The sequence below is a fragment of the Mustela putorius genome, unplaced genomic scaffold (genome assembly GCF_011764305.1).
Source record: "Mustela putorius furo isolate JIRA1106 unplaced genomic scaffold, ASM1176430v1.1 tig00003853_pilon_pilon_pilon, whole genome shotgun sequence".
In the NCBI taxonomy this organism is placed as follows: Eukaryota; Metazoa; Chordata; class Mammalia; order Carnivora; family Mustelidae; genus Mustela; species Mustela putorius.
The window spans coordinates 26,349,951-26,422,039 of NW_025422005.1; the positions used below are offsets into that span (position 1 = coordinate 26,349,951).

Sequence of the window (72,089 nt, forward strand, 5' to 3'; positions counted from 1 at the left end):
AAGGATAGCTGCAGCCACAGAGGGGGGAAAGACAAGACTATCCTTCTAGAGTTAGAGGAAAGGGAAATAGATGTCAGGGAAAAGCATCAGTTCCAGAGAGAGCACTTTGAGGCCTGAAGACAGAGAGAGAAATTAAGGTAAAACCTAATGGGTTTCCCCACAGAGGCCGAAGGAGCTGGGTTGGAAGTAAGGACTCAAGTGGGAACAGGTAAGGTCACAGAGACTCAGAGCTGGTCAAGGGGCCCAGCCAGGTGTATGCAGAGCCAAGAACCTGGACGAGCCCTGGCCAAGGACAGGAATATGTTTAGGCTAGGTTCAGAGATCTAGACTGTTATTAACCTGAGGGAGTGGGGTCCAGCAGAGAAGAGGAGATTGATTCTTTCTGTGTCAGCAGCAACTTCTTGGAACCATGTTTGGACCGCCACACCAAAGGGCCTAGGTGGGTAGGGCCAGGGATAGGGCATTCCTGGCCTGCAAGAGGTAGAGGGAGTCTAGGGCATATTAATTAATAGCTATTGAAAACACCTGGCAGATGAGTTTTCCCCAGATCCTGGAGAAAAGGGATGTCCAGCATCTAATCAAGGACGAACCAATCTGGGCTCCCTTCTTCTCAGTCCTGGGTTGAGGGAGGGTCTTAGTCAAATCCTTGAAGATCTGGAATAAGTAAGGGGATTAATAATCCAAAAGGACTGCAGTCTGTTCTTCATCCCTCCAGCTCTTTCCCTTTGGGTCCTCACCCCACGTCCCACTCTCCTGAGTCAACAGAAGGAGGAAAAGGAGGAAAGAAGATGATCCCCACACACTGTAACTCTAGACAGTGGCTTTCTTTCCATCAGGTCTGACCTCCCAGAGGCAATGAAGTCTCAAGTTGTTTTTCCCCAGGTCAGACACAGAAGACTGAGTTAGACATTTCCCAAAGGAAACTGACTACTTTACTACAGGAAAAGTCACATTAAAAGCAAGGTAGTACAAGATCACAAGGATGGGTGAGGCCATAGAGATTCATGTTTTACTTGGACAGAATCAAATTCAGCCTTAGGAGACTCAGCCAGCCCTAATGTGGGACACCAGATCGTTTCTCATGGACCCCCAGGCTGAGCAATTCATCCCACCAGAGCAAGTGAATTCATGACGTGGGCTAATGGTGCCTCCTGACCTTGGCCCAGATGCTGGTCCCCATTGCATGGACTGAACCAACGTAATCCCCAAAGGAGATCTCTCTAATAATTACAGACCTACCAGTGTGCTTTTGGGGTCTCATTTGTTCTTCTGTTTAATTCTTCCAAAAAGCAAGACAGGCTAAGATTTGGCTGGTATGATGTCTTAGGTGACACCCTTTCCTTCGCACTCCCACCCCCACCAGGTTTCAAATAAATATGGAGGAGACTGAGCATCCTTCTAGGAAAAAGAGAAAAAAGTACCCATGCTCATAGTTGTTATGCAAACAGGTGTCCAGATTTCAGAGAGTGCCAGTAACAATACCCAGTTCCGGTAAGGGTGTGGTAAAACAGGGACTACAATGAACTGTTGATGGGTGTGTAATTGGTGCGGCATTTCTGGTGGTAATTAGATGATGTAATTAAACAGCTTAAGTGCACACATGCTCCTTGACCCAGCAATTTCATTGCCAGGTATTTATTCTATAGATTTACAAGTATGCAAAGATTTGTGGACATTTGCCTCATTTACAGAAGCAAACAATGAAAACAAGTGTCCAGCAACAGTGAACCAATTGAGTAAAATGAATACTCTGCCTCTATCAAAAAGAATGAAGTAGATGTACAAAATATAATTATTGTAAAAAGATATAAAGAGATGTACAAAATTATTAAATCAGGAAAAAATTGCAGAAGAGTCTTATAACACTATCCCATTTGTCGGTTTGTGAAGACTATTAATATATAATCTAGAAAGATCCACACAAGAAAAAAATGAACAATGGCTACCACTAGGGGAACTTTACTTTCTATTTCACATTTTTCTATGCTTTGAATTTATTTTCAAACATGTATTACTTTTAAAATGTAAAAGAAAAAAATGTAAAGAAGGAGTAAGGGACAAACGAAAGGTAACTTATCAAAAGAAAAGAAGGAATTTATCAAATGTTATTATTAGAAGGCAAATTCAGAAGTAAGACCCGGTAGCTCATTAGGGGGGCCCTTCCTGACCCAGCCACTTGGCAACATGAACATGCTGCTCCCGATCATGGTTCTAAACTCCTTGAGAGCCAAGCAGTCCTGCTGGGGGGCCTCTAGTAACATGGCTGAGAAGTAGGAGTGGCTCCCTTCCCCAACTGAAGCCAACTGCTGAGTCCGCAAGGCATCTGAAGGGAAAACACTGGTGGCTGGTGACATTGGCAGGGATTTGCACACATTAACAAAGTCCCAGTTCAGCTGAAGCAGAAGGCAGCAATTCTGGCCGATCCTTGTCCCAGCTAATAGCAGGATAGATCTCCAGCTTGGTTACCACCAGTCTTGGCACAGGAGTCTTGGCACAGTGGAGGTGATAGCAGAATTGCAGGTATCCAACAACAGAAAAAAGGAAGCAATCATCAAGACTGAGTTAAGAATGAATCCAGGTAATACAAGCTTGGAAAATCCCCAAAAAACTTGAGGAAAATCTAGCAATCTGGAATTTCTGAGTGAGTCCTTGAGCATTTTAAGCTAATAATTTCCAGGTTTCATTCATTCACCTTATATACTGAGGGCTTACTGTGTGCAAGACACAGTAGCAAGCAGAAGGGATACAGTAGTGACTAAGGTAAACACAGAATTTATTAAGTTGGGCTGGAAGAACAACGGCCAATATTCAACCTTTCTGGCTCTACAAAAATGGCACCTTCTTCTGGATCAACATAAATAAATTCTGGCAAGTTAGAAGGGGGAAAAAATGAATTACCCCACCTAATTGCTTGATTACAGGGGCGCCTGGGTGGCTCAGTGGGTTAAAGCCTCTGCCTTTGGCTTGGGTCATGATCCCAGGGTTCTAGGATAGAGCCCCGCATCGGGCTTTCTGCTCGGTGGGGAGCCTGTTTCCCTTCCTCTCTCTCTCTCTCTGCGTGCCTCTCTGCCTACTTGTGATCTCTGTCTATCAAATAAATTTTTAAAAAGTCTTTAAAAAATTTAATTGCTTGATTACAATTGTGAAAATAGCTATGAAGGAACAATCAGATCTAACCCAAAAATCTTGTGTGTGCTCGCATGTGTGTTGCTGGTCAAGAAGGGTTTCCCTATAAAGCGTTACTTTTGTGGACGTGAGGATGAAGAGGAATTAACTTGGTGAAGGAGAGAAATGGGTGTCATTCCTGGGAAAGTCAGGCACAAAGGCCTTGAAGGAGGGAAACTGGTCTGTTGCAGGGACTGAGAAGGTGACTAAACCCACGGAGAGGGGCAGAGGTGGCAGAGGACGAAGAGAGGGAGATGCGAGAATGCTGAGCGGGACACAGAAGCCAGATCTCTATCCAAAAGATGCCAACGTCTAGGGAATATTCGCGTGGCAAAGACTGTTCTATCTCCTTGTCATCAGGGAGACAGCTTGCCGGTGGTTGAGTCAGGATCGGGAATCTGGGTCCTTTCGAGGGCTTCCAGTGTCCTGCGCGCAGGGTGGCAGGGGTGCCGCAGGCGTGGGAGGCCAGGGCCTCGCGAGGAGGCGGCCAGCGAGGCGGCGTGCGCGCCGCGCGCTCCCAGCCGGGGACGAGAGCCCAGCGCGCAGCAGTCCTGCCCGAAGCGGCACACCGAGAAGCAGTAGATGAGCGGGTCCAGGCAGCTGTTGAGGCTCAACAGCGCCAGGCTGAGGGCGTGCAGGACGTCGAGGGTGGACACGGCGCGGCACCCAAGGCCGTCGCTGCTCGCCGCGCCCTCCGGCCCGGCCACCCAGGGCGCCAGCAGCAGGTGGTAGGGCGACAGGCAGAGGGCGAACACCAGCAGGAGCCCCAGCACCATGGTCCTGGCCGCGCGCCCGTGCGGGCCGGCGGGGACGGGGCCGGGGCCCGAAGGCGCGCCGAACGCCCTCGCCAGGCTCACGTAGGCCGCGAGCACCAGCAGGAAGGCGGCGGCGAAGAAGGCCACGGTGGCGTAGGCCAGGCCGGCGCGCGCCCAGCCGTGCTCCAGGCACGGAGCGGCGCCCCCTGGCCCGGGGTGCAGAGCGTGCAACGCGGCCAGCGAGGGCGCGGCACTGGCCAGGCCCGCCAGCCAGGCGGCGGCGCAGGCGGCGCAGGCGGCGCGCGCGGGTCCTCGGCTGCGCAGCGCGAGGCGGCAGGCGGTCCTGGGCCGGGGCCCGCGGACGGAGCCGCAGCGGCACAAGCTGAGGAGCGCGGCGAAGGCCACGGCCGTGTCGGTGGCCACGTAGTAGGCGGCCCCAGCCGCGCGGCAGGCGGCCTCGGGGAAGGGCCAGTGTAGTAGGTGAGCCAGAGCGGCAGCGTGAGCGTGAAGAGCACGTCGGCCAGGGCCAAGTTGAGAGCCGCAGGGCCTGAACCAGACGCCAGCTGCTGCGGACGAACACCGCCAGGGTGGCCACATTGGCCGGCAGCCCCAGGCCCAGAGCCAAGGTGTAGGCCGCGGGCACCACGATGAAGCGAGCAGGGTCATCCCAGGGCCTTCAGCCACGGATACCCGGGTCCCCAACACTGCCGTTCATCTCAGACCTTGGGCGGAAAAGAGGTCAGGGCGGAGGCAAGCCACAGAAGCAGCCCTCCATATCACCTTCCCTCAGCCCCGGCCACCTCGGCCTCAGTCCTTGCAGGGAGGAGATACTAGAAGCAAGGAAGTCCGCGTGAAAGAGGCTTAGGGCTGAGCTGAGCCGGCAGCCCCGAGAATGGAGAATTAGGGGATGAACTCCAGAGTCATTTCGAGTAGAATGGGCTTGCTGACAAGCTGCGGGGAAATGAGGAAGAGGCTTAGTCCTAGATAGCTTGGAAATTTCCAGCCTTGGTGACTGAGAGGGTAGAAGCGCCCCTCACAGTTGGAGGATGGTTCGGATAATATGGAGGCACGGGCATCTGCAGTAAGCCCAAGCAAGGCTGAGACAACAGAGTTCTGGAGAAACCAGACTGGACTATAGAATCCTTCCCAGAAAAAGCCCAATCCTCCTGCCTCCACAAAGCGTGGATGGAGGAACAGGGTTATGATGCAGGGACCCTGAGGACAGGCCCCTGCACAGTGACCTTGGACTTGGGTAGCTGAAGGTCCTCTCCTGGCGGTTGCCCGGATCCCCTGGGACAGGGCTGAAAACTTACTACAACTCTCAGGCTTTCCAGCCTGTTCCCTACCTCTGGATCCAGAATTGACCACAAAGGGGTCCTGGGTCTGATTCAAAACTTTGGACAGCAGAGTAAAAAAGAGCACAGGCTCAGGAATCAGGCAGATTCTAGATACACACATTTATTTGTCATATGACCTTGGGCAAATTACTCCGCTTCACTGAGCCAGGCTTCTCTGCTCTTAAAGTGGAGATTAAAATACCTCCCTCACAGTGTTGTTGGGAGGATTATGAGGAAACATAAGTAAAACTCTGAGCGCTGTGGCTGACACTGGGGAGACACTTCATAACCATTAGCTCCCTTCCCCTCCAGGCAGCAGGCAGATGAATGTGTACACCACCCACACAGGCACCCGGAGCAAACAAAACAACAGAGAGACATCTGGGCATATTCCTCTTCTTTCCCCAAGGGGGGTAAGTGCGCAAGCCAAGGTCCTATCCCTATTTTTGGCATTGTCACCCTCCTAGGGTGTCCCAAAATTCAGCTCCTCCGATACCAAAATTTATACTTTGAACCTCTGAGGCTGCAGTCCTTTCTGGAACCCTGAGGGTATTCTCTTCTCCCCATCCCTCTCGGCTCTGTCCGCTACGATTTTCGCCCCCAGCTGGCCCACTATGAACCTCCCCTGCCATCCCAGCACATCAGTCCTCTCTTACCTCCTGCTGTTCTGGCTGCTGCAGCAATCTCTGGGGCTCTGGGGGGCCTGGCTTTAAGGAGCTGAGACAGAGCAGAATCCACTCCCACCCACACATCTCAGACCCTCCCATCAGCCAACTAATCCTAGGACACCCAACAGCTGGAGGGGCTGGGGCCCACCTGCGGCAGCTATGAGCGGTTTTGTGGGGTCCGGGCAGGGCCCCAAGAGAAGGGAACGTCTTTGAGGGCCCAGGACCCAGGGTGGAGGAGAGAAAGGTATAAGAAAGGCCTTGCAGCTGAATGTCATGGTGCTGACCTAACCAAGTTCCAGGGTTAGTTAGCAGTTTGGGGGGCACATTTCCCGAGGTCTGACTTTTCCTTGGGTTGAGGAAGCAAGAGACGGAGGAGGCTCAAGAGACTCCTGCTGCTGTCAATCCCAACTGCTCCACACCAGCTGGCCCACCCACTCTGCTAGCCCGCCAGCCCGCTGCCTCTGCCACAGCTGCGGGGCGGGTCCTACAGCCGCGCCTGGGGGTCCTGGAGCTGCTCATCAGCTTACAGTCCAAACTGTGCTAGACAGGAGCCCTCAATCTAATGCCAGCTGTGAGAGGTTTTACTTACAGCCCTGTGAGAAAGGCTGACGTCGCATTCTGGGAGGAGCAGAGATGGTAAGAGGCCAGGATCCTAGGGGTTCCAGGTTCTACTTTCTTGGGCTTCCGAATTTTCATGCAGAGGGGCAATTCTGGAAAGCAAGGCTGATTTAATCACATCAGACAGATCATCCCATTTACCCTGTCAAAGAGAACAGGGGGTGTCATCCCTGCCCACTTTGGACTTGGGAAACTGGTGCGGTGGAAAGTGTGGGCTCTGGAGTCAGTCAAGCCTTAATTCTAGTCTCAGATCTGACAGGCGGGCACTTAAGCCTTCTGAATGCGTTTTCTCATCTGTAGAACAAACGGCTATTTAATAACAAACGCTATTTAATAATAGCATTTACTGAGCACTTATTATGTCCAGGCAGGACTGTAAGCACTTCAGCCCACTAAGTCCTCCCAGCAACTCTATGAAGTGTTTACTGTCATTGCCCATATTTTGCAAATAAGCTAGTAAGTGGCAGGAACCTTCATCTACCCTCTCTGTTCATTGCCGACGAGGGTGCACAAACCTTTACTAGTCTAAGTCCATCATGGGTATTCCATGCAACACCGAGGGCAGGAGCCAATACATTAAAAGCAGCAGAGCAGAAAGTTGAGAGATCATGCATCTTTGATGTCATTGTGAAGTAGCCAAATTACACAACCTAGAAACTGAAGGTATGTCATCACTGGACCTCTATGAAAGAAGAGGCTTCCTGATTATTTTGACACTCTATGTAGTGAATGTACACAAGCACATTTTTTATATGTACTTTACATATTACAACTATCTTTACGTACTACTACAGATATACCAGGGTATGTATAGACACACATACAAACACACACTCAGTCTAGATGGAACCACTCTGCCCTTGGGCACAAGAAGGAAAGACCTAAGGGTGCCAACTTGTCTGAGGTTCCTAGTTCATGTCAGAAAGGAAATTATCATTCTGTAGTGCAGATGAAATGGACTAATGTACACACTTCATTCCTGTGGGCTCCCAAAAGCCATTGTCCCTACCTCCGAAGTGATGTGTGTGCTGATGGCTAGAGGAGTTGCATAAATAAACTCTTTTCCTATCTTCCATTATGGGAGGCATTTATCACTTTCCAAAAGGCCCCTAGTGAGGTGAAGATAGTTGACGATATGATAGTAGGGACTCCAACATGGTCACTTTCCCTCAATAATTCCTATACACACACACACACACACACACACGCCTGGTTCTGATCCCCTAGGATCTCTGGGATTCATCCCAGGCTCCGAGCACTTTACCATGCGGCATCTCTTGGAGTTGGGAGTCCTCTGCCTCCATGTCGATATCCAGGAAGCACCACACTGGGTGCCCTACCTCGATACCAAAGGCTGGCAGTTTTAGAACCCATAAAACGGTGACTCTGTGCTCATCTTTGTTAGCTCTGCACACAAGGTAAAAGACTAGGAAGGAGTATCTCATGAGGCTTAAGAACCCAGGCATTAGAGTCTGCCATACTAAATGTGTAAATTATAATGATTTCATAAAAATTTTAAAAATGTGAGTGCCTTTTGAAGCAGCACTCTCTTTTCTAGGGAAAGACAGTAAGTATGCAAAGGTGATTTACTATGACATTGTAATTTAGGGGTGCCTGGGTGCCTGAATCCATTGAGCATCCAACTCCTTTTGTCTTTTTTTTTTTTTAAGATTTTATTTATTTGTCAGAGACAGAGCACAAGCAGGGGGAACAGCAGGCAGAGGCAGAAGCAGGCTCCCTGATGACCAGGGAGCCCAGTGCAGGACTCCATCCCAGGACCCTTGGATCATAACATGAGCCCAAGGCAGATGCTTAACCAACTGAGCCACCCAGGCATCCCACGGCTGACTCTTGATTTCAGCTCAGGTAGTGATCTCAGGGTCATGAGATCAAGCCCCCTGCTGGGCTCCTTGCAGGGGATGGAGCCTGCTTAAGATTCTGTCTCTCCCTCTGCCCCTCCCCATCCTCTCTCTTCACGTCTAAGGAAAGACAGTTAAGTATGCAAAGGTTTACTGTTAAGTGTGCAACAGCAAAACACAGGGACAATCTAAATGTTCCTCAGTGGGGCCTTGAGTAAATACATTACAGTACATCCTTACGGTGGAATACTACACACCCATTAACAGCAAGGAGGTAAAACAGACTTGGAATCATGTTACAGTATGAGTTTTGAAAGCAGGTAATAATTTATTTTGTCTCATTTTCATTAAAAAAATATCTGTATAAAGGGGTACAGTTACTAAAAGGAATTAATAGTAGTTATTTTAGTGCATCATTAAAATCTGGGGTGATTTAAATTGCTTTTCTCTTTATTTTCAATTTTCACATGACATGAGGAATGTTAGTATGTTTAACACGTATCCTTTAAAAAAAAAGAACAGTAAATGTCCAAGACAGAAAGCAGGGTCAGGTAGATAAGATGTCTACTTCAATACTGGCCAACCCCGGAGGTACTGGTAACAAGGCAGTAGACTGTGTTTTTCACCATGTTCCAGCCCTGACAGTGACACAGCATGAAGAAGCAAGAGGCCCTGGACTCCCAGGATCCCTTGGATGCACTCGGAAGAGTCTTCTTCCTGATGGGTCTGATCACCTTCTTAGTTTGGACTCAGAGCTGGCAGATATCCAGCAGCAGCAGGAGTCCCAGGCAGATGATAGCTGGGATGTAGGTGTTCGGTGACTCTTTCAGAGATGCCAAAGTGAAGATAGCCCCTGGAATGGAAAGTGAGGTCCCTGAGACTCCCTGACCCACTCTAGCTCAAACCCTCCCATTCAACACCCCCACCCCCCACCACATAAACAGACACACACCCCCTAAACTAGTTGCACTCATCTCTCTGGCCTCCAGAAGAGAACAGAACCAAGAATCAGAGGCCCCTTGAACTAATGTAGCCACTCTCAGAGGGCAAGAAAGAAAGAGGAATAAGCCTGCCAAGTAGGACGGGGAGGTAGGTAGATGGGCCTTTTAGAACAACTTCTGATCCTTCTCCCTTCTTAATCCTACTGGAGAGGAGGCGGCGCAGGGGTTAGTGGTGTAGATATGGGAAAGATCTGAAGATGAGGAAAGCTCCAGAGATGGAAAAGAAGGCCTGGGAAAGGGGTGGCCGTGGTGACAGCAATGGTGACACAAGACGAGGGGATACAGACAAGGCTGAAGACATCTGACCTCTGAAGCAGCAGCTGTCATTGTACATCAGCAGTTTGTGTGCGCCGAGCTGCTGGGAGGGGTTCCTCTAGAACTGCCTGTCACAGGGAAATACTCTGCCTTTCTGTTCAGGGACCCCAGTTTCCTTGCTTTCCCACCTGCCAGACACATAACTCCACGGCAGCTGCTACTTCATCCCCTCGCCTCAAGGGTAGGGGTGAGGAGAGAGGGGTAGGGGCTTTTAAGTTACAAGACATCCTCACCATGGGGATACCCTGCAGCCAAATGAATCAATGAGGTAGGAATTATGTTTGAGACAGAATCATGTTATAGTATCTTAAGTTTAAAAAGCACCTGTCCTAGTCTAAAGACCATGGAAACTATAGTAGAGCGGGGAGTGTTCCTGGTTCCAGAAAAAAAAAGGTGACAACAGTAAAGGGAACAGCCAGATCTTCTATTACCCTCTGCCAGAAGTCCCCATTTCCCCAGCGCAGTTGCACCCCCTTACCCATCATGAGCACGGTCAAAAGCAAGTTACTGATCTCTTGCAGCATCGGCGGGCCCAGGACCAGCAGCAGCCCAGCCAGCAGTTCGAGCCAGCCCACAGCCTCTTGGTAGCTCATGGGATCCGGCTGGTAGCCGAACACCTTCAACGGGAATACCTCAGCGAACTGCACAAACAGGGCTTTCTAGGGGCGGCAGGGAATGCCTGTCAGCCACACTCAAAGGTCCACCGCCTGGGCACTCCACGGGGGCCTTCTGTGTCTGCATCCTCAACTCCCCCAACAAAGGAGCTACCCTGCTAGGTCAGGCCCAGGGCTGAGGTCAGTCTGGAGAGGAGAGGGCCTCCCTGAGGGACTGAGCTTTGGAATCAGGAAACAGGCTTTACGCTCCAAGAATGGCCAGATGGTGGTGCAGAGGAGGACTAGTTTTCTCACCAGCCTCTCACTGGACTAGACCCCAGCCCCAAATTCCAAGACCAGGAAGTTAGGCATGCCACAGCTTCTCCTTCTTGCTGCCTGGCCCGATTTTCTTGAGGATGCTATGACGGGAATATTGGGAGGCTGGGGAGAGGATGAAAGGTTAATTGTTGCTTATTCAACAGATTCCACTCTGAATATGGTATGCTGGGATCTAGACCCCACTGCAGTAGACACTGAGCAGTTAAGGAGCTCAAAGAGGCTCATTGTGCTGAGTCAGGCTCTGATCTGGGCCATATGACCACCACCCGAAGGCCCGCTACCTTTTCCTGCACCCTTACTCCCCACCTCGGCTCTACCCTCCCTACCCTGCTACCACAAAGAAACTTGAAGCTACCTGGCTCTGGGGATGTACTTCCCCAAACAATCCACCATCCTACACCAGGAAGGAAGGGCAGAACCCAGGCCTGGGACAGGGAGGCTGCAGGGATATCCAAGTCTGCTTTTTTGAGAGGCTGGAGAGACTGATGGGCAGAACCACACGAAAGCTTTTCAGGAGTCTGGAACCAGCCAGGAGACAGGAGGAGGACTTGTAGACGTTCCTCCCTACCTCCATGGTAAGGGCTCTCCAGATTCTGATTCAGGAGAGCACCTAGATTGGCTCCTGCGTCTTGACTAGCTGTGTAACCTTTAGCAGATACACTTCACCTTCAGGGCGACTTTCCTACTCCACCAAGCGGGGAATAACAAATATTAAACCCGCTCCTCACGACCCTCCCAAGAACGCAGGCAAGCGAAGGAGGAGAAGGGGACGGAGAGGGTGCTGGGTCCCCCGCTGCATTCTATCTTCCACCCACAGGGTCCGGACGCTTTCCTCTTCCCGCCCTAGGTTTGCGCGGGGGTCCCCCAGGGCTCTGCTGGAAGATCCGGCCCGCCCCTTCCGTCTAGGCAAGAGTCGGAGGACTCCGAGGAGCACCCTAGGAAGGCGTCCCCGTCTCAGTCGACGTGCTCTCCCCCTGCTCAGCGCCGTCTCGCCGGAAGGCAGGCGGGTCCGCGGGGCACCGGCTCGGGCAGGCTGGCAGACTGGCCGGGCGCCGGGGCCAGAGCCGGGGTAACTGCGGGGGACGCAGCACCCGCCGCCGTGCAGCCGCCCCCGCGTCCATCCGCCCGCCGCCCCCGCCCTGCCGCTCACCATCTGCTGGGACACGGGAGCCGAGATCTGCCCCGAAAGCTTGGCTGCCCCAGTTAGTGCAAAGAAGCCGCCCAGCAGGACGCGCAGAGCCGCGAGCCCGAGCGCCATGGCCGCCCAAGCCCTGCGGGAGCGAGTAGAGGGAAGAGGGCACGGCAGGGAGGGGAGGGGAGGGCAGGGCTGGGCAAGGCAGGGCAGGGCCGGCCAAACCCGCCCCCTGCCGCCCGCTCTGTTCCTTCTTCCCCAGGGCTGGCAGAAGACCCGCGCCAAAGCTTCCCGCTCCTCGCCTCCCGAGGCTGCCGCCACCCTCTTTTCTGGCGGGGCAGTCCCATCTCACAGATGGGGACACTGAGGCCCACTGGCTCAGCTGACTAAACGGGCCCCTTTGAATTCAGTCTCCTGTTTCCCAGCCAGTACGGAGTCAGTCCAACAGGAGGATCTACACGTGCCTCGCAGAAGACCGGGACTTCCTTCCTGCCTGAGCCTCCCTAGCTTTGCCAGCTGACACCTAACCTCCGCGGGCCTCAGCGTCTGTATCTGTGAAGGCAGAGGAGCCTCTTCGTTCTGAAGAACAGGCCTAGTACAAAGTCTGGCACATGGAAGAGCTCAAAAGTTGTTACTAAGTTATGGAATCATTAGTAATAAACCAGTAACAAGTGGCTATAAATTGTTCTTTCCTATCTTTGTGTAAAATGAATTTTCCCTTGAATTTCCCTCAGCTGAAATTAAAATGTGAAAAGTGTTTGAAAATTCAGACACTTGCGGCTGCAGGAAGAGAGGCTTCCACTGAACAAAACCCTACAGGCCACTCCTGGCCCATCTGCTATTACCTGAGATCTGTCTAGACCTAGATGGACAAACTTGGTGGTACGCCAGATTAAGTCAGCTGTCTGGTTTTTTCACTCCCTCCTCGTCCCCAGCTAACAATGTTTACATTTTTTAATGATACAAAAAAATTTAAAGGCCGTTCTCATGACACATGAAAACTATATTGTTTCAATGCTCATAAATAAAAAGTTGTACTGAAACAGCCACACTTGTTTGTGTATTGCACACAGCTGCAACCGCAGAACAGAGTAGTTGACACTGTATGGCCTGCAAAACCTAAAATACTATCTGGCCTTTTATAGAAAACATTTGCCCAGCCCTGGTGGGGAGGGCCACAGAGACCCCTACAGGGGGCCTCAAATTCTTCTGCTGCTTCCATTTCTGGTTAGCCAAGCAGCTTGGATCTGAGTTTTTTACCTCCCCCCAACAGAGCTGCCTGGCTGAAGACTGCAATGGCCCATGTGTTCTAAAGGCCAAGAGGTTTTAACATTCAGGTGTGCCGAGACATTCATTATAAATGCCTTTTGTTACCCTCATTTTTGTCCCTAATCCAGAGTATCCAATCAATCAATCAAATAGCTAAATTTGCTACCTTAGACTAATAAAATTATATATAACTATTTATAAATGCATAATCATTAAATTCCTCAACAAAAAGAAAAAATATTACAATGCTTATTTAATCACTGAAAGCACATATCCACATTAGGAAATTATATTTTAGAGTACTTATACAAAATTTAACACAAAATTTTATAGACTCTGGTAATAAGCAATAGCCATGTTACTATTCTTTCTCCTTTACTAATTTTTCTATCCTTGGAATTAAAGATGTGACTGCAAGTCTTAGAGCAGGACCAGAAACCAATAAATTTCTTTGTTTTGACTCGGTCAGAGCAGAAAATGTAGCATCACATAAATAAATAGTTGAAAAGGGCAACAAAAACTTCATTGCCTTTTCATGGAGTTCTGGGTAACATGTCTTTGCATTTACCCAAAACTGAGTTACAGACATTGATTTAAATACTGATTGTAATTCCAAATCCGAAGATAACTGTACTAGTTTTTCTTCTTCAAAGTCCGTGAGATTACTATTTTGGTGATTCATAAAAGGATTAATTATCCACAAATTTCCTGAACGCAAATCATCTTCTGGTGGATAACAGTCGTGGAACATTTGAGAAAGTCCTTCCAGGTGCTCAGAAATAATGCTTGCAATGCCTCTCATATTTAAGTCTGATGAGTTTAAGAATTCAGAAAATGAAGGGAACATGTCAAAATCATTCTCTTGTGCACGCTTCAACCACATTTTTAACTTTTCCTTAAATATATCCATTTTATTATACAAATTGAAGAGGGTAGTCATAGTTCCTTGGAGACTTGAATTGAGTTCATTTATAAGTGAAAAAATATCTGATAAATAGGCCAGCTTTGCAACCCATTCCTCATCAAGAAAATACTTGGCCAAATCGGAATGCTTCTGATTTAAAAAAATTTCAATTTCGTGTCGTAATTCAAATAATCTTGTTAAAATTCTCCCTCTCGATATCCAGCGTACTTCAGCATGAAGTGGTAAATTCACATGCTCAGACCCCATTTCTTCACACAAAATTGTTAACATTCGTGAATTCAAGGCATTGCTCTTTATAAAACTTAAAATTTGTGCTGACTGTAAAAGGATTTCATGTAAGCATGGAGACAACTTTGCTGCTGCTAAATGTTCACGGTGAATAAAACAGTGTGTAAATGCCACAGTATTCGTGGCAATTTCTTGAATTTTCGCTCTGAAACCAGAACACCTGCCAGCCATGCTTGCAGCCCCATCTGTACAGAGACCAACACAATGTTTCCAATTCAGAGATTTACTGTCAATGTATTTATTTATTAGTTCAAATATTTCAAATCCAGTTATTTGAGAAGGCATTTCAATGCAACACAGTAATTCTTCCTTTATATCACTGCAATCATAATCAATGAAACGAATATAGCACAAAAGAAGGGTGATATTTGATATTTCTGATGATTCATCTACCTGAAGGGCAAACCACTTGGACTTTCTGACTTTTTGAATCAGCTGATCTTCAATGTCTGCAGAAAGTTCATCAATCCTGTGTCCAATCGTATTATTAGAAAGAGGAATGGTTTTCATTTTGTCTCCTGCACTTGAACCCAAAACTTCTGAACACATCTCTACTAAATATGGTTTAATTAATTCTTCAGCAATGGAGAAGGGCTTCTTGCTGGCAGCAATTTGAAAAGCAATTAAATAAGAAGCTTTCACAAGTGACTTTTCAACTAGTAAACACTTTTTTAAAGAACTATTTTGACATTCCATTTCAAGAGATTTTTGTTCAAAAAAATCTACTGGTTTGTTTTCTAATTCTGAATGCTTTGTCTTCAAATGATGAGAAAGATTTGCTGGTTTCATGTTTTCAGTGGATAAAATTTCTCCACAGATGACACACTGTGGCCTTGGTGAACTTTCTTTTGATCCTGGACAGACAATAAAACCAACTTTTAAATATTCCGCATCGTAAGTCTGGAAAAAACCTATTCTTTTTTTCTTTGCAGGTGGAGACTCAAGTTCCGCATCATGTTTCTCATTAGGCATAGGGAAATCTGCATGAAATATGTGAATCTCTGTTATTTTCAAAAAAAATAAATAAATAAGCCATATCTTTATGCCTTCCCCCACACATTTTAAAATTTATATTTTATTACTACTTGTATTTGTCAAAGGAATACACTAATTAAAGTTGAAACCCAAACCCCAATACTTCCATGGTGCCACTAAAAACTGAATTTCTCCTTGCCCAAAACTTGGCCACTAACTAAAGCAAAACTGTAGGCTGTAGTACATGAACTAGCAATGCTATGTATTCGATAGATTACTAGAATTAGGACTGAAGTCCACAGGATACATCAAATTAAGAAAAAAATTATTTTACTTTTAAAATTTTCAGAAAAAGGGGCGCCTGGATGGCTCAGTGGGTTAAGCCTCTGCCTTCAGCTCGGGTCATGATCCCAGGGTTCTGGGATCGAGCCCCATGTCAGGCTCTCTGCTCTGCAGGGAGCCTGCTTCCCTTCCTCTCTCTCTGCCTGCCTCTCTGCCTGCTTGTGATCTCTGTCAAATAAATAAATAAAAGCTTTAATAAATAAATAAATAAATAGAATTTTCAGAAAAAAAGGAAAACAAATGTTTCAAAAAGTTAAATCTGATGAATCAAGATGAAGATATTGATATACTAATATTCTTTATGCCGTATTTTCAATCTTTCCGAATTCTGAAATTTTTCCAAATTAAAGTTGAGGGAAAAAGTAAAGGTTAATTGTTAGAATACCCAGTGTCAGTGAGGGTAAAGAGAAATGGGTGTTTTCAAAAGCTGATGTAATTTTTCAATTTTGTTGAAAAAAGCCTTAAAATTCTGTGATAGTTTTTGAATCTGAAATTCTACTACTTAGGATCTATCCTAAGGACATAATTAGTCAAGTGAACAAAAAACCATTTACACAACTTAAAACTGTTTATAATATTAAATAACTAAAAGCAATCTTAATGTCCAATCTTAAGGGACAGATATGTTGCAATCAATGCATCCATTAAGAATCTCAATGTATATTTAAATCTACATTGGTATGGAATGTTTCTGAGGAGCACTGTCAAATGAAAAAGTAGTTCACAACAGTTTATTTGAAACAATCCAATATTTAATCTAGAAATTTTTAAAAGATGTGTAACCACCCACATACGCTCATATTACTACTACCTTCCACATGCAAATGTGCATACAGTATAAATTCATGTACACAAAGAGTGCACCATTTTAACAGGAATATAAAGCAATCAAATTTACTCTGGAAAGAAAACAGGATTCTCCTTGACTCCCACCAAAACAAAGGCACCCTACATCAAAACTCATGATTATGTGTTGACAGACTATGCTTTTAAATACAGTATATTCTGGGTAGTAAAATTATTACTAAAAACGAAAATAAAAAAGTGCTTCGGGCAGAGTAGGCTACAGAACTAACTGAAAATATAAAGTAGTGGCAGTTAACATGGACTGGGGCAATAATTTACAACCATTCCAGGTATGAATTAAAATAATTTCCCTGATCACCAATACCTCAGACACATAGTTATACTTTTAGTAAATGACAAATCAACTTACAGTATTTTTAAAAAGAGAACTAAGGTTAAATCACAAACGCTTTTCTTTAAAATCACTAATGCTTTTATATAAATATATATCTTAGTAGTTATAATAATTTGTACATTTAAAAAACAGAAGTACACGCACAGAGGAGATGTTTGCCCACTCTACACAAAATGTTGTCTGTGCAGATGGACTCAATTTGGTAGTTATTAGCGTTAATGAAAATAATTATAAAAGGAATAAATTAGATTTTCAAAGTCTGTGATCCAAGAATGAATGTTTTCACATTTAAGAAACTAAATGATTCTTTTTGCCTTTATTAAAAAAAACAGAAACAAACAAAACAGAATAACTTTCTACATATAAAAAGCATAAGGATACATACCTGTCTGACATTCCTTGTGTTGTGTATGTGGTTTGCAAGAGGTGGCCTTGGTCTGTGTGACAGGCTTGCACAACACTGCTTTGTTTTTTAAAAGCCTGGAAGACTGGGAAGACAGAAGTTTCAAGGCATCTGTCTGCATGATTCCCTAGTTAAAAAATTCAGAAGCCAAAAAGAGATGTTTTTTAGTACCTCATCACTGATCATAACTGTATCAATTGAAAGATGGCACAAAACAAAAGAAATATAATTCCTCTGAAAGAGCAGTTGCAATGAAGAAGTTACTTTAGAAAATATACACTTATTCCTAATTCTTCTAATCAGTATCTGTCCCATTTATTAATTAAAAAAAAGACTCTGCCTATAGTAAGGACAACCAAAACAGTGAAAACAGTCTTTGCTGATTAGGACAACTGGCAATTCAGAAAAATTAGATCTAATCTCAAGCCATATGCAAAAATATATTCCATATTGATTAAAGACCTCAACACTAAAAAATAAATAAAACTTTAAAATCACTGGAAAGGGGCACCTGGCTGCCTCAGTCAGCAGAGCATGTGACTCTTGATCTTGGGGTTGAGTTTGAGCCCTACATTGGGAGAAGAGATTACTTTAAATATCTTTCAAAACTTAAAAATAAATCAAATCAAATCACTGGAGAATTTTCAAATAACCAGAACAAGGAGAAAATATTCTCTTTTTAAAGATTTTTTTTAAGTAATCTCTTCACCCAACATGGGTCTCCAAACTACAACCCCAAGATCAAGAGTTGTATGCTCTACTGACCAGCCAGCCAGGCACCCCAAGGAGAAGGTATTCTTAAACAAAACACAAAAGAGTTAAAAACAAAATAGAAAAAACGAATACATTTGACTACCTTGATTTTTTTTTTAAAGGTCTTTCTACAAGAAAGTTGAAGGATAAGCAACAGAGTTGGAGAATGTACTGAAAACATGTTTTCCATTCAGTAAATATTTACAGCATGTTTACTGTAAACTAGGCACTCTTGTAAACCCTAGAGATACAGCAAAAAAACAAGACAGAAAATCCTGCTTTTATGGGCTCTACATTCTGTAGGGAGACATAGAAGATAAACAAGTAAAGCAAATATAATTCCAGGTAGTGATAAGTGTTATGAAAGAAAGAAAGAAAAAGAAACCAGGATAAGGGAATGGAGAGCAATGGTGCTGAGGAAAGATATTTTTGGAAGAAACATTGGAGCAGAGAGCTTTTGAATTCTCAAAAAAGCAAACCATGCAAAGGCCTGAAGTCACAGGACTCCAGGCAGTGGGATTATAGATGCAAAAGCCCTCAACTGGGAAAGAGTTTAGTATGTTTTAGGAAGAGAGATGAGTATAAAACTGAAATAAAGTAAGCAGGGGCTGGAATGAAATGTTTGAAGGAGGCAGAAGCCAAATTACATAGGATCTGGAAGGTCTTAGTTTTAAAAACAAGATATTAGGACTGTATTTTAAATGCGAAGGCAAGCCACTGCAGATTTTATTTACATTAACTTTTTTTTTTTTTAAGATTTTATTTATTTATTTGAGAGCAAGAGCAAAAGCAGAGGCAGAGGGAGAAGCAGAGTCCCCACTGAGCAGGGCGGCTGATGAGGAGCTCAATCCCAGGACCCTGGGATCATGACCCGAGCCGAAGGCAGATGCTTCACCTTACAGATTTACAAATTGGCAGCATATTATCGGGGATAATATGCACTGTGCTTACAGCAAGAGAAGGTGCCCCTACATTTACTTTTTAAATAGGCAACAGATGTAATAATTTTGAATTATGTAATAACAGAAAAGGTATAAAAACATATACATGAAGGGACACCTGGGTGGCGCAGTGGGTTGAGCCTCCAATTCTTGGTTTCAGCTCAGGTAGTGATCTTGGGGTGGTGACACTGAGCCCTGCCTCGGGCTCCATGCTCAGAGCAGAGTCTGCTTAAGACTTCTTTCTGGCATGCCTGGGTGGCTCAGTCACTTAGTGTCTGCCTTTGGCTCAGGCCTAGAATCAAGTCCCACAATGGGCTCCTTGCTCTCGCTCACTCTTTGATAAATAAATAAAATCCTAAAAAAAAAAAAGAAAGAAAGAAAAGACTCCCTCTCCCTCTGCCACCCCTCTCCGTGTGTGTTCTCTTAGATAAATATCTTTCTTTTTAAGTATATACATGAAAATTAAGTTTTCCATCTGTCTGTCTTCTCTATCCAGACTCAAACTTGAACACAACCATGTCCCCCCAGTTTCTTACACATCCTTGTAGAGATGCTCCCTGTAATTAAGTAAGTTGCTTCTGACTACAAATTGGCAGCATATTATCGGGGATAATATGCACTGTGCTTACAGCAAGCTATCATAGAGGTATATTTACATAACTTTGTATAAAGCTTCCCTAGGAGCAGCTTTACACACTGAATGTACCACAGGTAACCCAAAGAGTCTCTGCAGCTCAACAGTGAATGTTAAAAATATTTGCTATTACAGGGGCGCCTGGGTGGCTCAGTGGGTTAAGCCGCTGCCTTCAGCTCAGGTCATGATCTCAGGGTCCTGGGATCGAGTCCCACATCGGGCTCTCTGCTCAGCAGGGAGCCTGCTTCCCTGTCTCTCTCTCTGCCTGCCTCTCTATCTACTTGTGATCTCTCTCTGTCAAATAAATAAATAAAATCTTTAAAAAAAAAATATTTGCTATTACAAAGAATGCTATAATAAATATCCCTACATATAAATTAATCCTACATGTGCTAGTATATTTATAGAATAAGGTATTCTAAGTGCAGTTTGGTGGGTCAGAACATTTTAATTATGATGGTACAGCCAAACCGCTTTCCACAGAGGCATAGTGTATCAAATTATATGACCTTCAGCAATGTATGTGAGCCTGTTTCTCAACACTCTAGTTAACACAGTACTATGAAACTTTTTTTTTTTTTAAAGATTTTGTTTATTTATCAGAGAGAGAGGGGGAGAGAGCGAGCACAGGCAGACAGAATGGTAGGCAGAGGCAGAGGGAGAAGCAGGCTCCCTGCCGAGCAAGGAGCCCGATGTGGGACTCGATCCCAGGACGCTGGGATCATGACCTGAGCTGAAGGCAGCTGCTTAACCAACTGAGCCACCCAGGCGTCCCAGTACTATGAAACTTTTTGCTATTTCTCAAGAAATGAAAAATCACCTAACAGTAGTGTGGTTAGGCATTTTGCATGTGTAAGAATTACTAGGTTTTCCTCTTCTGTGAACTATCTACTCCTGTCTTGTACCGTGTATTCCTCTAGCTTTTAAAAAATTTCCATGTGATGGGGCGCCTGGTTGGCTCAGTGGACTAAAGCCTCTGCCTTCAGCTCAGGTCATGATCCCAGGGTCCTGGGATGGAGCCCCGCATCGCATGGGTGGGGTGTCTCTGCTCAGCAGGGAGCCTGCTTCCCCTCCTCTCTGCCTGCCTGCCTCTGCCTACTTGTGATCTCTGTCAAATAAATACATAATATCTTTTTAGAAAGACCTTTTATGTGTATTTTTTGAATGAGCACTATAACATATGACATAAAATTCAAAGATTTAAACAGGAAACAATGAAAAAACAGTAATTTCCCTTCTTAAAATTCTGCCTTGGTCATTCAGTTCTCCTCAGAGGCAACCAGTATTATCTATTTACTGCCTGACTTTCAGAGTTTTTCTATACATATGTACAGGCATGTGGTGTGTGTGTATGTGTGTGTTTAAAATATAAATGGCAGTATGCTGTATCATTTTGTCTTTTTCATTTATTATATATGAGACTGCTCTATGTACAGATATAGCTACCACATTCTTTTTAAGCACATAGTATTCCACTGTATGGATATAGCATATTTATTTTAACTACAGTCTCCAAAGAGTTGCTGCATATGCTTGTGAAGGGAACTCCACTTACCAGCCCACGTGACTTAAGTATGATCTAGGAGAGAGGTATATTTCAGGCCCTACCCATGTAGGCCTATTTTTTTTTTTTTCCTAGTTCACACAGTAACTCAGGATGAACTCACAGTGGCTCTGACTACTGATGAAACGATTTGTTTGTTTTCAAGCCTTTGCTACTACAAACAATTGCTACTGCAATCATCCCTGTATATACTTTATTTCATAAATCTGTGAAATGTATCTGAAGGATAAATTCCTAAAAATGGAGTTCCTTGGTAATATTGTATTTACATTTTAAATTTTAACAAGTTTTACTAAATTGCTCTCTGTAGCAGTTTTACCAACTGCTATTGACAATATGTAAAAATGCCTTAACAGTGTTATCCATCATTTTTATCTTTGCCAATCTGATAAAACTGTAGTTCTAACTGGCATTTCTCTAATTCTGAAGTTGAATATATTTGCCTATGTTTAAGAACAATTTTTATTTCATAGTCTGTAAACTGAAGGATCATAGTTTTGCCCATTTTCCTAATGGGTGCTGGGTCTTTTTGTTGATTCACAGAAGTTCTTTACATATGAAAAAAAAAGCCTTTTATGACATTAATTGCAATCTTATAATTTTTTTCCATGTCTTTTGATTTTGAAATGTAGCTGAATTTCCCTAAAAAAATCTTTTATGGCTTCTGGGTTATGTGACATATTTAGAAAGACTCCCCACTTCTGCATTTACATTCTTTCCTGAATTTTTCCCTACTTTATTATTTTTTTATATTTAAGTATTTTCTCCATCTGGACTTCCTTTTAGTGTAACTTGTAAGGTAGAAATCTAACTGCATTTTCTTCTATATGTACACTCAATTGTCATAACACTATTTACTGAATAATCTAAATCTCCTACTGATCTAAATGCCATCTCTATTATTTCTAAACTTGCATATATATTTAGGTCTATTTCTGGACTTTTTTTTTTTTTAAAGATTTTATTTATTTATTTGACAGAGAGAGAGATCACAAATAGGCAGAGAGACAGACAGAGAGAGAGATGAGGAGAAGCAGGCTCCCTGCTGAGCAGAGAGCCCTATGCGGGACACGATCCCAGGCCCCTGGGATCATGACCTGAGCCGAAGGTAGAGGCTTAACCCACTGAGCCACCCAGGCGCCCCTCTGGACATTTTTTTTTAAAGATTTTATTTATTGGTTTATCTGACACAGAGAGAGAGCACAAACAGGGGAAGCGGCAGGTAGAGGGACAGACAGAAGCAGACTCCCCTTGGAGCAGGGAGCCTGATGTGGGTCTCAGTCCCAGGATGCTCAACCAACTGAGTCACCCAGGATCCTCTGGACTTCTTTTCTATTGAGGTGTCTGTCTGTTCATGGCTTTAGGATCAGTTGTTTTAACTACCTACCTTTATAAAATTTAGAGTTTTACTATTGTTTTGGAAACTAGCTCCTCCCCCTTTTTTACCCTTATTTTTCAGCATTTCAGTGAAGGTTTTAAGGAGTGGAGTGACACAATCTGATTTGCTTTAAGATCATCCTGCTAACAATATGGAGGGAAAAAATGCAAAGGGCAAGAATGGAAGCAGGAAGACAAGTAGACAGTCACTGAAATGTAGCAGAGAAAAGATGATGCTGCCTCAGACAAAGGAAGTAGCACTGTAGTGGTAAGAAGTAAGGAACATTAGAAGGGAAAATAAAAGTATTCTGAGGGAAAATAAAATTGTTCTGATTTAGACGTATTATTTGAGATGGCTACTAATCAGTTAAGTGTATATGTCAAGCACGCAATTGGATATATGAATCTGGAGTTCAGAGGTCATGGCAAGAGAAATAAATCTAGGAGTAAGCCACCATCTACATGGTGTTTAAAACCACAGGACTGTATTGAATCCCTGGGAATGATGTTGACTAAGAAAAAGGTCAACAGAGGAATGAATAAGGAAGATGTGGTCCATATACACTATGGAGTATTATGCCTCCATCAGAAAGGATGAATACCCAACTTTTGTAGCAACATGGACCGGACTGGAAGAGATGATGCTGAGTGAAATAAGTCAAGCAGAGAGAGTCAATTATCATATGGTTTCACTTATTTGTGGAGCATAACAAATAGCATGGAGGACACGGGGAGATGGAAAGAAGGGAGTTGAGGGAAATTGGAAGGGGAGATGAACCATGAGAGACTATGGACTCTGAAAAACAACCTGAGGGTTTTGAAGGGGCGGAGGGGTGGGAGGTTGGGGGAACCAGGTGGTGGGTATTAGGGAGGGGATGTATTGCATGGAGCACTGGGTGTGGTGCAAAAACAATAAATGATGTTACACAGAAAAGAAATTTAAAAAAAAAGAAAAAGGACTAGTATAGGGGTGCCTGGGTGACTCAGAGGGTTAAGCCTCTGCCTTCAGCTCAGGTAATGGTCTCAGGGTCCTGTGATTGAGTCTCAAATCAGGCTCTCTGTTCAGCAGGGAGTCCTGACTCCCCCTCTCTCTCTGCCTGCCTCTCTGCCTACTTGGGATCTCTCTCTCTGTGTCAAATAAATAAATAAAATCTTTTTTAAAAAAAAGAAAGAAGAAGAAGAAGAAAAAGAAAAAAGACATGTATGCAGACCTGGAAATTGAAGAAGATATTTTAAGAAGAAAGGGGAGATCAACTGTATCAAATATTACTGAAAGGATAGGTAAAATGAGAACTGAAAATGACCACTGGATTTGCAAAATAAAGGCTGATAGCAACCCTGACAAGAGCAGTTCCAGTGGAATGGTGCAGACAAAGCCTGACTTACGAGAGCTAAGGAAAGATAACAGGTAAGGGAATTGAGGCAGTAAGTAGGGGCCACCCTTAAAGATTTTCTAAAATGGAGAGCAGAGAAATAGGACAATAGCCAGAGCTCTACGCTGTTAAAGAATTTTTCTTACAGATATTAAGTATTACTGCATGTTTTTGTATCAGTGAAATTGAGTAGAAAGAGGTGGGGGGCAAATCCAGAGTATATAAAGAAATTCTATAAATCAATAAAAAAAAATTCAACATAAAAATAATGAAAAATTAATAACAAGAAATTCAAAGAAAATTCAAATGTTCAAAAACTTAGAAATATAAGCAAACATGCTAGAAATTAGTGACCTGCAAAGTAAGACAGTAAGATATTACTAAACAGATTGACAAGAAAAAAAGTTTAAATCTGACATTAAATGATAGTGAGGCTGTGGGAAATGAGTACAATCATAAACTGCTGGTGGTAAAAAACTGAAATAGCCATTTTAGATACTAAAAATGCAAATATTCTTTGACTCCAAAATTCCACTTTTCCATATCTACAACTAGACAAACAACTGTACATGTGCACATGGAGATATATGCAAGAATGCTCATTGTAGCAGAGATTTTTTAGGTTAAAAACTGGAAGCAACCTAATGTTCATCAATAGGGCAATGATTAAATAAAATGTGTTATTATACAGCAGTCAATAAACTAATAAACAAATTCAGTAAAGTCACAGGATACAAAATTAACATACAGAAATCAGTTACATTTCTACACACTAATAATGAGCTATTAGAGAAAATGAAAAAACAATCCCACTTATATATGCATCAAAAAGAATAAAATACCTAAGAATAAATTTAATCAAAGAGATAAAAGATCTGTACCCTGAAAACTATAAGACACTGATAAAAGAAACTGAAGAAGCTACAAATAAATGGAAAGCTATACCATGCTCATGGGTTAGAAGAATTAATATTGTTAAAACACCCATACTACCCAAAGCAATCTACAAATCCAATGCAATTGCCATCAAAGTATCAACAACATTTCTCACAGAACTAGAACAAAGAATCTTAAAATTTGTATGAAACCACAAAGTTCTTGACTAGCCAAAGCAATCTTGAGAAAGAAGAACAAAGCTGAAAGTATCACACTCCCTGATTTCAAACTATACTACAAAGCTATAGTAACCAAAATAATATGGTACTGGCATGAAAAGAGACACACAGATCAAATGGAATAGAACAGAGAGCCCAGAAATAAACCCACCCATATATGGTCAATTACTCTACATCAAAGGAGACAAGAATACACAGTGAATAAAAGACAATGTGTTCAATAAATGGTGTTGGGGAAAACCCAACAACTACATGTAAAAGAATGAAACTAGGGACTCGTGAGTGGCTCAGTTGGTAAGGCATCTGCCTCTTAATCTCAGCTCTGGTCTTGATCTCAGGGCTCTGAGTTCAAGTACCACAAGAATGAAATCAGACCACTATCTTACACCACATAGAAAAATAAATATGAAATGGATTGAAGACTTGAATGTAAGAGATGAGACCAGGGGCGCCTGGATGGCTCAGTGGGTTAAAGTCTCTGCCTTCAGCTCAGGTCATGATCTCAGGGTCCTGGGATGGAGCCCAACATCGGGCTCTCTGCTCGGCAAGGAGCCTGCTTCCCCCACCTGCTCTACCTGCCTCTCTGCCTACTTGTGATCTCTGTCAAATAAATTAAAAAAAGAAAAAAAAAAAAAGAGCAGAAACCATAAAACTCCTAGAAGAAAACACAGGAAGTTAGCTATCTTGAAACATTTTTAACTTATTTATTTGCAAGAGAGCATGAGCAGGGGAAGGAACAGGGGAAGGGAGAGGGAGAAAGAGAATCTCTCAAGCAGACTCCTTGCTCTGCACAGAACCCTCTGCAGAGAGGGCTCAATCTCACGACCCTGGGATCACAACCTGACCCAAAACCAAGAGTTGGACACTCAACCGACTGAGCCACCTGGGCACCCCAGGAAGTTAGCTACCTAACATCAATATTAGCAACATTTTTTTGGCAAGAGCAACAAAAGCTAAAATAAACAAACAGAATTACATCAAATTAAAAAGCTTCTACACACACTTGGGGCGCCTGGGTGGCTCAGTGGGTTAAGCCGCTGCCTTCGGCTCAGGTCATGATCTCAGGGTCCTGGGATCGAGTCCCGCATCGGGCTCTCTGCTCAGCAGGGAGCCTGCTTCCTTCTCTCTCTCTCTCTCTGCCTGCCTCTCAGTGTACTTGTCATTTCTCTCTGTCAAATAAATAAATAAAATCTTTAAAAAAAAAAAAAGCTTCTACACAGAGAAAGAAATGATCAACAAAATGAAAAGGCATTCTACTGAAAGGGAAAAAATATTTGCAAATCATGCATCTGATAAAGGATTAATATCCAAAACATATGAAGAACACACAACTTAATATCAAAAAAATAAGCAACCCAATTACAAAATGGGCAGAGGACTTCAATAAGCATTTTTCCAAAGAAGACATACAGATTGTCAACAGACACATGAAAAGATGATCAACACCATTCATCATAGGGAAAGAAAAATAAAAACCACAATGATTTATGACCTCAACCTGCCGGATTAGATATCACAAAAAAGAAAAAATTACAAGTGTTGGCAAGGATATAGGGAAAAAACCTACACAAGTGACTACTTGTGTAGTCACTGTGGAAAACGGTATAGAGTTTCCTCAAAAAATGAAAAATAGAACTACCATATGATACAGCAATTCTACTTCTGGGAATTTATCTGAAGAAAACGAAAATACCAAAGTAAAGAGATAGATGCACCTCAAAGATCACTGCAGCATTATTTACAATAGCCAAGATATGAGAGCAATCTAAGTGTTCATTGATAGATGGATGGATAAAGATGATGTGATACATACACACACACACACACACACACACACACACAGGAATGTAACTCAGCCATAACAGAGAATCTTGCCATTTGCAATAACACAGATGGACCTAAAGGGTATTATGCAAAGAAATAAGTCAGAGAAAGACAAATAAGTGAAATGAGTCAAACAGAGAAAGACAAACGCCACAGGATTTCTTTCACTTGTATATAGAATTTAAAAAACAAAACAAACAAAACAAAACAGAAACAGACTCATACAAAAAGAAAACTGTTGGTTATCAGAGAGGGTGGGGGGGCAGGTGAAACAGGTGAAGGGGATTAAGAGGTACAAACTTCCAGTTATCAATAAGCCATGCGGATGCAATATACAGCATAGGAAACATAATAATACTGTAATGACTTTGTATGGTGACAGATGGTAGCTAGACTTACTGTGGGAATCATTTTGTAACGTATAAAATACCAAATCACTATGATGTCCCAATAAACTCCTGAAACTAATAGGATACTGTACATCAATTATACTTCAATTAAAGGAAAAAACTTAGGGGCGCCTGGGTGGCTCAGTCGGTTGAGTTTCTGATTCTTGATTTTGGCTCAGGTCAAGATCTCAGGGTCATGGAATCACTTAGCAGTGAGACTGCTTGAGAGTCTCTCTCTCCTTCTCTGCTTCCCCCACCCTGCGCTCTTGCTTTCTCTCTCTAAAATAAATAAATCTTTTACAAAGAAACTTGCTTTTTTAAAAAAGATTTTATTTATATTTTTTGACAGAGAGAGAGATAGTGAGAGAAGGAACACAAGCAAGGAGAGTGTGAGAGGGAGAAGCAGGCTTTCCGCTGAGCAGGGAGCCTGATGCAGGGCTGGATCCCAGAACCTGGGGATCATGACCTGAGTCCAAGGCAGATGCTTAATGGCTGAGCCACCCAAGTACCCCAAGAAACTTATATTTTAAAAGAAAAAAAAAAGATAAGAGGAAAAAAAAAAACTAAGCAAGTAAGCCCAATCTAACAATGGTTAATTCTCAATGATGTGACTACAGTAGAGCAGGAATTAGCAAAGTATGGAGTGGACCAAGTCCTGCCCACCACCTGTTTCTGTAAATATGATTTTATTGGAATGCAGCACTCACTAGTCATTTATGGACTGCCTGTGGCTACTTCTGCTCTACAATAGCAGAGATGAGGAGTTGCAACAGAGTCTGTATGTCCTGCAAAGTCTAAAACATTTACTACCTAGATCTTTATAGAAAGTTTACTGACTTCTGCAGATTTTCTTCTTTGTACTGTACTGTATCTCACCTTTCCCTGAAATTTAAGACTATTTATATAACTTGAAGGAGATTCACACTAAAGTCCCACAGAACCAAAGAAAAGATTCTAAACTATCAGGCTTTTAAACATTGTAAGAGTACTACATTACTTATCACTATACTTGCTATAGAGTAAACTGAAAATATTAATCAGAGCTAAATTGGTGAATTATAAAGGTACTCCATATAGGGGAAAGAATATATAGGGCAGTCATATTTAATACAAGAGATGAATTCCCGAAAACCCTGAATAATTCAAAACTATCCCATACATATAGAAGAGGGATGCAGTCTCAGAATACATAAATCTACAGCCAATATAGAATGCTCTTATTTTTTTTAAAGATTTCATTTATTTATTTGAGAGAGAGAGATGGAATACGCGAGCAGTGAGGAAGGACAGGGAGAGGGACAAACAGACTCCCCGGCCAAGCAGGGAGCCCCACAAGGGGCTCAATCCCAGGACCCTGAGATCATGACCTGAACTGAAGGCAGACTTTTTTTTTTTTTTTGAAGAGTTTTATTTATTTGTCAGAGAAGATAGAGTACACACAGATAGGGAGTGGCAGACAGAAGGAGAGGCAGGCTCCCCACCAAGCAAGGAGCTAGATGCAGAATTTGACCCCAGGACCCCAGGATCGTGACCTGAGCAAAAGGCAGTGGTTTAAATGACTGAGCCACCCAGGCACGCCTACAGAATACTTTTATAATACATACTAATAACATATTAAGCATAGTATATTAGTATAGTAAAAATGTAGTATATTAATACCTTAATTATATGGTTATAATGGTTAATAACAATTATTAATTCTGTAACACAACAACTTACTGGTTATGTAATTTTAAAATATAATGTATAATACAAAGTTAATTGTATTTCATTAACTAATATAGTATTCTGCCTGAAAATAAATATTAGTTACCATTAACAACTTCCAACAACACAAGTAAGGACAGAGTTAAAAAGTATCAAATTAGGAGAAGCTCTCTCCCTATCAGGGGGAAGGCTAGTCTGAGTCCTTGAAAGACTTCTGCTAATGAATGGATCTAATGTAGCTGGTTCTTTTCTCTCATTTTTTTTTTTCACATAAGATTTTTTTTTATCACTGAAGATTTCCTGATATACAGACACACTGTCCATTTTTAACCTTGCCACCATGAAACAGCAATCCACATTTGGATCATTTCCTTTAACATTAGCAACTGTCGCTGGAATATGGTCAAAAGCACACTGTTGGCTGTTGTGCTGAAGGCCCGGGCTAACTGCTGGGGCCCTGTTTTCCTAATTCTAGCAAGTTTTCCCTTATTAATCCATGGAAAACAACCCAAGCAAAATGTCAACATCCCTTTCACCAACCTTGCACAAATGCACCTTCTTTACCACTTTCACAGGTCCTCTATTAGGTGTGAGGCTGTCTTCCAAGTTAAAGCCTCTTTAGGTTATGATAAAGCTGAAATGTTTCTGATAGCTTCTGTTAGCAGATATAGCTTGCCTGCTCATTTTTATTTTCTTAAAACCTCAGTAGGCTTTAAAATTGGAAAGCCAGCCATGACTTGTAGTAAACCTTTTTGTCTCACTTTCAATTCCTTTCAAATCATCAAAAACACTTCATACCTTAACACAGGCAATGGCTTGGCCTTAGGGACACATTACGGCAGCACTGATCTTGCAGCAGTGCTGCTGGCATTTCTTCCCATTTATTTCATTATTTTTGTAAGGCTATATTTTTATGCAAACTAAATGATGTGCCTTCTTTACTGATGCATTTGTTTTTTGAGCATTATCTCTACTATTCTGCAGGTTTCACTCTCCTAAATGAACAGCCTGGGGATTCACAGCCGAGGCCTGGCCTTCATCACAGAGTTTTAGAATACCTAACTTCTGCTCCAAAGATACTGAATTCGGGCCACACTTTTAAGCACTAGCACCACTACTTAATGTACCTGAATGACATTATTATATGATATATAAAAATATTCTTAATTGTACCAAAACAAACATTAAGAGAACAGCCAAACACAGTTACCAAAAACATTAACCCAAAATCTGATACATTAAGTTCATAAGATACTGACAAAGGATCATGGGAATTTTGTTTCCTGCTAAAACAAGACACAGACAACAATGACATAGTTTGCAATCCTTTCAGCCTGCCAGATTTGAAATTATGCATTTCTTCAAAATATTTTTTTTAATTTTGGAAAGTTTCACAATATTTCAAATTTGAGACATAAAGTGGGAATTTAAATGTATTTTTACTATGCACTATTTTCAGCCTCACATAATTTGAAGATGCATAAAACAACACTACACTGAACTTTTTCAAGAGACTTTCTTTCTCTTTCTTTCTTTCTTAAGTAGGCCCCACACCCAGCATGGAGCCCAACACAGACCTTGAACCCTGAAAGCAAGACCTGAGCTGAAATCAAAAGTCAGACACTTTGACTGAGCCACCCAGGCGCCCAAGAGACTTTTCAAGTTTTAAAGAAAAATACTTGAATGTAGTAAAAGAGAAAAATAAGAAAAATAAGCAACCAGATGGAAATAACAAATATTTAAAGAAATTAAGGAGTGAAAACACAATGAAATGAATCAGAAACCCATTCTTATTAATGATGTAACTTTAAGATCCCAAAACAAAATTAGTACATAATAGGTCACTCTTTTTGTTAAAGACTAAGCTGCAAATAGAAATATATTCAGGTATGTATTGGAATGCTACACCCAAAATGAAAATAAACACAAGTGGCATTATGAGGAAAAAGATTAACAATAAAACTTACATCTTCGATGATCTTTGCTGCCTCTTTAGTAATTGTACCTGTTGTAAATTAAAACATACATTATCCCCCAGAATATACAGATGTAAACACTGAGACCAAGATACTACTTTCCTCTTACTAAGGTGGGCCAGAGTCTAGTCCAGAATTTCACCAAAAAATGGTCCAAGGAAACTAGGCATCAATGTTACCTGGGATGCCTGGTAAAGCAAAGATTCTTGGACCTCAATCTCATCCAGATATATTAAAATCACCAGTGATAAAGGCAACTACATTAAAACCACTTAGGTTCTTAAAAAATATATATACATTCACATTGCATTTCCTTCCCTTCTCAGGCCCACCTCCTTGGTACCCACTTCCCTCTGAGAAAAAGGGGCATGTTTCCTTATAGAAATATAAATGTAAATATTAGCAACAAGAGCTACTTAGATTAGAAAGCACTCCCCTCTACAGTCTAACCAAATGCCTTTATATAGGTCATACCTTTTAAAACACTGTTAGTGTTCCCTGTAGGCTGGGTAGGAGGTATTTTTGCCAATGATACCACACTGGTTATAACTGGTGTTGTATTTTTCCTTGCAGAAGAGAGCTCCACTGAAGCACTCGCCGCCTTATAAATATTTACTGATTAAAATAAAAAGGTAAAACCTAGTATAAACAATAGGGTTACACACATACACACACACACAAACCCTGTTTAACAACTAAGTTTTCAGGGAGCAGTGCAAACATCTAACTCTGTATAAAGAATGATTCTGGTCAGATTAACATTCATCAGGACTTAAAGACAGGCTGATTCTCTAAAATTATAAACTTCAAATGCTACTTAACAGCTAAAAATGTAGCTACTAGCTTCAGAATCAACTGGCCTTTTCTATTAGTGAATATAAAACTCCTCCACCTAAGCCTGCTTCCAATAAAAATTTAACATAATAATTTTTATAAATAAGTTGGTGAGGTACCTATCCATCCACTGGTTTTTTGCTAACCCATATTGTAAAATGAAAATTCTACCACTAACCCGACTAGTCTTAGGGAATAGATGATGACATAAAAGATTGGCACGTGGCATATGTGATTAAGGCGATAATCAATAAGACTGCAAAGACAAAGGCCAGACGAAGCCATGGATCCTATGAATTCAACAGCACTCCAGGCTTTGATTAGAGAGCATAATACCAAATATTTTGAACCTAACTCAAAGAAGTACTACTTCAAGGAGCTACTTTAAGAACATGCCACAAATGTATCTATTCATCTGGAAATTTTGACCATATTAGCTGTCCTACTTGCAAAATTATTTTATTCTTAGCTTAAAAAACTTTGCTACCTATGAAGAACTGGTCTACTTTATTTTTCCTGATATAATTAATGTGCTAGTTCCTTCTTCCTTGGCTACAAGCAAGCTCTAGATCAAATCTTATGCCAGTCACAGAAACTATATTAATATATAGTATATACATATGATATATATACTTATATCCTCTCCCTTTGTTCGCCCTGTTTTCCTCTTTTTTTCCCAGTTTGTTAACTGAATAACATTTATCTCTTATGTATAGATAAAATCAACCAAAAGCAATCAAATCTAACTTTCTATAAAATTAGAGATTATAACAGTTATTGATTCTTTGGTGTGTTTGATTATGATAGCAAAAAGCATCAGGATTAACCTTCCCTGAAGGGCAATCTTTAAGAATTCTTAGAGGACGGGGCGCCTGGGTGGCTCAGTGGGTTAAGCCGCTGCCTTCGGCTCGGGTCATGATCTCGGGGTCCTGGGATCGAGTCCCGCATCAGGCTCTCTGCTCGGCAGGGAGCCTGCTTCCCTCTCTCTCTGCCTGCCTCTCCATCTACTTGTGATTTCTCTCTGTCAAATAAATAAAATCTTTAAAAAAAAAAAAAAAGAATTCTTAGAGGAAAATTTTAAGGAAATCCAGGTTATTTGAATCTAGTAAAATTTTGTTTTTATTATATTATTTACAACTGTCTGTGCTAATAGTATATCCTGGCACTGACATAATGATCCTGTTAGCCAAGTTTAATTTTACCTTTATTTTGTGAAAGAGGGTCATTCATAATTTGCCGATGACAAAACTCCAAGACACAAAACAAGTTACAGAAATGCTTGATGTTTCCTCGCCATTTTATGGACTCACTTAGCTTACCCTGTCGTTTACAGCCATCGCACTTGGCCATCTAAGAAAGAAATATAAGAAAAGATAGGTTTAAAACCAAAAAATAATGAAAAGATAACACTAATCATAAAACCAGAAGGCACTATGAAAACAGGATGTATAAGTCAGGTGAGATCACAAAATATAAGGTTTAAAATAATGTGGTTAAAAGTAGATATACTTGTTTGTTTCCACATAGATGCCATAGATGCCCTCAATATATAGAATATAAAAATTATCTCTCAGGGCACCTGGGTGGCTCAGTGTGTTAAAGCCTCTGCCTTTGGCTCAGGTCATGATCTCAGCATCCCTGGATCAAGCCCCGCACTGGGCTTTCTGCTCAGGAGGGAGCCTGCTTCCCTTCCTCTCTCTCTGCCCGCCTCTCTGCCTGCTTGTGATCTCTGTCAAATGAATAAATAAAATCTTTTAAAAAAAAATTATCTCTCGGGGCGCCTGGGTGGCTCAGTGGGTTAAGCCTCTGCCTTCGGCTCAGGTCATGATCTCAGGGTCCTGGGATCGAGTCCCACATCGGGTTCTCTGCTCAGCAGGGAGCCTGCTTCCTTCTCTTTCTCTCTCTACCTGCCTCTCTGCCTCCTTGTGATCTCTGCCTGTCAAATAAATAAATAAAATCTTTAAAAAAAAAAAATTATCTCTCATTTTCAAAATTACTGATGAAGGAATCTAGAGCGAGGTTCTACTTTCAAGAGGTAAAGAAGCAGCATAATATAGTAAAAAGAACATGGATTTTGGAGTTGTAAAGACACTGATTCATTCAAAAAATATTTAATTAGGGAGCACCTGGGTGGCTCAGTGGGTTAAAGCCTCTGCCTTCGGCTCAGGTCATGATCCCAGAGTCCTGGGATCGAGCCCCGCATAGGGCTCTCTGCTTAGGGAGCCTGCTTCCTCCTCTCTCTCTCTCTCTCTCTGCCTGCCTCTCTGCCAACTTGTGATCTCTGTCTGTCAAAATAAATAAAATATTAAAAATATATATATATATATTTAATTAGGTGTCCTTTGTCTTGAGCACTGATAGTTGCCTGGTCATATCGTTATGATAAAGATACACTTCTCCACCAAGATTATATTTTAGGGGGTAGGTAGACAAAAAAAAAAAATGGTTTCAGGTGCTGTCCAACTATCACCTACCAGCTTCTTGAAGGGTACATTACTTATCCTCCTTGGATCTTGCTCTTTTTCCATATTCATAAACTGGTAGTAATATACCTACCTCTAGGATCATAGTGAGGATTAAATTACACTCATGAAGCATTGGGTGTATATCAGTGGTTCAATTAATTGTAGCTTTCAGAGTTAGCCTTTCAAAAAAGTAACTTTTTTAAAAGGTCGTGGGTAAGGAGGTCAGTCATAGTCATTTGACTTATTAGTAAGTGAGAACAAGGTCTGACTTCTAATTCATCACAGTAACCTTCTGAATGAGAGAGCCACTTAACACAACATAACTACACAAGGGTCTGACTTAAAAGAACTCAGTTATAGGGCGCCTGGGTGGCTCAGTGGTTTAAGCCGCTGCCTTCGGCTTAGGTCATGATCTCGGGGTCCTGGGATCGAGTCCCACATCGGGCTCTCTGCTCGGCAGGGAGCCTGCTTCTCTCTCTCTCTCTCTCTCTCTCTCTGCCAGCCTCTCTACCTACCTGTAATCTCTCTCTGTTAAATAAATAAATAAAATCTTTTAAAAAAAAAAAAAAAAAGAACTCAGTTATAAACAAGGTCAATATGCCTCAAGAGAAAACAAAATATAAAAATAAAAGGAACATAAGTGCAAACAACAACAAAGTCTCCAGAAACCTTATGCTCTTTACTCCCAAAATTTCACATTTATATTTGGTTGAATTTTGCTTTAGGAGCCCAAAATTTACTTTAACCCAGTTCTAAACACTAAATTTTACTTCACATGATCCAAACATATTTTAAGAAAATAATTCATACTAACTTCAGAAAGCCAAAAAGGTATGTTACATTTACCTGATAAAACAAAACTGTAAATTTTGACATGCAATCTTCACAACAAAATTCTTCTAATTTGCCCTCCAGTCGATTTTCTACCAAATTAGGGGATGTCTGTGAGCAATAACTGCACATCTTACAGTAATTTCCCCATCGTTCTCCAAAGTCACGGGCAGAGAGGAATTTGCAAACTGAGAACCAGAAGGGATGAAAGAAGAAACATCAAACTTACATTAACCTGAAAGAGATAAAGTGAGTTTCCAGAGTCTCAGGTACCAGCTAACTTCTACACACTTGAGACACAATTATTTGCTTCTTGAAGAGGAGCAAAGATAGTCTCTATATTCACAAAACAAACTCATATCACTTTTTAAACATACTCTAAATATTAGGCCACCTATATTCAGAAACATCAGAGATATAAGTTTCTTAACCCAAGAAGCAGTAATTGCTGAAGTACCCACTTTACAAGTAGGTGCAAGAACAGAAAGATTTCTCAAGTCATTGCTAAACTTATGAAGAGATTTTTTAGACTCTATACTAATACCATTGACCTAATTATCTTCCAAAAGTCTTTTCTGAGTTTTAAAGCAATTTATTTAAGATTGCTATAATTTAAAACATCACCATAAGCCAATCATGATCACAAATGTATTACAATATTTAACATTTTTTTTCAGGGTGCCTGGGTGGCACAGTCGGCTGAGCATCCAACTCTTGGTTTCAGCTCAGGTTATGCTTTCAGGGTCACAGGATCTAGCCCCACATGGGGCTCTGTGCCCAGCGTGCAATCTGCTTAAGACTCTTTTCCTCTGCCCCTTCCTAACCCGTGCTCTCTTTCTCTAAAATAAACAAATCTTTAAAAATTTTTTCTTAATTGACATTACTGTTAACATTTAAAAGTGTAGACTTTAAAGTGACTTAGGTATAAAAAATAAACAAAAAGTGAATTAAGCATCAACTCAAGAAAAAAGCCTCAAATTATACCTCATAAAACAAAATCACTTGAAAATTAATTATAGATTAATGGTCCAACTCAGCATGAATTACTTTGTAACAACAATATGCTCTGTGGATAAAACTGAACTGCCTGGAGCACCTGGGTGGCTCAGTCATTGTCTGCCTTCGGCTCAGGTCATGATGCCAGGATCCTGGGACTGAGCCCCACATTGGGCTCCCTGCTCAGCGGGGAGCCTGCTTGTCCCTCTCCCATTCCCCCTACTTGTGTTCCCTCTCTTGCTGTCTTTCTCTGTGTCAAATAAATAAAATCTTAAAAAAAAAAAAAAAATGAACTGCTTGCTTCCTTTACCTTCACTACAGAATGGCTTATCAACCCCTGAGAATCGAACAGTCTCCTTTATAATTTTCTGCAGTTTACAGTAGTCACACATTGCCATAACTTTATTTTTCTTTTTGTATTCATCAGAGCAAGTCTTGCCACAAAACAGAAACATTTTACCCTGCAGAGAAAAAAAAAAAAAGTCATTGAGACCTAATTAAACAGTTGCTTCATCTTTAAGAAATCATTCTCCTTAACATTTCAAAGCAAATTAAGTGACTGTCAAAGATGAAAAGACAAATGCTTCTGATGGATACATTTATATTCCATCCCTTTCATGATTTCTCTTTACCTTGTAGAAAAGGAGTTCTGGTTTTGTGGCAAACAGATGGCTACAGTGTTGACACTTGAGTTTAACAAGTGTCCGAGCTACAGCAACTTGCTGGGATGGGGCAGCAAGAGGCCGGAAACCGGCTGTGCCAGAGGCAGAGCTGCTGATGGAGCCGGTGGGACTGGAACCGGAACTGGCAGAGGCATTACCTCCTGCAGCTGACACTGCTGACCCAGAGGGTGGGCTTACAACCACTTGGCCCTGAGACGGGGGCACTGCTGAAGAGTTTGTTCCTTTGGGTTTGTTAAATACATTCTGAAAGAACACAAATAAGGCAAAAGTTTAGCAACTGAGAAGTAACGTGAGTTGGGTAATTTTTATTTTCTTGTTTTAATAAATTAATGCCCCCACAAATATTTCCTTGACACTTTATAAAGCAGTTCACAGAAAGAGTTTAAATGGCATACTTCCAGAATAGAAGGACTGAATAATGCAATATTGTAAGGTTAAGGACTGGAATTTGGGCTTCCCGGACACCTCTAATATAGGGCTCTAACAAATTAAAGCAGACTTCTTCCTTCCCCCAAAATACCCTTCCCACTGGCAACCAGCCTCTGATGGCCATGAAAAGCATAGTGGCCACCAGTGATCTCTTTTGCCCTGGTACCAGGGACACTGTATCAGGGCCACCCAAGAGGGTCACTAACCTCTATTCTCTCCATCTTTTCAGGGAGTGAGGAACAAATGGGACAAGTAAATGGAGACTTACACTTTCATGCCAGGAGTCATTATGTATTTGGCCCAGGATGAGAGGAAGGGACACCACAGCACCTACCTGAACCATAACTTAGTATCCATCCTTTTGAAAGGGAGAGAATCAAGGGCAAAAGTGGGAGGGAAGAGTAGTTTAGGTAAGGACCCTGGATAAGGAAGACGGCACTGAGACTCAGCAACTGGCTGAGGCATTTTGCAGAAAGGACTTCGGGGACCAGAGTTGAACAGAATTTTTTTCTAACTTAACCTTTTATAAATACGGACCTTCAACAGTTAACATACTGCCATAGAGCAATGCCTAAGAGAAGCTCAGGGGTAAAATACTAGTTTAGATCATACCTGGAAAGCCACCACACAACTGGAGCTGCAGAAGCTGTATATAGTTCCATTGGACATGGCCAGATGATACTGAGGGATTGCTGAGGTTTTACAGCTATGACATGAAACCTGGACACCTTGGTGTAACAAAAAATAAAAACCAATGACTAAGCTACATGATGAACAAATGATCCAAAAGTGTACTAGAAGGATTAGAAAATACTCAGTAATATATAAAACCAAAATAAAGGAACTTTACAATAATCTGTGCTAACTGCAACTAATCACAGTGAAGTCCTACTTACACAAAAATTTGGAACTTACAAGTTGTTGTTTTGTTTTGTTTTTTTCCTGGTCTTTCTTTTCATACAGAAACTACAAAATAAATAACCTCAATAAAAAAATCAGTTAAAAACTATTTTCAATTAAAAATGAGTTCTCTGAAACTAAATCTTGAGTCTCAATTTAACCACATAGATAAATTCTGTTTGTAAAAAAATGAAAGAAAAGCAGCTACAATGTTCTTCAATAGTTACTAAATCTATAAATTTATTGAATTTTAAACATTACCTGAAGAAATAACTGTCTTAACTCTGTAAGCAGATAAGCAATTAATAGAGCAGAAAAGTTCAGTTTTTCCTGAGTCATTGGTAGTCTCAATCATTTCAGCTGAGGGCCTCAATGATTTCCCCAAGGCATATGGAGGAGTTTGAGCTGAATTCTATCAAGAAAATAAAATAACATTTAGATACCTAGCACAAACATACAAGCTGTGTAAGAAAAAAGAAACACTACCTACAAAGGCTACCTTTGGCTGAAATATTTGAACATGACTACGAGGCCACCCTATAGATTTTTCCGAAAGTTGGGATGTGGGAAAAATAAGTTCTTTCAGACAATGATAAAATGTAAACTAAAGAAAATTAGTAACTACTCATGTATATTAACAATAAAACACATTAAAAGTAATGAATTTGGTATTTGTAATGCACTTTTCTCATTACGAATAATCAATGATGACCATGTAATCCATGAACCAAAGAGTCACCCTCAGCAGATCATGGACATCAATCTAGAAGATAACCTATGGGGTGCCTGAGTGGCTCAGTGGATTAAGCCGCTGCCTTCGGCTCAGGTCATGATCCCAGGGTCCTGGGATGGAGTCCCGCATCAGGCTCTCTGCTCAGCAGGGAGCCTGCTTCCATCTCTCTCTCTCTCTGCCTGCCTCTCCATCTACTTGTGATTTCTCTCTGTCAAATAAATAAATAAATAAAATCTTAACAAAAAAATAGAAGATAACCTACGACCTTTAAGGTTACTTAACCAATAAGGCTCTTTAGCAAGAGGAAAGAGATGATGTTCAATGTATACCAGAAGATCTTACAGAATTATCTGTTTTTCAAGCTGAGTTCATAATAAAATCTGCCTGTAACCTTACTTGTTTTAAGAAACAATAATATTGATAGCTAACATTTATATAAATTACCAATATTATTATTTATTCAGTGCTCACCATGAGCTAGGCCCTATACTAAATAACTTATATACTGTATCATAGAATCCTTTCAACAACAAAGTGAGATACTTTAAGAAATTATATTAACAAAAAGGTTAAATTAATTTTAATTCAATTAACAAATAAACAGAAAAATGGGAGATGAAACATTTCATCTCTATCCAAAGTTCCAGACTAACCATTACACCATACTGTCACTGACACAACATAAAATCTTTCAATAAGAAGTTATATGGAGTAGGTATTTATCCCAAAGACACAAATATAGTGATCCAAAGAGGCACCTGCACACCAGTGTTTATAGCAGCAATGTCCACAATAGTCAACCTATGGAAAGCGCCCAGACAGATGTCCATCAACAGATGAATGGATAAAGGGGTGTGTGTGTGTGTGTACAGCAGACTACTATTCAGCCATCAAAAAAATGAAATCTTGCCATCTGCAATGACGTGGATGCTAAGTGAAATAAGTCAATCAGACAAAGACAATTAAATGATCTCATCTGTATGTGGAATTTAAGAAACAAAACAGTGGATGATACGGGAAGGGAGGGAAAATAAAACAAGACAAAATCAGAGAGGGAACAAACCATAACAGACTCTTAATCATAAGAAATAATCTGAGGGTTGGGGTGCCTGGGTGGCTCAGTCATTAAGTGTCTGCCTTTGGCTCAGGTCCTGATCCCAAGGTCCTAGAATCAAGCCCCACATCTGGCTCCCTGCTCAGTGGGAAGCCTACTTCTCCCTCTCCCACTCCATTTGTGCTCCCTCTCTTGCTGTGTCTCTGTCAAATAATTTTTTTTAAAAATCTTAAAAAAAAAATAAAAAGAAGAAACTGAGGGTTGCTGAAGGGGTGGGGGGTAGGGGGATGGGGTAATTGGGTGATGGACATTAAGGAGGGCACATGATGTAATGAGCACTGGGTATTATATAAGTCAAATAAATTACTGAATTCTACCTCTGAAACTAATAATACACTATGTTAATTGAATTTAAATTAAAAAAATAAGTTATATAGGGAATTAAAAAGTAGGAAAATATAATTTGTGAAATTTCACTACATAATCTTTCTGGTAAAAGAAGAAAATCATTTATGCAGTTGACAGAGTATAATATCAGCAACAAAATAAGGAACAGAATGGATTTTTACAGGTACCTGGGTGGCTTAGTCAGCTGACCGGCTGCCTTCGGCTCCTGCCATGATCCTGGAGTCCCGGGATCGAGTGCTACATCAGTCTCCCTGCTCTGCCAGGAGTCTGTTTCTCCCTCTGACCCTCCCTTCTCTCCTGCTCTCTCTCACTCCCTCTCTCTCAAATAAATACAATCTTTTTTTTTTTTTTGAAGATTTTTTATTTATTTCACAAAGATCACAAGTAGGCAGAGAGGCAGGCAGAGAGAGAGAGAGGGAAGCAGGCTCCCTGCTGAGCAGAGAGCCCGATTCAGGGGTCGATCCCAGAACCCTGAGATCATGACCTGAGGCGAAGGCAGAAGCTTAACCTACTTAGCCACCCAGGTGCCCCAATAAATACAATTAAAAAAAAAAAAACAACTGATTTTTGGATCACATATATAAAAATAACACAAATTTTATTCTTGAGGAAAAAGTAACCTAACTGCCAAAACTGGTCATTCCTAGAAAAGGGAAACTTTCAATCAGAGAAGTTAAAAATAAATCAAATTTGCTAACTGAAAAAAAAGTTTAATTATCATTTATACCCTTTTTTAGAAAAATAACTTTTTAAAGATTTTCTTAAGCACAGCAATTTTTTAAAAGATTTTATCTATTTGAGAGTGAGAAAGCAGAAGCAGGGGGAGCGGCAGAGGAAGCAGGCTCCCCACTGAGCAGGGAGCCCAATGTAGGGCTCAATCCTGGGAACCTGAGATCATGACCTGAGCCAAAGGCAGCCATTCAACTGACTGAACCACCAAGGCACCCCTAGAGATTTGAAATCATTCTGCAATAATTAACACAAATTAATCTACTTAGTAACCAAATGAATCCATTATGCATTACAACAAATAAAAATTAGCTAAAGTAGGGACGCCTGGGTGGCTCAGTCGGCTAAGCCACTGCCTTCAGCTCAGGTCATGATCCCGGGGTCCTGGAATCGAGTCCCGCATCAGGCTCCTCATCCCGCAGGGAGGTAGCCTGCTTCTCTCTCTGCCTCTGCCTGCCACTCTGCCTGCTTGTGCTCTCTCTCTGACAAATAAAAATCTTAAAAAAAAAAAATTAGCTAAAGTAGTCTGATAAGGGATGTGCCAAAATAATTACAATTCATTCCAAAACAGATTTTTAAATATATATATATATTTTTTTTAATATTTTATTTATTTCAGAGAAAGAGATTACACAAGTTGGGAAGACAGGCCAAGGGAGAGGGAGAAACTGATTCCCTGCTGAGCAGGGAGCCTGATGTACATAGGGCTTGATCCCAGGACCCTAAGATCATGTCCTGAGCCGAAGGCAGATGCTTAACCAAGACACCCAGGAACTCAAAAATTGTATTTTCTAAAAGGAAAAAGATGTGCTTAAATCCACTGATTTTATCATCTATAAGTGGTCAGTTTATTTATAATAATATGGGACTTTCTTCACTTATCAATATATCACAAAATATTTCAGATTCTTAGCAAAACACGAAATTCTGTTTGTGAATTCCTGACCATGATCTGGTTCGCCTGTATTATCTCACTACCATAATCACTTACACAACCACAATCAATCCCACTTTTCTGCAGGGGAACTCATACACCAAGATCAACTGATCTTGTTTGTTTTGCATTTGATCCCTGCAGGGCCACCCTGGAAGGAGCAAGCCTACCTATGTGTGACAGATGGATCTTCATACCTGCTTATATGCTGTGACACTTGTGGAACTAAAAACCTTCTGGGACTGGCACGGGCCAGAGCTACTATAGCAGTAGCTTCCACAGTTCTCGCAACAGTTCATGGTGAGGTTGTTGGCGGAGTGAAATTTTGAAAAACAGGCATCACTACAAAGACCATGCACCACATTTTGATATTTAACTTCAAATCGAATCTAGGAAATAAAAACACATACACATCCAAAATCAGCAAAGCCAATTAAAAATCTTGGGTCTTTGAGTAGAGTCCCAATAAAGGTACAATGTGAACTTACATCAGCATTCTTCTGACATATACTGCACTTGGTTGAAATGCTATTGGTATAAATGGTGACAACAGGTTTTTTCTTTAGCTCATAAGAAGAAAGACATGATTGGCTGCAGAAATCTTTGCTAGGAGAGGAATTTTCAAATCGGGTTGTGATCACGTCCTTTGGATTTAAAATGTCTCTAAAAATAAATAACAAAGGCAAAATGAAATGTGTTCTTCATAACTGTAATTTCTTCCTCCCTGTGAGCTAAAATAACTGTATTTATGAAGGGCAGCTACTGCATAGGAAAAAACAGCTGGCCTAGGATAAGGCTTCTAGAAACCTGAGTTTGATGACTAGTTCTGTTACTTAGCTGAGGGACAATGAGTGAAGTAATTATTCTCTCAATTTTTCATGCATAACATGGGTTTATGATACCTAATTTATAGATGTGTTAAGGAAAAATTATGTTTAAAATATATCCAGCCAGATGTTCGTGACAAAAACAGTGAGGCTTCCAGCTCCAACCAAGTTTCATCCACTGGAGCCAATGGAAAAAGTGGCCATCCCACAACTCCAAACCACAAAACACTTGTCCTCTTACTAGTCAGCAGCTGCCAAGAGTGGAAACATAAGTGAGACAAGGAATGACATGTTTTGGGATTTTTTAATTGAAATGCAAGATCTGGGAAACAGATGAATTACCAAAGATTAATATAAAAAGTTAGCATGATATATAAAACTTAACTATAAATGAAGAGAGCAAGGAAACAGATAAAAGAGCTATTAAGAGTTTGGTAGCAGAGGACAGATGGAATTAAGAATAAGACAGAAGGAGCACAAATAATTGAGTCGTTCTGTAAAACTCAAGTTATTTTGTAAGAGTCATGCTGCTATAACCACTGACAGTAAAAACAAAGGCTAAGTATTGCCATTTTTCTGACCAGTGTAAAAAACTAAAGTAAATGGTCATTCATTAGAAGTACTAGGAGAGGCCATAAAGAATACAATGGCAATAATATTTTATACAGTAATATGTATTGAGTAATTAGTATGTACCAGACGTTGTTCTCTTTATTCAAATTATCCAACTTAATTATCAGAAAAATTCTGTGAGTTAAGCATTATTACAATTGCCCCTTTACACATGAGGAGACCAAATCCGAAAGGTTAAATAGTTTGTCAAGGTCACACAGCTGGTAAGCAGTGAAGCCAGAATACAAACTCTAGGCAGTCTGATTCCACAGTCCGTGGAGTTAACCATTCCACTATTCTGCCTCCCATCCTATGCCTTTATTACACAGAACTGTTCCATGGTAAACTATCAAAGAATAGTAATAACAACAAGGTACTTTAATTTTCTAAAACTCACCTAACCTTAAAAATAGGACCGTGAATCTTGGAAACCAAGTGGATATGCTTACCCAGGGGTGAAGTTATTAATTTTTAAAAGTGATTTTTCTACTAAAAACAAAGCAATAAAGAATGTTATTTAATAATGTAAATCTGCCAGTGGTATAATATACATATATGTAAACCAATGAGAATGACTTTTTTAATAAAAATCTGTACATGTAAATAAAAATGCATTCTAAATCTTATGCATCCAAATGAAACTTACACCTTAACATTTATCTTTAAAAAAAAAAAAAATACATCTTCCAAAAACATGGCTTCAACATTTTTCTAATTTCTCTTTTATTTATAAGAACCCTAAGAACAACTTTTCAACGTTATAGTCAAATATCATGTTTAAGAGTATGACTCAGTTGAATTTGTCTACGATAGTCAACTGATAAAGGCATCAAACAACTTTTGGCAATTTGCAAAAATCATGGTATAAAGATAGATTTGTCACCTAACTTTGTCTAAAAGAATGTTTCATAGGCTCTGAATGCGATGCCCAATCAAGAAATCAAAAAATTTTTTGAGTAAGAGCAGCACTGTGGTAAAATGTGTCTGACAAGAGTGACTATTTTTAAGAGAATAATATGCATTTGGATGTATAAGTTGTGCTATGTCCTTTAAATTTTAATCATTTTATTTTGATATTTATATGTTGAAACATAGGATCTAGAAACCAAAAACTAAATTTACCCTTTCAGATAAGTTTGAGAATGTATAGAAGAGTCTGAGGTATTTAAAGGACTTTTTAGAACAAAACTAAATTTGAATATTTATGCAAAATATTTTTAAATTCCTCTTTTAGTTGGAGATTTCCATTTTAACAAAATCTACTTTTAGATATATAAGCCCAACACCCAAGAAGACAAAGAAACTGTCATCTATCTCCAAAGAAAAAAATAGGAGCCTATAAATTCTGTTAATATACATAATAATAATTTTATTATTAAAAATAATAGGATCCCACTTATTAAGCATTTGCTATGTGCTAGGCCCTGGGCTAACACTGTTTCATTAAAATCTGAGGAAGTAGATACTCTTTACTGACAAAGAAACTGAGGCTTAGGAAAGTTAAAAATCCAGACCCAACATCATATAGCTAATAAGGCATTAGAGCCATGATCGAACCAAGATCTTAACTTATTTCACTCTACATTAATGATTACTTACAATACAATGTATTCCAAGAACTACACTAACACAGAAGTAGGCAGAACATGCCAAATTTTTCAAACACACTAACGTAGAGAAAGAAATTTATGTGGCTTAGTTGCTATTTTTTTCTTTCTCTGCGCCTGTGTGACTGTAAAGCAAAAATAACCTCCAACTAAAACTTACAAGGATATTTTAGATATAAACATATTATTTTTGTAACCATTTAGACTTTACCTTCTAAAGAATTAAATAACTTATATAATATTATAAGACTACTGTTATTTTATTCTATACTTCAATAACTTTCAAGATAATAAATAGTTGTGAATGGTTGTTGTCCACAATTATAGGATACATGAGTGCTCCTACAATTTCCACAATTGGTTTATTTTCCACAGTAAAATTTCAGCTTAAAGAGATAGAAAACTGGTTTAGATGACACTTTTGACACCAAGTCTCTTATCTAACATCACAAAACTTGAGAATTTGCAAATTTCTCAATCAGCTAAATATTTCCATAGAAACATGCTAAAGAGATTTAAAGTAGCAATAGCATTTTTGGTTCTTTTGTTTTGTTAACAATAGCATATTTGAGCTAAACTATATACACACTAAAAAGATATAGAGTAAAGAGGGAGTAATTAAAAATTTTATACTTTGAACAGTTTGTGCAGGTTTTCTTGGGAGGAGGTGGTATGCAGACAGATGAAGAATATCCAGTGATGCATCGCGTGGAGCAAAAGAGCTGAGTAGATCCTGTCTTATGATATGCGGTTTGCCCTTTATGAAGCATTTTTTTACAACCAGAACAAAAAACCTGAATAGCTACGGCTGGAACCAAAGGAAGCGATATGTTTGGGCCAGATGATGCAAGAGAAAACTGAAAGCCTGGGGTCAACTGCTGGGCTACAAATACAAAAAAAAAAGGGAGGGGGCAGTTTTAGTATTGACACAAACAAATACACATTCTCCATTTTTTGATAAATTCTCAGTCTTGAAACCCAATATTAATGAGACAATAAACACTCTAAAACAGGGGTTTTTCAAACTTTTTTAACCATAACCCATAGTAAGAACTGTATTTCACATTATAACTCAGGAGACACATACATCCGTGTGCATGTTTATGTGTGTAAAATTTAGTAATTGAAACAGCAGTTCCATGAAATTATGTTTCCTTACTATATGTATCATACTTTAATATCTTATTCTAGTCCCACTTTTTATCTCTTCATACATATATATATATAGTTTGAAGCTTTAACTAATCACCACACTACAAACGTGGGGCTCAAACTCATGACTCTGAGATCAAGGGTCACATACTCCACTGACTGAGCAGCGAGGTGCCCCACTATTCCACTTTTTAAAATGTTAAGACCAGCTGCCCAGTAGCTTGTGATCTCTGTTGAATAAATAAATAAAATCTTTAAAAAAAAAAAAAAGTACTGCTTTATCTTAAGGAAAAAAGGACTTACAAAAGGAGGCATTTTCCTTCAATTCTACTAGTTAGAACATAACAATATATATTATATAACAATATTAATCATAATATTAATCATAATTTTAACTTAAACAATTCTATTTCTTACCAAGAGGACTATCACCCACAGAAAACACAGCACTGATTTTCAGTTCACTTTCTTGAGTTTTTGGCTTTGGGGCATGTCCATACTCCTTAAAGAAAAAAAAAAGAGAAAGAAATGAATACAGTCTCTAAATAAACTAGAAATTCAAGCAAAGAATTAAACTGTCATAACTCTTCTATATTCTAATCATAATCACATTCACAAATATCTCAAAGGTCAAAATTTACAAGTTACAGATTAGATTTAATCCTCACAAAAAGGACCTTTCAGAACTAGAAAATCTTTAATGACAGTTGTAACCATTTTTCAAATGTAATCTCATATACAGGAGGCATACACAGCTATTTCAATGTTGAACACCACCCTTTTTTTAGACTGTGTTTATAAGGGAGCAATAAATAAAATTAAATCTGAATGATTCAGAGAGTGGATCCAATTAGTAATTTTAGCCAACAGACTTACAAACTGTCATATCTGTTAATGGCAGAAAAGACACAAGAATTTCAATGCAATCTGTTCATTATACATAAAATCATCACAGGCTAAATCAGATTTATCCTAATCATACATTCTTTAAAATGCTTTAAGATAAAATATAGTCATAAAACAAAATTTTTAAAATACATATATCTATTTTGAAAAATACTGATCTTTATTCTGAGATCACAACCATCCTAAATTTTTTTTTTGGTGTTAAATACATATTTCAAAATAAAAAGTTAAAGAAATAGTTTTCTGAAACAATGGTGATATAAACAGTAGTTGTATTTTTTTCTTAAAGATTTATTCATTTATTTAACAAGACAGAGATCACAAGTAAGCAGAGAGGCAGGCAGAGAGAGGGGGAGAAGCAGGCTCCGGCTGAGCAGAGAGCCTGATGCGGGGCTCAATCCCAGGACTCTGGGATCATGACCTGAGCCAAAGGCAGAGGCTTTAACCCACTGAGCCATCCAGGCGCCCCAGTAGTTGTATTTTTAATATCTCTATATTTCGCAAAATAAATGACTGATAGGTCAGCTCCCAAAGTTACTTTAGAAATTGCATTGGACTAATACATGCCAAAGACTAAGTACAACTGCATTAATTTACCACTTCCCATAGTATACATTATGGCACCAAATGAGCTGCTGCCAATCAGGCAGGGACTATAATATGGTATCTTCTTTATAGATGAGGAAAGCGAAGCTTAGAGGTAGATGGTTCAACAATTTGTCCAAGGTCACAGACACATTAAGTACACAGAAGGGAATCAAATCTAGGTCTCTCGGTTCCAAAACCCATGCTATCTCCCTCATAGATGTATAAATACAATATAAAAAAAAAAAAAAAATTAGGGGCACCTGGGTGGCTCAGTGGGTTAAAGCCTCTGCCTTCGGCTCGGGTCATGATCCCAGGGTCCTGGGATCGAGCCCCACATCAGGCTCTCTGCTCAGCAGGGAACCTGCTTCCTCCTCTCTCTCTGCCTGCCTCTTTGCCTACTTGTGATCTCTGTCAAATAAATAAATAAAATCTTTAAAAAAAAAAAAAAGCAGGGGGGGGGCGCCTAGGTGGCTCAGTGGGTTAAAGCCTCTGCCCTCAGCTCAGGTCATGATCTTAGGGTCCTGGGATCAAGCCCCACATCGGGGTATCTGCTCAGCAGGGAGCCTGCTTCCTCCTCTCTCTGTGCCTGCCTCTCTGCCTGCTTGTCATCTCTCTCTCTCTCTCTCTCTCTCTGTGTCAAATAAATAAATAAATAAATAAATAATCTTTTTTAAAAAAAATTACTATAGGGGCGCCTGGGTGGCGCTGTTGGTTAAGTATCCAACTCTTGATTTCAGCTCAGGTCCTGATCTCAGGGTCGTAAGATCAAGTCCTGCATTGGGCTTGCACTAAGCAGACAGTCTGCTCAGGACTCACTCTCCCTTTCCACCTGCCCCTCTCCTCACTCCCCACCTCTCATATGTACTCCCTCTCTTTCTCTCTTTCTCTCTCATAAATAAATATTTTTTTAAAAATTACTATAATTGGAATGCCTGGGTGGCTCAGTTGGTTAAGCATCTGCCTTTGGCTCAGGTCATGATCCCAGGATCCTGGGATGGAGTCCCGCAATGGGCTCCTTGCTCAGGAGGTAACCTGCTTCTCCTTCTGCCTACCACTCCCCCTGCTTGTGCTCTTTCTCTGACAAATAAAATCTTTTGAAAAATTAAATTAAATTTAATTTAATTTTTAAAAATTACTACAATGAATTCAAACCCCAGACCCCACTGAAAAAGAAATTCTCCTGCTATAGTCACCCATTTCCTTTCACTCATTGCACCTATCACAATACATCATCTCCTATTTATTTGAGTGATAATTTACTATGTCTAATACCCTTTCTCTTTCCTCCATACACACAAAAGGACCATGCCCATTAAGGACAGGGACCATATCTGTTTTCCCACCTTGGCACAATCAACATAACCTAACAAGAAGGCTATGGGTTCTGACAGCAAGCAGAAACAGATGTGATCTTAATCTCTTCCAGTTTCAATTTCCTTATCTATAAAATATATTATCTAATCCATATTGCCATTAGGGGGGATAAATGATTTACTACAAATGCAGTTTATAGCATTATGCCTTACAGATATACCAAAAGGTAAGCATAACTTACACACAAAAATTCTAGCTTTTATTATTTTCATAATTATGGCATTAAATAAATATTGAATGAATGAATCCAAGTGGATGTTCTTAAACATTATACTTAAATAACAATATTTATTGGCACTTGCAAAAAGAAGTTAAAAGTAATCTAGATACACCCTCCTTTAATTTACCAGAAAGAATCAATATAAAACTACTTTGCCTTATCATCAACTCAACCTCTAATATTTCTAACATGCCTGTTAAATGTCCCTTTTGATTTACAAAGTAACTGTTCCAAACCTTCACCACTAATAAATCAACCCTATAAATTTCCTGCTCCCTGATATTTCAACTGTACCAAGAAAAAAAAGAAACAACTAAGAACTCCTTTAACACCCTGATTCCCCCCTCCACCATGCCTATAAATTGATCAACAAACTCTCCTCCCATGTTACAGGAAAAAGCAATCTTCTTAACCATGACTAAAACCAGTACTTGTCAGGGGGCCTGGGTTGCTCAGTGGGTTAAGCCTCTGCCTTCGGCTCAGGCCATGATCCCAGGGTCCTGGGATGGAGCCCCGCACCAGGCTCTCTGCTCAGTGAGGAGCCTACTTCTCCCTCTCTCTGCCTGCCTCTCTGCCTACTTGTGATATGTCTGTCAAGTAAATAAATAAAATCTTAAAAAAAAAAAACAAAAAACAAAACACAGTACTTGCATTTGGGATCCCTCTGCCTCTCCCCTCTTTCAGCACTCCGTATCACCGACATGTATCTTCCACCCCTCACCACCTCCATATTAGTTTTTTCTCTCAGTTTATGAGAAATTTATTTCCTAAGGAACGACTGCCCTCTTCTCTGCCCTCCCAACCAGCCAGAGAAAAAGAAAAGAAAAATTAAAAAAATTATTTCCCTTCTTCCTTACTTTGATTACCTCCTGAACCCAATGCTGTCAGGCTACTGTTTCAACTGAAACTGGTGTTTTGTTTTGTTTTTTGTTTTGTATTTATATATTTAAGTAATCTCCACTCCCAACATGGGGCTCAAACTCACGACCCTAAGACCAACAGCAGCATGCTCTTCCAACTGAGCCAGCCAGGCAGCCCCAACTGAAACTGTTGTAAGATTAAGCAATCACCTTGCAGTTGCTTAACCCAATAAACTTTTTTTTTAGGTTTTATCTTACATGGCTTCTCAGATATATCTGACACTGCCAATGATTCTGTTTCATTGTCTTCTGGTTCTGTTACTTCAATTCATTACTATTTCTTATTATCCTTCATTGATCTTATATCCAGCCCTAAAGTCAATGGTTCCCAAATTCAGTGGCATCAAAAGCCCCTAAAGGTCTTGTTAAGACATAGATTCTTGGGCGCCTGGGTGGCTCAGTCAGTTAAGCATCTGCCTTCAGCTGGGGTCATGATCCTAGAGTCCTGGGCCCACATGGCTCCTTGCTCACCAGGGAGTCTGCTTCTCCCTCTACCCCTCCCTCCTGCTTGTGATCTCATTCTCCCTCAAGTGCGCGCTCTCTCTCTCTCTCTCAGATAAAATCTTTAAAAACAAACAAACAAAAAAAAAGTTAACAGACTGTTGGGCTTCCACTCCAGAGTTTCTAGCTCAGGAGGTCTGCAGCAGGGTCCAAAAATATAAATTTTTCACAAGTTTCCAGGTAATGCTGAGGCTGCTGATTGGAGGGGACTACTATGAAGCCCCTCTGAAGTCCTAAATTAATCCATTTTCTAATTTTCTATCTGGAGCTCTTCTCTCCTCAACTTTTGTTCCCTGAAAGATCTCATCCACATTCAATAACTTCAACTATCACCTATATAGGATTACCAGATTTAGCAAATAAAAATATAAATGCCTAGTCAAATTTGAATTTCAGATAAACAACAAATACTTTTTTAGTGAAGTATGTACCAAGTATTGCATATAACATACTTATATTAAAAAAACAAACACTGTGGCTCGGGTCATGGTCCCAGTGTCCTGGAATTAAGCCCCACATAGAGCTCTCTGCTCCGCAGGGAGCCTGCTTCCTCCTCTCTCTACCTGCCTCTCTGCCTACTTGTGATCTGTCAAATAAATAAATAAAATCTTAAAAAATAATAATAGTAATCACCGTTAGGGTGCCTGGGTGGTGCAAATGGTTAGGCCTTCCTGAGTCTTGCTTTCTGCTCAGGCTGTGATCTTAGGGTTGTGAGATCAAGCCCATGTTGGACTCTGAGCTCAGTGTGGAATCCGCTTGGGACTCTCTCTCCCTCTCCTTCTGCCCCTCCCGCAAGCTCACATTTTTTTCTCTTTCTCTCTCAAATAAATAAATAAATCTTAAAAAAAAATCACAGTAACCTGATAGTCAAATTTACCTAGGCATTCTGTATTTTATCTGACAACACTACACCTACAGGGAAATAAGTTTCAAATCTCTAAATGCCATATCCATGTATGCAGATGCCTCCCAGTGCAAGTTACCAGTTGAATGTCCCACTAGCCTCTTAAACAGATCCCAAACTGGACTTATTATTTCCCCCCAAATCCCATTCCTTGCCACTCAGTAAACAGTATCACCAAAAATTCAACTTACTGAGGACAGAAACTTCTAAGTATTCTAGGGACTCCTCCTTGACCCACATACCTCATATGCTATCTTTAAGTTTGATCAACTCTACCTAAATATCTTAAATCTATTCTCTTTTCTTTTCTTCTTTGTTGTTGAAATACTCAACCACTAGACATACCACATTCTCTCACCTCTCTGTGACTTGGCACATACTATCTTCTCTCCCTGAAAACATCAACTGTCACGATTCAAGTGTTGCCTTGAAGCCTTCCGTTCCTCAGATTCAACAGACTCAAGGGCTCCTTCCCATAAGATTCCCAATACGCCTTACTCAATTTGCTGTTACAATATTTACATAATACTGTGACTCTGTATCTGTACAGAGGAGGCACAAAGCAACAGAAAGAATACAAGTTTGAAGCCAGTTCCTATTCCAACTCTGTTGCTGCCTCTGAATTTGGTAAATTACTAACCTTTCTTTTCCTCAATTCCCTCATTTTTTTCAGTTCCCTCATTTGTAAAATGGAATAAAGAAACATCCCTCCTATGGTTATAGAATTTAAATGAGAAGGCACAAGACACGACTAGCATAGCTTTCGGTGAGGTGCACTCAATAAATAATTACCTCTTATTCCCACAACTCCCCCTTAACAATATCAATTCCCTTGACATTAGAAGTCCTGTCCTTTCATCTTTGTAGCTCTTCTGTAGACAAAATAACTAACACAACTTAGCCTGCAGTATCCTGGGGAAGGTTTTAGGATCTTGAACCAGACTGCTTGGGTTCAACTATGTACTACTTGTGTGACCTTTAACAAGTTACTCTCCATGTCTCAGCATCTTCATGGGTAAAGCAGGAAGAGTAATATTATCTAACTCCTAGGGCCGTGCGCATCAAATGGATTAATATAGGTAAACTACTTACTTACAACAATGTTGAACAAGTGCTATGAAATTTACAGTAAGCAGGAATTAAAAACTCAAGAAACAAATGACAGCTCAACTGTAACTTGAGTATCCAGAACAGACTCTTAGTAGAGGTATTCCCCACTTGTCAAAAGTTCATGTAGTGCCACTTCACTTTCACAAAAGACACTAGTACCTGCTTTTGCTAACCAAAAGAAATCTGAAGATTTCTCCTTTTATGAGAAAGGGCAAAAAGCAAAAACAGCCTTCAGCTTTGTTTTGCAGCAAGCAGTTACAGAGGCAGTGTGCATCCCAAGAAGCAAGAAGCGAGAGCAGCACCACCAAGCTCCTTTCCCAGAAGCACACTCAGCCCCTCAGCATCTACCATCTCAGCTGCTACGGCTCTGACTATGTGAGCATCAGTGCTTTATCTTGGTTTATTTTGTGTATCTGTTAGTATCACAAAGGTATCACAAAGTTATCACAAAGGCTTAATCTAGTAATGCTCAAAAATTTTGACATAAAAATTAGTGGTAATCACTTCATTTTACACCATTTCATTAAACAGTTTTTACTTCTTGCTTCCCATTTTCCAAAATTCAAATGCAACTTGGAAAACATCATACACTATTTGTTTAATTGGCTTTTCTATCATAGCCTGCCCTCTCAATTATGAAAAAAATTATAGCCTATTCACCTTGAGTAGCATTAATACAAACCAAAGAGAAGAGAGTTAGCTCTATCTATTTAAATTTAAAATGTGAGCCATTGGGATGCCTAGGTGGCTCCTTGGCTAAGTGTCTGCCTTCAGCTCTGGTCATGATCCCAGAGTCCTGGGATCAAGTCCTGCACTGGGCTCCTTGCTTAATGGGAAGCCTGCTTCTCCCTCTGCCTGCTGTTCCCCCACTTGTGTGTGCTCTCTCGGACAAAGAAATAGATAAAATCTAAAAAAAATAATAACAATAATAAAATAAATAAAATGTAAGCTGTTGGGGCACTTGGGTGGCTCAGGTGGTTAAGCGTCCAACTCTTGATTTTAGCTCAGGTCATGATCTCAGGGTCTTGGCTCTGCACTCAGCAAGGAGTCCACTTGTCGCTCTCCCTCAGCTCTTTCCCCCAACCCAGCTCACTCACCCACTCTCTCTCAAATAAATTAATTAATTAAACCTTAAAAGAAATAAAATCTAAGCTGTAGAGGGATTTTCATTATCACAATTTTGATATTCAGAACGAACATTCAACTCATAACACAGTATTTGTTAAACTTCTATATTAGAGACAAGGCATCATGAAAAAAAAACTTGGATCTAGAATTTTTAAAAACTTTGCCATAGGACTCTGGTGAAGTCCCTTGTCCCTCAGGCCCAGTTTCCTCATCTGTGAAACACAGGTTCTTTTATTTCCATTATTGAGCTTGTACCTTCAGCTAGTCATTGCACTAAAAATTGAGGATTCCAGACTCTGTTTGAAAACAAAATTCAGGGGCGCCTGGGTGGCTCAGTGGGTTAAAGCCTCTGCTTTCGGCTCAGGTCATGATCTCAGGGTCCTGGGATCAAGCCCTGCATCGGGCTCTCTGCTCAGCAGGGAGCCTGCTTCCTCCTCTCTCTCTCTGCCTGCCTCTCTGCCTATTTGTGATGTCTGTCTGTCAAATAAATAAATAAAATCTTTAAAAAAAAAAAAAAAGAAAGAAAACAAAATTCTTTGATCTGCAGATGCCACAGCAAAAGTGAAAGCAATATACAATAGAAAAAAAGAGAATGATTAATTCTACCTAGGTGACCAACTGTTACACTGTACCTCAAAGAGGAGAAAAATTTTTACCAAGTTACCTAGTTTAGAACAGCACAAGCAGAAGAAATGGCATGTGCAAAGGCAAGAAAACAAAACTCAACAGAATATGACTTCAAGCAAATTGCAGATAGTTTGCAGGTAAATAGATTTGAAAAGGTGGAAAGGATGACCAATGACACTGAAGATAAAAACACCAAAACATGGATAGTTTGGATGTTACACTAAAAAGTTCATGCTTTATCACACATGAGGAGACCAGGTCTTTAAAGGGAGAGATGTCATCAGATCTGTAGAGCTACAGTAGCATCATTACACTGTGTTTTGCTGGGGACTGTGACTGAAGGAAAAAGGATGAGTAGGAAATTGTTATAAAAAATTCTAATGAGAAAAAATGAAATAGGGATGAAAAGACAGAGACAGTAAATACTTCAGAGGTAGAATCCACAAAACTTGACAAACAAATGGTTACTTCTGGAAAAAGAAGTAGTATTTACCATGTGGGGGCAAAATAAATATCATGGATGCCATCAGCCCCCACCCCACATCCTGTAGACCCTACCTCAGATGCGTCTTAGCACAGCACTCTTAGAAGACATAGAGTTGACGAACGAGACAAAACCTATTTGGCATCCCTGTCCTGGACTAATACTACCTTTGAGAGGGTATGAGAAATAAAATATTACCATTATTATTTATTATTTTGTTATTATATTATTTATATTTTTAGTATTATTAGTTTGCTTATGCAGTAACTCAAGAGTATCAAGCAAAAGAATTGTGCAAAAATGACCTGGATGGAACTAGAGGGTATTATGCTAAGTGAAATAAGTCAATCAGGGACGCCTGGGTGGCTCAGTTGGTTGAGCAGCTGCCTTCAGCTCAGGTCATGATCCCAGGGTTCTGGGATCGAGTCCCGCATCGGGCTTCTTGATCGGCAGGGAGCCTGCTTCTCCCTCTGCCTCTGCCTGCCTCTCTGTCTGCCTGTGTTCACTCGCTCTCTCTCCCTCTGTCTGTCTGACAAGTAAATAAATAAAATCTTTAAAAAAAAAAAAAAAAGAAATAAGTCAATCAGAGAAAGACAACTATCATATGATCTCTCTGATATGACAAATTTGAGATGCAGGGCAGGGTATAGGGAGGGAAAAAATGAAACAAGATGGGACCCGGGAGGGAGATAAACCACAGGAAACAAACTGAGGGTTGCTGGAGTATGAAAGAGGAGGGATTGAGGGTGGCTGGGTTATGACATTGGGAAGGGTATGTGCTATGGTAAGTGCTGTGAATTGTGAAGACTGATGATTCACAGAACTGTACCACTGGAGCAAATAATACATTATATGTTAATTTTAAAAAAAAGAACTGTGCAAGAAAAAAAAAATCATTCTTTGCCAAAACAACTAACCATGTCTCTATTGTGATCGCCACGTATTTCTAATCAGGGTTCCTAAGGGTACCTAGATGATCTTTCTGAACACGTTTATCTTACCCTCCCACTTAAAATCCTGCCATCTCCTCCCATTGCTCTCTTCCCACTGAGTCTTCCCATAAAGACCAAAATTCATAACATGGTCCCAAAGTCCTGCATAATCTGGCCTCAAACTACCTACAGAGCCTCATCCTAGAAGCAGGATAACAGGCTGGATTTGAATCTAGTCTGCCATTTATGAGCTATGATCCCTGGTAAACTGCTTGACTTCTTTGTACTTTGGTTTTCTCATCTGTAAAATGGGGATAATGATATGGTTGTGAGAATGGTACCTGGAATAATCTAAGCACATATAAATATCAATAAGTTAATATTTATAATATCACAAATTACTATGATATAATATATACATGTTTACATATAAACACTATCTATTAGTGTTGTTATTATGATCGACATTACCATCATTGCTATTTTCATACCTTTTCTGTTCCAGGCTCACTGGTCTTGCAGTTCTTCAAAACAACCACCCACCTTTCCAACTCAGGACTTTCCTATACGCAGATACCTCTGTCTGGAATACTCTCCATGTCTTTGCCCAATCAATTCATTCTTCATAATTCAGCTTAAAGATCCTTCCCTCGGGGAAGCCTTCCCTACCCAGCCTCTGGTCCCAACCAAAACTAGATCAGATTCCCCATTTTAGGCTTTTCTTGCATAGCACTTTTCATAGTTTGCAATTATAAATATATTATTTTATCAATTACTTGTGTAGTATCTATCTTCCCTACTATCTATAAGCTCAGTGAGGGGAGGGACTAAACTGACTCCTCAATCCCCTGGCATAGAATAGAACACAAATACTTACAGAATGAAAGGAAACTACTGTCAGATCCAAGAGAATTAAAAAAAAAAAAAGTTACCAAGCATAGAAAAACGATAATACATTTTACTTTCTTTTTACAAGAAAAAATATACGGTTACCAAGATCTTTTCTCATTTAAAGAGGAGAAAAACTGATTTACTCATCTAATGGGGAAAAAATTGGGGTTGTTTTAACATACAAGCCAGAAACTGCCTAACTAAAAATCTGTTCACCAGTTAGAAAAGAATAAAAAAAAATTTTTTTAATAAAATAAAATGCTTACTTGAGCATTGTCAGGTTCTTCTTTAATTTTGTCCAGAAGCCCCTGCTGTGGTGCCATTGCTTTGCCACATTCACCATCCAAAGGTTCTTTCATTCTAATTTTTTATGTAAAGGAACTCCCCAGTCTAAAACTAACAGATTTCTTCTTGATAAAGGATAGCTGGACTCCTAAAATACAACATAAAGGATTGGTACTCAGGTTTATTCCTTTTCTTTTCTCCTTCATGTTTATCTATATTAAAAGCTCTGTATTGAGCACAGGCTTCAGAGCCTTTGAAAATCAACTCTTCTGAGACCATGACTATTCCCCCTCTTACTACCTTCTGCTCTTCTAATAGTTATCTTCACGTAAGAAAAGTCTTCTGGGGCCACCCAGGAGGATCAGTTAAGCACCCGACTCTTGACTTCGCTCAGGTCATGATCTCAGGGTCCTGGGATAGAACCCCACTCCGACTCCAAGGGCTCAGAGCTTCGTGTGGAGCCTGCCCAAGAGTCTCTCCCTCTTTTCCTCTGCCCCTCCCCCTCCCTTTCCCTCTCTAAAAATAAATAAATAGGAAAAGTCTTCTGGAAAAAGATCCCCCCCCCCCTCTCTAATAACTTTAAAGACAAACACTTTGGCTTCTCAAATGTGGAAACTTACACGGGGAATCAGACCAGCTGGCCAAGATGTGGGAAGAAGTTACCAAGCACTAAGGGGAAAGAACTCAGAAGTACAATTCCTGACTCCCGGAGAATTAGTACTTGGAAGCCCACCTCAGCTTTAATTTCCCAAAGTGGGGCACACCAAGCTCCATACCCCCACCTCTAACTCAGCCTTTACTGGAAGCCTCCATAAGGGCCCCATTTCTCGGCCTAACGATAAATGAGAGCTCCAGATGCCACCACCAGTGAACAAAAGCCACGCCCTTGTTTAAAGTGGACCACCTGCACCTTCCGGGGTCTCCCTGGGGTCCATGCCCACGAATAAGCCCCTCTGAGCTCTGCTTCTCAATCGCTTCCCTGTAAACAAGAAACTCTATTCGCTATCCAGCAGATTTCCCTTCCCCTAAGAGTAAACGTACTAAACCTGAGGCAAAAAGGAAGCTCCCCCAAAGTTGTCCTTATCCAAATAGTCAAGCCAGGCATGGAATTGGGCAACTGGTGGAAAAGCCTGTGGGGAAGAAGAGATGAGAACTTCTGACCACTTGCCACAGTTACAACAATCTACGGGTGCTCATCCCTCCTGCGTGTATGGTATCGCTGCGAACGTCTCGTCCCCAGCAATAACCCCCGCGCCCGTCACCGAGTAGGAACGGGGCAACGTTGTATCCGATGGAGAGAACGCGACCCGCAAATCCCTATCACCACGTCCCTGCGGCGAAATCCGCACGGCTTAGCCGCGCAGCCCTCCCGGCGCCGCCCCCGCCCGGTGCCCGCCTCGTCACGTGGCGCGCCCGCCGCCCCGCCCCGCCCCGCCTCGCGCAGCCCCTGCAGCCGCCACCGGCCATTCTCACCTGAGGTCGCCTCCCTGCTCCCGGGTGTGCGCCGGGTGGGTAAAGAGGATTAGGACCCAAGGCTCCCCGCGCCGGGACGAGGTTTATTTTCTCTTATTGGAATTCTTCCGCCTGAACCATCGCAACGCAACACTCGGCCAACCGCGCGTGCGCAGTCCTGGTCTCCGCCCCTTCTTTTCCCGTCATGCTCTGGACCTGAGCTGAGTGGATCTTCCCAGGATTCCGTTTTCCTCAAGTTATGGTTGACTTCTTAAAGAGACCAAGACCCAAGGGTGAAAAGGTTAAAAAAAAAAAAAAAGAAAAGAAAAGAAAAGAAAAAAAGGATTTGGGGCAGAAAGTTGGGGTCATTAGCACTATAAATAGTCTGCATTATTCTTTAATTCCCATTTCCAGAAAGTCTACTAAGGAACATAGGAATAAGTAATGGCTGACATTTATTAAGCCAGGGGCTTTCTAAACACTTGGCATGCATCATTCCACTAAATCCTCAGCACAACCCCAAGGGGTACAGTTTTCATCTCAGAGATGTAAATGAATAGATTAATTAACTTGCTCAAAGCCAAGATTCAGTATTTTTCATTCAGAATTGTTTTTTGATTTGTGACTGCTGTGTAATACTCCATTTTATGAATATGCTACAATTTATCTATTATTGATGTACATTTGTGATAATTCCAGGTTTGGGCTATTAGGCATAATGCTGCTGTGAACTTTCCCGTCTTTTGCTGCACATATGCTAGGTTTATACACAGCAATGAATGTGCTTCCTAGGTATATCTAAAACTTACGTGGATAACGTCAAGAAATTTTAGAAAGTGGCTTTTCAGTGGCACTCCCACCGGCCATCTATGAGAGATCCAATTGCCCCATATCCTTGCCAATAACTGCCACTGTACATCTTTTTAATCTTAACCATTCCGGTGGGCGTATAGTGTTATCTCATTATGTGGTGTTTTTTTTTTGTTTGTTTTTGGCTTTTTAAGATTTTATTTTATTTTTTTAAGATTTTATTTATTTATTTGAGAGAAAGACAGTGAGAGAGAGCATGAGAGGGGAGAAGGTCAGAGGGAGAAGCAGACTCCCGGTGGAGCTGGCAGCCGGATGTGGAACTCAATCCCGGGACTCCGGGATCATGACCCGAGCTGAAGACAGTTGCCCAACCAACTGAGCCACCCAGGTGCCCCTAAGATTTTATTTTAAAATAATCTATACAACCAAAATGGGGCCCAAACTCACCACCCAGAGATCAAGAGTCTCTCTTTACACCAACTAAGCCAGCCAGGTACCCCCTCATTGTGGTTTTAATTTGCATTTCCCAAATTTCTGATGAGATTGAGCCGTTTTTATGTTTGGATACCTGGATATGCTTTTATGAAGTGCCTGTTCAAGTCTCTTACCCATCTTTGTATGTGTTGTCTGCCATTTTATTATGGACATATATTCTAGGTATGAGTCCTTAGTTGAATATATGTATTGTAAATATCTTCTCCCACTCAGTGGCCAGCATTTCCACTTTATTATGGGTGTCTTTAACAAACATAAAAGAACTTTATGCTTAGTGCTTCTTGTGTCCTGTGAAGAAATGCTTTCCTACCAAAGATCTTAATTAATTTCTGGGATTGTAATTACTTTGTCTTTCTCATTTCTGCAATCCACTCGAAGTGGGGATTTGTGTATGGTGTAAGGTAAGTCAGGTTTCATTTTTCACATGTGAATGTTAAATTGATTAAGTATTATTTTTGAAAGTTTGTCCTTTCCCCTATTGTTCCATATTGTCACCTATGCATAAATAAGTTGTCTATAAATGTGTGGATTTACTTCAGGACTATATAACCTATTTATTTTATCTCTCTTTGTGGTAACATCACACTGTCTTAATTTCTGTAAGCATTATAATAAATCTTGGTATCTGGTAGAAATAAGTTGTCCTTCCCATTATGTCCTTCAAGATTGTCTTGGATCTTCTTGGTCCTTTGCATATTCATATAAATTTTATTTTTTTAAAAGATTGTATTTATTTATTTGACAGAGATCACAAGTAGGCAAAGAGCCAGACAGAGAGAGAGGGGAAGCAGGCTCCCCACTGAGCAGAGAGCCCGATTCGGGCTCGATCCCAGGACTGGAGATCATGACCTGAGCTGAAGGCAGAGACTTAACCCACTGAGCCACCCAGGTGCCCCATATACATTTTATTTTTTTAAGATTTTATTTTTAAATAATCTCTACACCCAGTGTGGGGTTCGAGCTCAGAACCCTGAGATCAAGAGTCATCTGCTTCACTGACTGAGCTAGCCAGGTACCCCCATATAAATTTTAGGTTCTGCTTGCCAAATGTGACCAAATTTTCCTCATATATTTTAGACTGAGCCAGAATTTTGTTTAGTGTTTATTGCACTGAAGCTATAGACCTGTCTTGGAGAATTGGTGACCTCAGGAAACATAATTAGTTAAGATGAGGTCATATTGGAGTAGGGTTGACCCTTAATAACTCATGTCCTTATAAAGAAAGGAGACATAGAGTCAGATACTTGTGGAAAGGACACCAGGTGACAATTGAGGCAGAAATTGAAGTACTGGAGCTGCAAGCCAAGGAATGCCAAGGACTAATGGTAAATACCAGAAGCTAGAAGAGGCAAGGAAGGACTCTCTCATTCAATTTCAGAGAAAAGGTGGCTCTGCTCATACCTTGATTTTAGACTTCAAGCCTCCAGAACTGTAAGACAATAAATTTCTGTTTGTAGCACTTTCTTATAGCAGGCCTAGGAAACTAATATGGTTGAATCTTCCAATCCATGAAAATAGTATATCTCTCCATTTATTTCTGTAATTTTTCTTGATAATGTTTTACAGTTTTTAAGTATAGAGATTGTACATCTTTTTTAGATTTATTCTAGATCTTTGATAATTTATGGGTTTTTTAAAAGATTTACCCATTTATATGAAGAGAGAGTGGGGGGAGAGGCAGAAGGAGAGAATCTCCAGGCAGACTCCCTGCTGAGTGTGGAGCCCAGTGTAGGGCTTGATCCCACACCCATGAGACCTGAGCTGAAACCAAGAGTCAGACGTCCAACCAACTGAGTCATCCAGTTACCCCTTTTATGGTATTTTAAAGGGTAAAATTTCATTTTCTAACTGTTTATTTCCAGTATAAATTTAGAAATACAATAGACTTTTCTATGTTGGTTTTGAAGCCAGCACCCTTGCTAAATTCATTTATTAATTCTAACAGTTTATCCATATTTGTAAAAATTTTCTAAGTTTTCAACTATATAGAGAATAATAACAAATTTATCTCTTCCTTTCTAAGCATATAATTTTTATCCCGTTTTCTTGCCTTAATGGAAATGGTGATATTGGGCATCTGTATCTTTTTTTTTTTTTTTTTTTTTTTTTAAAGATTTTATTTATTTATTCGACAGAGAGAGATCACAAGTAGGCAGAGAGGCAGGCAGAGAGAGAGGAGGAAGCAGGCTCCCCGCCGAGCAGAGAGCCCCATGCGGGGCTCGATCCCAGGACCCTGGGATCATGACCTGAGCCGAAAGCAGAGGCTTTAACCCACTGAGCCACCCAGGCGCCCCAACATCTGTATCTTCTTCCTGCTATGTTGTTTTCAATACAAAATCATAAATATTAAATTTGCTTTAGAATTTTTGGGTTAAGTATGGAAAACTCTTTGCAACTTCTTTCATCAAGAGAGGGAGTTTGCTTCCTTATCCCTGCTTCTTGGTTGGCTTTGTGACTTATTTTGACTGATAGAATGTGGCAGAAGGGATATCCTGTAAATTCCCAAACATAGACTCAATAGGCTTTGCAGCTTCTGCTTTGACTTTCTTGGAACACTCTCCCCACCATGTCAAGATTAGATGGGTTAAACTACTAAATCATGAAAAAAATCATGTGCAGAGAGTACCCCTATAGCCAGCACCAAAGCCCCATACATATAAGTGGAACCATTTTAGATCCTCCAGGTTGATAGATGACTGCAGCCTTGTGAGCCCAGGCAAGATAAGCAGAAGAATTATCCAGCTAAGCCCAAATTATAGAGTCATGAATGAATAAACAGTTCTTATCATAAGCTAGTAAGTTTGGGGTGCTTTGTTATTTAGCAGTAGATAACTGTTACAGGACCAATATCTAGAAATAAAGTACTGCCATAACTGAAATCTAAAACATGTGACATTGACTTTGGGACCAGGCAGCCAGCAGAGTCTAAAAGGACAAGGAGTCTGTTAGTGGAGGCCAGAACAGCAGTGAGGAAATTGTTACTGAAGGCTGGAGGAAGTCTAACGAGTGCAAGGCAGCAGCAAAATCTTTTGCAGCACTGCCACCTATAACAAATATAAAAATAGAAAATATAAATTGTGAACTTGTAGATCTGGCTTAGGAGATTTCTGGGCAGAATATATAAAAGTGTTGGGGCGCCTGGGTGGCTCAGTGGGTTAAAGCCTCTGCCTTCAGCTCAGGTCATGATACCAGGGTCCTGGGATTGAGCCCCACATGGGGCTCTCTGCTCAGCAGGGAGCCTGCTTCCTCCTCTCTCTCTGCCTGCCTCTCTGCCTACTTGTGATCTCTGTCTGTCAAATAAATAAATAAAATCTTTAAAAAAAAAAAAAGAATATATAGAAGTGTTGATTTAGGGGCACCTGGGTGGCTCAGTGGGTTGGGCCTCTGCCTTTGGCTTGGGTCATAATCTCGGGGTTCTGGGATCGAGCCCTGAGTCAGGCTCTCTGCTTGGCGGGGAGCCTGCTTCCCCTCTCTCTCTCTCTGCCTAGCTCTCTTCCTACTTGTGATCTCTCTCTGTCGAATAAATAAATTAAAAAATCCTAAAAAAAAGTGTTGATTTATTTTAGTCATCTATGATTAAGCTTTGCAAGAGATAAACAAGTTAAAGAAGGAACTTTTTTTCAAGCAGAAATTAGACAAAATATAAAGGGTCCAAGACAGTCTCTCCAGCTAGCAAAATATCATCGAAATAAACAAATATCAGAAAAAAATATCACATATAGGACATTACAGGTAAAATGCGGCCTCAAGGTCAAGATCAACTCAAGAGTGCAGCTGTAAGACCTTGAAAGGAGTTAAACTACCTCATAGAGCTTTTCATCTAGACAGAAGGACTTCTAAGAAACACAAGGGCATTGTCCCATAGCAATCTGACACACTCAGAGTAGAGAGTGTTCTGTCTCAGAAAGAAGAATGGAGGTAGTTTGGGGGCACAGAGTGAATCCCCATAAGATCCACAAAGTTTTTAAGGAAAGCATTTGGGCAAAACCAAAACCTTAAACTTTAAGGATTATGGACAGTTTGAAATGAAAAAGATAGCTATAGAAGCTGAGAAAGCTACTCAGCTGCAAATATGGACCATTTCTTATGGAAAATAAAGGTTTCTCAGAGAAGAAAGCCATGAGCCCAGAGGGAAGAACCAAAATCCTCTGGAGAAAATTGATTATGAGGCCATTCCCAGGGAACAAAACAATCAAAGAATGTCCTTGTCCTTGGAGTAGGAGAATCTGACAAGAGGTGCCCAGGTAGTGAATTAACTTTGGATCAATGACTGTTATATGCTTTCTGTTCTTCTTCTTGAACAGAAACATTCATTGGAGTCACAATGTCTCTCTATCATCAGGTGTTTTTGGTGTGTGGGGAGCAGAGAGCAAGGGGAACAGATAACTTTTTTTTTTTAAGTTAACAGGCCTTTGGATTGGAAAAAGTTGCACCTGAGCAAAGGCAGTCAATGAACTATACTAGAGGAATAGTTTCTTCTTCATAGGCCTGATTTAGATGGTGAAATCCTGGACTTTGATCCAATGCCATAATGATTTGAGACTTTTGGTTGAGAAAGTGAGTTTATTTTGATTGGGAAAGGACATCAGTTGTTATGTCCAGAAGGCAAACTGTAAGAGATGGTTTCCAAAGATGGCCACCAACAATTCCTCCTATCTCTGTATGTGTATGAGGTTTCTACTAGCAAGAAGTGGAGTCAGTTTCCCAGCCACTTGAATCTGGGCTGCCCTATCAACTACTTTGACCAACAAATTGCAGAGGAGTAACAGTGTGACATCTTCGCATAGGCTCTAAGAGAACTGGCAGCTTCTGCCTTTGCTGTCTTGGAACCACCATCATGTAAACAGTTGTGGCCATCATATTAGAAAGACCACGGAGAGAGAAGGAGAGACGTCCCTGGGCTTCCCTGCCAAGGTCCCAGGGATGTGGATGGAGTTATCTTAAGTATGCCAGCCAAATTCCTAGCTGAAAAAAGTCAACATACTGTGGAGCACAAGAACTCCCCAGCTGGGCTCAACCAATCACAGAATCATGAGAAATAACAAATTGTTGCTTTAAGCCACAATGCTTTTGCTACAATACAATAGAAAACTGACACACTAAAATAGTTTACATCTTTTGGTTTGATGTTATTAGGAGTTCCCTCTGGGTTCTCCTATGTTTTGTTTCAAGAATCCTTATTGTATCCTTCTATTTCAAATTCCCAGTTGCAATATTATGACATGTTCACAGTACAGATTTATGATCATTCTTTCTTTTCCTCTCCCTTTCTTCTACCTTGAAAACTAATTAGAGTATTTTAATTATTTTCCTCAGATAACGTTATAGATGATATATTTTTTAAACCCCTGTGTGTTGAAGACTATTTTTATAACAAAGAAACCCCAAAACTCTACCTCAAATAAACTAAAGTTTAGGGGAACCTGGGTGGCTCAGTCAATAAAGCATCTGCCATTGGCTCAGGTCATGAGCCCAGGGTCCTATGATTGAGCCCCACATCAGGTTCCCTCCTCAGCAGGGAGCCTGTCCTCCCTCTGCCCTTACCCCCCTCACTTATGCACTCTCACTCAAATAAATAAATAAAATCTTTTAAAAATAAAATAAAAAGCTCAAGTTCATCATCCATATCACCATTCAAGGCACGTGCTCTAGGTCATTAGCAGTTGTGCTTCTACATCACCATTTATGAACAGGGGATTCTCCCATCTTGTTCCTCCATCACTGAAACCAGTCGCAGGTCCATCTTCCTGGGAGTATGGAGGAAGCACACATAAGTCTTACATTGCTGCGCTCAAAAATGCCACATAAAACTCTGAGTCCATACTAATAGAGGCACTTGTCCACACAACCATGTGTAACAGCACTGAGGTGAGGGGAGGGTGTGGTGAGGAAAGAATAGTGTTGTGTTCCATCTAATTATAATCCCACAGTAAAAGTAACATATTTGGTCATGAGGTGCTGCCAAGTCAAAGCCAGAGTTGCTGGGAAGTGATAGGCAGCTCTCTAGCTCAAGAGCACAGTGCAGGAAGATGAGTAGTAAATGCAGAAAATCCTAACGGAAACATGAAAATGAACATTTGCTTACAAAGGAAAGAGAATCAGACTAGCTTTGGCCTTCTCGTCTGCAATACTATGACAGAAACTAAAAACCAAGAATGTTACAGATGGCCAAGACTGTTAGGGCCAACTAATGACATTCCTGGGAAGACTGTGCAAGGTATAATGTAGATTGCTAACTTTCTAGTGAATTTCAGTCTTTTTTTTTTTTAATTTAGAGATTTTATTGTTTTGAGAGAGACAGTGAGAGAGAGCACAAGGGAGAAGAGGGGAAGCAGGTAGCCCGACTCGGGACTCAATCCCAGAGCCCTGAGATCAGGACCTGAGCCAAAAGTGGACACTTAACCACCTAAACCACCCAGGCGCCTCAGTCTTTCCTTCTTTTGTGATTAATTCTATCCACCATAGGCAGGCCAAGCTTTCTGCGCCTCTCCCCTTCTCAGAATTGCCTGGCCAATCCCAAGAAGAGGAAGCCCATAGCTTCACTGGGCCTGCGGGCCGTAGAGGAAGTGTGTATAAATTTGGGCCAGTGAGTGTTTATTTAGTGATGAGGTTAGGTTTTAACGTGCTTATCTGTGAAAAATATATAAAGATAAACATTTATAGCAATGTTCATATACAGGCAGGAGTGTATGTAAGTTTTATGTGATTTAAATTACTGTACATATGGGTGTGCATGTACAAGAAAGCGATAGGAGTTGGGGGTTGATTAGGCCATGCCATTATTCTGAGTGGCCACCGGATGACCTTGGCCAAGTCTAGATACACAGGCAGGTTTCTGAGCGCTGTAGCTCTCTGGTACCAGCCCTGCATCCTCCCACAATCTCATATTTCAGAGGTGGAAAGCCCTTTAGTGGTAATATAGCCTGAGGCTTGCACTGTTCTTGAATCCCGGTTACAGCACTGCAGGGGAAATCTTCAGTCTCTGCACACCTTTAAAGACAGAGTTAACTCCTCCCTAACAGCTCCTTTGACAGTGGACAACTCTGCCTCCAGAAAGGTTGTGATCATAAATCCTGGCTGAACCCTAGGAAGGGAGTCCCTTCTCCTTCTTCTGTCCTCACCCCCACTTATATAATTCAGCTGTGGGGTACCACGCTTCCTTTTCTCAATCACGGTGCCTAAAATTACCAGGGATTATTGAGCCAGAGCTGGTACTAAGCACTAGAGACATAGAGATGAATGAGTTAAACCCTAGCTTTTTTTTTTTTTAACTTTCTCGTTCTTGTTTTTTTTTTTTTTTTAAGATTTTATTTATTTGACAGAGAGAGATCACAAGTGGACAGAGAGGCAAGCAGAGAGAGAGAGAGAGGAGGAAGCAGGCTCCCTACAGAGCAGAGAGCCTGATGTGGGACTCCATCCCAGGACCCTGAGATCATGACCTGAGCTGAAGGCAGAGGCCCAACCCACCCAACCCAGGTGCCCCTAAACCTTAGCTTTTAAAGTTCATGTGCTAGAGGGGCAGCAGACATGGAAAGACTATCAACAAGAATTAGAAGGCATGAGTAACTAGGTGGGGGAGGAAGAGAGGTGGCTTTCAGGAGAGACTCCCTGCAGGACGGAAGACACCTGAGCTGAGTCAAAGGCAGAGAGTCAGGCCTAGGAAGCCTGCAGTCAGTACTGTCTTTTCTACCTTCACACTCCAGCTGCATCCCTAACTCCCCACTCTCATCTCCTGCTAACCCCAGAAACCCAGAGAGGAGAAAACTGGCTTAGACATCCCTGAGGCCCGAGTCAGCCTCACGCAGTTCCAGGAGGTGCTAAGGATGGGAGGGGCCACCATGTGAATGCAGCAGTCCTCTAACTGCCTGGTGGGGCCCAGCCCTGTGTCTGATTCCCCTCTGGGAGAGGCTCAGTAGGAGGGGACAGGCCCCTAGCTCAGAAAGAGAGCTTTACAGGATGGCGTGCTAACCCAAGAGGCAGCCCTATGCCCTGGCCCTGACGAAGGTCTAGACCCCTAGATCAGAGAATAAGAAAGACCGTGGGCCTGGCCTGGCTGACCAGCTCTTGCTCCAAGGGCCCCTGCTATGCGCTTAGGACTCCTGACTATAGCTTTTGGCAGTTCTGGCAGGTGTAAGTGTGTTAGCACCCTGGAGACTATGGACTCTATGGTTACTCCTTGGACTCTATGGTTGCATAGCCCAGCTCAACACTTGTCATAGATTCTCAGACTAGAGAAGGCTCTGGTGCACTAAGGAAGAAGAAAGGAAGGAAGCAAATGACTTCCTTCTGTACCAGGCATGACACAGGATGCTTCACACAGATTAATACTTTGATACCACAAAATCTCAGTTTTAGCATGGTCATAAGAGAGGATACACATCAAACAGTTAACACTTATCTGCAATGGGTAGAATATTAGAGGACTTTGTTTCAATGTTTTATACAATAATGTATTATCAGAAATAAAATTTGTCTAGCAGCCAGAATATCTGATTATTAAAATATATATCCTGTGTCCCATTTTTTTTTAATATAAGGCATCAGTAATTAACATTAAAATACTGACTTCTGCTCACCCTCTCATTCTTCCCCTGCTGAGGCAGTGACTTCTCTAAATGAAGAGTTTGGAAGGAGAAATTTTGTGCAGTCCAGTCTCTTCTGCTATTCTTTCTACATGGAAGCTGGTTGTCAACAGGGAACTAGTTTCCTTGGCTCTTTCCTGCCTTAAGCCTCACAGGGGCAGGCCTGCCATGTAAGGAGTCTCTATCTTCCAAGCTAGCTTTTTCCATTAATGAAGGTGCTATGCACCTTTATTTGCCATTTCCTGAATCTCATTTCTCAATTGGTTTAAAAGTTAGTGGGGAAGAGGAATTCTAATTATTGGACCCCTTCAAACTCCCATTAGTACAGAAAGAAAACTGAATCAGAAGATACAAAGTCAAGTTAGTGATCCTAGGTCTGCCACTTAGGAGTTGTGCCCTAGGGCAAGTCACTTACCACTTAAGACCTCAGTTTTTTACCTAATGAAGGAGTCTACATTCTTGATTATAAGCAACAGAAACTGGATCTGATTGTTTGTTTGTTTTTATTTTAATTCCAGTATAGTTAATATACGGTGCTATGTTATTTTCAGGTGTACAATATAGTGATTGAACAGTTCCATATATTACTCAGTACTCGTCAAGGTAAGTGTACTCCTCTTCTTCTTCTTCTCCTCCCCCTCTCCCCTTCCTCCCTTTCTGCTCCTTCCCCTCCTCCTCCTCCCTCTCCCTCCTCCCTTCCCCTCCTCCTCTTCCTCCTTTTCCTTCTTTCTTCCTCCTCTTCCTTTGAGGTGGCTCCACACCCAACATGGGGCTTGATTTATGACCCCAAGATCAAGAATCACATGCTCTAATGACTAAGCCAACCAGACACCCAAGCTCTGGTTGTTTTAAGCTAAAAAGGGAAGATAGGTTGGCTTACAAAATGGTGAGAAGCTCTAAGAAAAGGTATAGACAATAGACAAAATGAAGGACCTCCCGAGATCTGTCAGCAAGAATAGCTTGATCCATGTCACAGATATTGCTAAAGTAAACTTTATGCTAAACATTCTGTCTTCAAGTCTGGGTAAGCTAAATACTAAGACAACCTCCCAAATTATGGAGGTTCTACACTGTGAAAGTTTGTTTCTGTTTCACACAGTAGTCCAACATGGGTGCTCCAAGTCTAGAGGCTTTTCTGGGCAGCTCTCCTCCAAGTATTGTCTCAGGGACCCATAATTCTTCCATTTTGTGTTCCTGTTCTCTCCTATCTCTGTGGAGTCTTCTCCATTCAGCCAGTGGTTGGGGAAAGAGAGGGCAAAGATCACATTTGGGATTCTTATATAGGTCAGGCCTACATGTTGAGCATTGTTTCTATCTATGTTCCATTGTCCAGAATTCAAATCACATAGCTGCACCTAACTTCAAGGAAAATATAGTATACCTGTATGCCCAGGAGGATAAGAAAATGGGGTTTGACGAACATTTGACAATCTCTGTCAGGATTCAAAGTTCTAAGAATGATCTCTGATTGGCCAAGTTTTGGTTACATGCTTTGTTACTGGCCATATCAAGAAGAAAATATGGGAAGAATCTATCCCTCTCTATTTCTACTGTGAGGGGAAACAAACAGAGAAATTGTCCTCACAGTGGAGAATTACCCTAAAAGGGAGAACAGGATGCTTTTGAACAAGGGGAGAGTTGGGTGCTAGACAGCCAAAATTGACAAATGTCTGGTATATCTGTAATCAGCATGGATTACACAATAAGGTCTCTAAAGGCTTTTCCAGCTTTAAAAGTTTATAATTCAGATGCAAGAACTAAAATATATATATAGATGTTTAAAGATTTCTATTGAGAGCAAAATAATTCGTAGAACAAGAAAATAAATGTCAATGCATGGGACAACATTAGTGCTCAATGGAACCAGATAGTCTAAAAAAAAAGTATGATTCAGTAACATAACATGTTCAAATGGAAAATAGCACTGCACGGTCATGACCTTAAATTTCTTTTCCAAGTTTGTCACTACTAAAAGAGGTCTAATAGCAGTTCTAATATTTTGGCTCCACATTTACTCTCATGTATATCCCTAACATCTGAATTTTATTTTTAGTGGTTTTATCCACCAAAATTATCTGGAATTCATTGCAGAGTAGCTGATTGTATGGGACAGGAGAAAAAAATTAGTATGACTTTAGCACATTCTGTTATGACAAGAAAGAAGGGATGTTTCGAGGATGTCAGGGGCAGAGCTAAAAGGACAAAGCCTAGAGATGTACCCACTGGTAAAGTTGTAATAATTTAATTTTAAAATGTCATAGAGTGAATTGGAATAAGTCAAATCGACAAAGCCTATGCATTCATACTAAGACTCAAATGAGAGAAGTAAACAAAAAAAAAAGCTTTAAATAAAAAATATTTAATACAATAGAAGGATGAATACAGTTTATGTTTAATAATGGGTTATATGTGTGTCTTTCAGTGTAAAGGTATGGATGCACATTTATTTTTTTTCTTCTATAAAGGGTGTAGGGTGTGTTGATTTAAATATAGCCACAGATAGGGACGCCTGGGTGGTTCAGTTGGTTAAGCATCTGCCTTTGGCTCAGGTTATGATCCAGGGTCCTGGGGTCAAGTCCCACATCGGGCTCCCTGCTCACTGGGGAGCCTGCTTCTCCCTCTGCCTGCCAACTCCCCCTGCTTGTGCTCTCTTTCTCTGTCTCTCTCTCTTTCTCTGTCTCTCTGGCAAATAAATAAAATCTTTAAAAAATAAATAAATATATCCACATATAGTTTGCCTGTATTTATGTTTCATATATGAGCAAGTGAATAAAAAGGAACCAAAAGGTAGGAGGAAGGAGCCATCAACACTAGTAATTTTGGAGAATTATCACAGCTAGATAGAAAGGGGAGTCTGTCAATTATTCAGCACCAGATTTACAATAAGCAGGTAAAAATAGAGTTGAACAGATATTCTGAGAATGAGAAGGATAAATCAATCTTCCATCTCTCAGGAGATAAAACAACTAAATGACCCTACCAATTATAACAAAATACTCGTAAGAAATACATAAGTTTTTAAGCAGATTGACGTTATATAATGGCAAGATGATTGATTAGGGACTATTCATTATGCAAAACTTAGAGCTTACATCATTTCCAAGATAGACACTAAGTTTCAAAAATTAAAAGCCATAAAGAAGACAGAGAATTACAAATCCTGTAGTACTTAAAAACTTTTATTATTACAGGGGCACCTGGGTGGCTTAGTGGGTTAAGCCTGTGCCTTCAGTTCAGGTCATGATCTCAGGGTCCTGGGATTGAGCCCCACATTGGATTCTCCGCTCAGCAGGGAACCTGCTTCCCCTCTCTCTCTGCCTCCCTCTCTGCCTGCTTGTGATATCTCTCTCTGTAACAAATGAATAAATGAAATCTTTAAAAAAAAAAAAAGCTTTTACTATTACAAAAGGGTTAACAAATGTTCTAAATTCCCTTGGACAACAAAACTAGGTTTGTTGTTTTTTTTAAAGATTTTATTTATTTATCTGACAACAGAGATCACAAGTAGGCAGAGAGTCAGGTAGAGAGAGGAGGAAGCAGGCTCCCCACTGCACAGAGTTCCAGATGTGGGGCTCGATCCCAGGACCCTGAGACCAGGACCCGAGGCGAAGGCAGAGGCTTTAATCCACTGAGCCACCCAGGAACTCCAACAAAACTAGGTTTTGTATCTTAACCAAGAGAGAACTAGTTGATATCACAGATTCTGGAACTTCAACTGATCTAAAGTTGTATTTCTTTTTCCTACTAGATTTGATAATTTTCTGAAATCCTAGAAAATAATCAAAATGCTACTACTAAACCTTAAGAAGATACCAAAGTAAATATAGATATAATCTTAAGAGGTATAA

The 72,089-nt window shown here is 40.8% G+C and overlaps 2 protein-coding genes across 6 annotated transcripts; both read right to left on the reverse strand.

Moving 5' to 3' along the window:
- Positions 1–8,831: 8,831 nt before the first annotated feature.
- TMEM35B (transmembrane protein 35B) lies at positions 8,832–11,918 on the reverse strand. The gene is made up of 3 exons (XM_004740832.3): positions 11,801–11,918; positions 10,197–10,377; positions 8,832–9,255 (listed from the first exon to the last, which is right to left on the reverse strand). The coding sequence occupies exons 1-3, from the start codon at positions 11,906–11,908 to the stop codon at positions 9,152–9,154; spliced, it is 393 nt and encodes a 130-aa protein (XP_004740889.2). The 5' UTR covers positions 11,909–11,918; the 3' UTR covers positions 8,832–9,151.
- ZMYM6 (zinc finger MYM-type containing 6) lies at positions 8,832–58,662 on the reverse strand. Of its 5 annotated transcripts, none has more exons than XM_045064169.1 (18): positions 58,376–58,662; positions 57,949–58,032; positions 56,884–57,050; positions 46,450–46,534; positions 45,514–45,763; positions 42,323–42,497; positions 42,032–42,223; positions 38,238–38,388; positions 37,689–37,804; positions 36,597–36,890; positions 36,275–36,425; positions 34,984–35,156; positions 32,875–33,022; positions 31,313–31,453; positions 30,830–30,867; positions 17,168–17,312; positions 11,801–15,244; positions 8,832–9,255 (listed from the first exon to the last, which is right to left on the reverse strand). In XM_045064169.1, the coding sequence occupies exons 3-17, from the start codon at positions 56,974–56,976 to the stop codon at positions 13,413–13,415; spliced, it is 3,984 nt and encodes a 1,327-aa protein (XP_044920104.1). In that variant the 5' UTR covers positions 56,977–57,050; positions 57,949–58,032; positions 58,376–58,662; the 3' UTR covers positions 8,832–9,255; positions 11,801–13,412. The 5 variants fall into 5 exon arrangements, with proteins under 5 accessions (XP_044920104.1, XP_044920102.1, XP_044920105.1 ...); XM_045064167.1 differs by having other exon boundaries at positions 57,523–58,032; XM_045064170.1 differs by lacking the exon at positions 57,949–58,032.
- Between the last annotated feature and the right edge of the window lie 13,427 nt (positions 58,663–72,089).

Coding starts and splice junctions, on each gene's coding strand:
- TMEM35B (XM_004740832.3), bottom strand. CDS start 11,908: ATGGCGCTCGGGCTCGCGGCTCTGCGCGTCCTGCTGGGCGGCTTCTTT. Junction 10,378..11,800: donor CTCCCGTGTCCCAGCAGATG/GTGAGCGGCAGG, acceptor TGCCGCCCCTAG/AAAGCCCTGTTTGTGCAGTT. Junction 9,256..10,196: donor TTTGACCGTGCTCATGATGG/GTAAGGGGGTGC, acceptor TTTCCATTCCAG/GGGCTATCTTCACTTTGGCA.
- ZMYM6 (XM_045064170.1), bottom strand. CDS start 56,976: ATGAAAGAACCTTTGGATGGTGAATGTGGCAAAGCAATGGCACCACAG. Junction 45,764..46,449: donor TGTGGGTGATAGTCCTCTTG/GTAAGAAATAGA, acceptor TTGTATTTGTAG/CCCAGCAGTTGACCCCAGGC. Junction 37,805..38,237: donor TAAGACAGTTATTTCTTCAG/GTAATGTTTAAA, acceptor TGTTACACCAAG/GTGTCCAGGTTTCATGTCAT.